The 70,803-nt window shown below is 43.1% G+C and overlaps 8 protein-coding genes across 9 annotated transcripts in view; 4 read left to right on the top strand and 4 right to left on the bottom strand.

Moving 5' to 3' along the window:
* Nucleotides 1–2,915, top strand: part of emilin3a (elastin microfibril interfacer 3a) — a gene marked incomplete at both ends in the record, with an annotated part of 3,122 nt that extends 207 nt beyond the window's left edge. The window contains 3 exons of the mRNA XM_079274353.1: nt 129–248; nt 372–892; nt 961–2,915. Coding sequence (XP_079130479.1) covers nt 129–248; nt 372–892; nt 961–2,915 — 2,596 coding nt within the window. The remainder of the gene's footprint in view (nt 1–128; nt 249–371; nt 893–960) is intronic.
* Nucleotides 2,916–13,519: 10,604 nt separating this feature from the next.
* Nucleotides 13,520–15,584, top strand: opn7d (opsin 7, group member d; the record flags this gene model as incomplete). The annotated part of the gene is made up of 5 exons (XM_079272842.1): nt 13,520–13,610; nt 13,738–13,900; nt 14,199–14,326; nt 14,468–14,802; nt 15,102–15,584. 5 exons carry the CDS (start codon nt 13,520–13,522, stop codon nt 15,582–15,584), a joined length of 1,200 nt encoding a protein of 399 aa, XP_079128968.1.
* Nucleotides 15,585–20,167: 4,583 nt separating this feature from the next.
* rad21l1 (RAD21 cohesin complex component like 1) lies at nt 20,168–25,485 on the top strand (the record flags this gene model as incomplete). The annotated part of the gene is made up of 13 exons (XM_079273163.1): nt 20,168–20,314; nt 20,415–20,544; nt 21,276–21,375; nt 21,768–21,868; nt 22,257–22,358; nt 23,396–23,494; nt 23,712–23,810; nt 23,966–24,195; nt 24,315–24,396; nt 24,496–24,641; nt 24,737–24,847; nt 25,042–25,116; nt 25,306–25,485. The coding sequence occupies 13 exons, from the start codon at nt 20,168–20,170 to the stop codon at nt 25,483–25,485; spliced, it is 1,602 nt and encodes a 533-aa protein (XP_079129289.1).
* Nucleotides 25,486–27,030: 1,545 nt separating this feature from the next.
* Nucleotides 27,031–30,987, top strand: snpha (syntaphilin a; the record flags this gene model as incomplete). The annotated part of the gene is given in 5 exon segments (XM_079274513.1): nt 27,031–27,081; nt 27,084–27,157; nt 29,103–29,234; nt 29,470–29,619; nt 29,736–30,987. Coding segments are annotated over 5 exon segments (1,659 nt in total).
* Nucleotides 30,988–32,700: 1,713 nt separating this feature from the next.
* Nucleotides 32,701–35,550, bottom strand: fkbp1aa (FKBP prolyl isomerase 1Aa). Its single transcript, XM_079272916.1, has 6 exons — nt 35,533–35,550; nt 35,336–35,406; nt 35,198–35,245; nt 34,527–34,639; nt 33,884–34,058; nt 32,701–33,574 (listed from the first exon to the last, which is right to left on the bottom strand). The coding sequence occupies exons 2-5, from the start codon at nt 35,370–35,372 to the stop codon at nt 33,927–33,929; spliced, it is 330 nt and encodes a 109-aa protein (XP_079129042.1). The 5' UTR covers nt 35,373–35,406; nt 35,533–35,550; the 3' UTR covers nt 32,701–33,574; nt 33,884–33,926.
* Nucleotides 35,551–40,784: 5,234 nt separating this feature from the next.
* fam110a (family with sequence similarity 110 member A) lies at nt 40,785–42,134 on the bottom strand. Its single transcript, XM_079273310.1, has one exon. The coding sequence runs from the start codon at nt 42,049–42,051 to the stop codon at nt 40,795–40,797; it is 1,257 nt and encodes a 418-aa protein (XP_079129436.1). The 5' UTR covers nt 42,052–42,134; the 3' UTR covers nt 40,785–40,794.
* A 1,682-nt stretch (nt 42,135–43,816) lies between these two features.
* On the bottom strand, nt 43,817–62,778 carry prickle3 (prickle homolog 3). 2 transcript variants are annotated; one of them, XM_079273434.1, is made up of 11 exons: nt 62,645–62,778; nt 55,848–55,930; nt 49,274–49,457; nt 48,967–49,080; nt 48,291–48,428; nt 47,769–47,972; nt 46,913–47,099; nt 46,096–46,434; nt 45,674–45,976; nt 45,176–45,553; nt 43,817–45,079 (listed from the first exon to the last, which is right to left on the bottom strand). In XM_079273434.1, exons 1-11 carry the CDS (start codon nt 62,684–62,686, stop codon nt 44,619–44,621), a joined length of 2,433 nt encoding a protein of 810 aa, XP_079129560.1. In that variant the 5' UTR covers nt 62,687–62,778; the 3' UTR covers nt 43,817–44,618. The 2 variants fall into 2 exon arrangements, with proteins under 2 accessions (XP_079129560.1, XP_079129561.1); XM_079273435.1 differs by lacking the exons at nt 55,848–55,930; nt 62,645–62,778 and adding an exon at nt 52,296–52,412.
* A 1,230-nt stretch (nt 62,779–64,008) lies between these two features.
* plp2b (proteolipid protein 2b) lies at nt 64,009–70,286 on the bottom strand. The gene is made up of 5 exons (XM_079273296.1): nt 69,897–70,286; nt 66,192–66,347; nt 65,962–66,060; nt 65,265–65,361; nt 64,009–65,150 (listed from the first exon to the last, which is right to left on the bottom strand). The coding sequence occupies exons 1-5, from the start codon at nt 69,993–69,995 to the stop codon at nt 65,137–65,139; spliced, it is 465 nt and encodes a 154-aa protein (XP_079129422.1). The 5' UTR covers nt 69,996–70,286; the 3' UTR covers nt 64,009–65,136.
* Between the last annotated feature and the right edge of the window lie 517 nt (nt 70,287–70,803).

Below are 70,803 nucleotides of genomic sequence, written 5' to 3' on the forward strand. Positions count from 1 at the left end.
CCATATCACTTATGATCTTAACTTACATTTTATTTTGAGTGACAAAACTTTGTTTTTCTAAAGCCAACTCGAAATCATATTTATTTGTCTCACCTCTATTCTGTCATCTTTTATCTCCTCTCTGAAAGGAACCACTGTGCCTATGTGGTTGAAAAGACAGTGTCCTTCACCGTGCAGGATGGGGCAGCCCCATATGTAAAAGCTGAATACAACAAGTGCTCCTGGGGTCAAAAATGTCCAACTCTACAGTGAGTAAATAATGGCTTGTATTATGCCATGTTGATATTTAAGAAAATGGGATTCATATCACTTCAGGGTAGAGAAATACCACAGTCAAGCGTACTTTTCTGATTGATGGTTGTTTCCCTCAGGTATCGTCTGATGTACAAACCAATGTACAAGGTGGCACATAAAACAGTCACAGAGCTGGAGTGGCGTTGTTGTCCTGGGTACTCTGGTTATGGCTGTATGGAGGGACATCCAGTTTACCAACACCCCATGAAAAGGATGCCACCATTCAAGGGCCAACCAATGAAAGGCCCACAGTTTAATGGCCCACAGTACAAAGGTCCCATGTTCAAGGGCCCACCTATTAACACTGTTGTGAAGGCCAACCCATGGAGTCGACCCAAAGGACCTCCCACAGGCAGTTTTAACTCCTACCCAATGCGCTACTTTGGACCTCCGAGGACCTCCTCCTTTCCAGACACCTCCTTTGAGCCTTATCCATCCGAGCCGGAGCCAATGCCAGAGCACCAGGAACCACATCACACAGAGCACGACCAAGAACATGAGCATGAGCATGAACAAAGCCAAGGACCTGAGGAACACATACCAGAGGAAATCCCTCCTGCTCCCTCTGGTGGTGAACAGCCTGAAGGTGAGACCATAGGTGTGTCCAAATTGTTCAAAGTGTATCATGTTTGTCCCAATGTTAACAGCTTTTCTTTCTCTCTTCAGGCCAGGCTCTGGACAGTGAGACAGAGGAGCGAATATATCGAATGGAGGAGGATGTGCAACGTCTAAACCAGGGCCTGGAAACCCTGAGGGGAATCGTGAATGGACTGGAAGATAGTCTACGAGCCTCGCTGAGAGAGGATGCCAACAGGATGCTGTCAGCTCTTCTCTCTGCTGCCCCTGGTCCCATTCCTGTTGTAGCCTCTGGTCCATCCAGTGTAGGGTTTGTAGAGATTCCAGGGGGCGACCCTGAGACAGAGGGTCTAGATGGCAGACACATGTTTCCAGGCCTCACAGAACTGAATGGAAGGGTAGAGGAGCTCAGGACAGGGCTGCAAGCCAAGATAGCAGAGCTGCAGGAACTCAAAGCAACAGTGGCAGGACACGATGGAGCACTGAAGCAGATGTCAAATAGGGCTGGGGTGGTATCAGACTCCAAAGGAAATCTTGGGGAAAATGCACAGAAAGCTATGGAGAACTTAATGGACGCAAAGCTGAGTGTAGCCAGGACAGAACTTATTGGTGGGTTTGAGAAAAGGGTGGAGAGTGCAGAGGGGCGATGCGAGGAGAAAGCTGGGGATTTGCGTCTTCAGTGCCAGAAGGAGCAAAATAAGAGGCAGGAGCAGATGGAGGACACTCTGGAGGAGAGTAACACAGACTTGAGAACAGAGCTGAGAACCCTCCAAGCACAGCTCCATGGTTTAAAAGCAACAGAGAGATGTTCCGGTAGAGTGAGCGGACTGGTTGAAAGGGTACAAATGCTGGAAACATCCATGGCAGGCCTCAACCAATCCCAGGGTCACCTGAGAGTGGAGCTAGGTGGACACAAGGACCACATAGAGGGAATGCTGGAGGGGCGTCTAGGGTATGTAGAGGCCAAGCTCAACCTGACAGGGGAGATTAACATTGATGAGTCTGGAAGGGGGAGTGGTGTCCCAGACAGAGTGGGGACAGGACCAGGGGTGGAAGCAATAATGGATGGTAAGCTGAGGGCTCTGGAAGGCCGTTTACTGACGGCTTTGGAGGAGCTGGGTAATGCCACTGCTCCCGCACTGCTGGAGGGTCATTCTGTTCCCACTCTGGAGACAGAGCTGGAGTCTCTCAGAGGGAGACTAGAGATCGATGTGGACAGAGTTCAGAAGCACCTGAGCAGCCTTGAGATTCTCTGCTCTTCTTCCTGTTCCTCACCTCAAAACCCATCTGCCGTCCAAGGAGACTCAGCGGCACCAAGTGTCAACCTGGCAGAGGAGCAGAATGTGAAGGAGGCACTCAACAAGCAAGGTGACCGTTTGAATAGCCTCAATGTTATACTGCAGAACATCCAGAGGCGTCTGACCTCCAGGGACCAGCAGGAACAAGCAGAGGGAGATTATCCCATCCAGGGAGAGCTCACAATCCTCAAGTTCAATGTCCGCTCAGTCAACCATACCCTCAAAGGCCTCCAGGATTCCCTGAGGACAGTGGTCCACCAGGTGGGCCAAGCCAACAGCTCCTGGCATGAGAGAGAGGCTCGTCTGGCCCAGCAGATAAAGGGTGTGGTGCAGCTGGTTGGACATCAGGCTTCCATGCTTGGTGCAGGTGAGCGCAGACTGACCCGGGTTAAAGGTGAGCTGCAGGAGATGAAGAGGCGGCTAGCTGAGGAGGTCCGGGGCTGCCGGAGCACAGCAATGGGGGTCCAGAAAGAGGTTATTGAGGTTGGAGGGCGTGTTACCAGTGTGGAAGACCAGTGCAAGGGCCTGAATTACCTAGCAGATGACCTGGAGAGAATCAGGGGGGAGTTGGAGAGACAATCGAATGGGCTTCTCGTGCAAGTCAATGGGACTCTTTCCAGTCATGCTCAGCAGCTGTCTGAGCTGAGAGGCGAACTCCGAAACTGCACCTCCCAGGTAGAACCAACACAACAGAGTTTAGAGCTGGAGCCAGAGCTGAGACGAGGGGACACCTTCACTTTGAATTAGTTCAGTTCATACGGAGTTACGGACAATAGATTCAAAAAATGAACGGAAAAGGGGAACTCTGCAGGTGTAGTGGCGGTCCACTTAAACCCCCATCTTATTATTTGAATTGTAAAATACAAAGGTTTTGAACCTGCACTGAAGGATGGTTTTAGTTAGCTTACACTATAAAAATGAAAACAAAATGGCAGCTAATTCCAACTGCACTAATAACACAGAATCGTGAAATTGAATCACGAAGGTGCTGAAATTCAGTCTTTGTTGTAATCGGCCTTTATTTAGAGCTCCAGTGATTGCGGAAGACGAAAACGGCAACAAACTGCACCGGTGTTACTGTACTGTTTCTGTAAAGCTTACAAAGAATATTGTATGAACCGTTGTATAACAATGTTTACATGTTTAAGATTTTGTATTGATTTTTCTTATGTCTAGAAGTATACAATATATTGTGTTTTTATATGATTTAATTTCTTGAGCATCCGTTTCTATTCTGATTGTAACTCAACATAATATATATATATATATAATATGTTAGCATTTCAAGCTGAATTTCAAGGTTTTTCAATAAAGACAATCGAATAAACAAGTTTAAATGTATATTTATAGATTTGTCACACAACAGGTGATAGATGTATTTAAAAAATTATAATAATGACTTCTGGTCTAACCCTGCAGTTCAGAAAGTAGTCATGTTTTACTTTAGTGGTATTGATTCAGAGAAGTGGGGACACCACAAGAGAGCAATAGAGAAGCAATAATACTGTTGACTGCTGGGGACTAGGGAGGCTTGACTTGACTGAGGCTATGTTAATGCAGAATATAAATGATAGTCTCCCTTCAAAATATTATTTTCATGAGGACAGCCAGAGGAAAACTGCAAACTTGCCTTATTGCCAAGGTGAGAGAGAACGACACGGAGGACCTCAGCACAGGAGCCCCATATTTCATTCTCTCTCTATAAATCTATACGGCCAGCTGAGCAGAGTTCTCATTACTGTAGTTCCTGCTCAGCCACTCCCCATATCGGACAAACAACCATTCAATTCACATGCTATGTGGGAGATGAGCTCACTGCTGGATAAAAACGATTTAACCCGAGACATGGTGTGAATAATAACGACGGCAATTGCAGGCAGGAAGAGTAGACACCAAATTTATGTTGGAAGAGTGGAGTGATCGCGCAATCTCAAGAAATAAATATAACCCAAGGTAATGATGCAGGTTCATGCACACACACACACACACACACACACACACACACACACACACACACACACACACACACACACACACACACACACACACACACACACACACACACACACACACACACACACACACACACACACACACACACACACAGAAAGTGAGATGCAGAAAGAGATATTCACTGTTTCCAGAAGACCGACAAACTACTTTTCTTCCATTACTTAAGTGCAATGATAAACACAACTGCCATGAAAAATAAATAACTACATATATAATAGGTTGCTGCAAAGCCATACACAAAATAACATACCATTCTCTTCCTGCACCACACCAGTCCCATGTTACTCCTCATGTCTCGTCATTATTTGTGTTTTCTACTTTCTTTTCTGTATTCCTATTATATCTCCTATATGTTCACACCTTACACAAGCGCAGACAACAACACATTGATCTTGTTTCTTTCAACGTAGACACTTGGACTGAAAGGGCAGTCGAGGGCGCTCTGGTGAATTTGTCTCCTCTGATTCAAGAGTCTCTTCACTTCTCCCTCATGGATCCGATTATGCTCCCATGCACAACTCGCACACTGTCACTATAGCCAAGGCATGCACTCACATCGCAAGAGACAAAGTTGGCACAAAGACAGAGGACAAAGGCTATTTGAGTAAACAGAGCGCTGCAGTGGTGTGAATCGTGAATCATCCTATATAATGTCCTCTCTGGACGCTTAAGGTGAAAGAAGAGGTTTCGTCCTCATTATAGTGATGGCCAGACAGCAGAGAGTGATGATTACAGTTGGCTCACAGGAGAGGGCTTTAACTCAAGGACTCAAGAGCTTCTTAGTAATAAGCTCCAGGATTTCACATTTTTCAGGAAGCAGTACCAAGTTAGGCAGGACTATATTGTATTCATCATTTCAAAACTTGTGATGGTAAATGTCACAATGTTTTGTAGGCGTGGGTTTATTTATACGAGTACAACTTTTCACCAATACATAGAGGACAGAAGCTCAAGTGCAGCTTCACACGTTACTGCTTCTTGAAGAAATCACAGAAGATGGATTATTGCCAGAGTTAAATGCCTTGCTCAGTCCTCAAAGTGGAGGGTAGATTATGACAGAAGGAAAGCAGAAGGGAAACTAGGCTAATTCATGCTGGTGTGAAAAGCTTCCACAAACAGTAAGATTTTAAGAGAAGGAAGTGCACAGAAGGTGCACATAAGTACAATACATCTCTGGACTTAATAAATGATCTTATGTACATTAGATGGGTGTTACGAGCATGAAGAGCGCAGGTGTCACATGCAGATATACAGCAAGCACCCATTTCACGGCCTCTTATTGTATTTTTTTACACATTGTGAATTAACGTTCTTATTTAAGTTTGTTTACAGATCAAACTAAGAAGACAGAACACATTAATAAGTGAGCTTTGGAGCTTTTCGATAGGTATTTAGGCATTTCCCACTGCCTAGATTTGATGCTAAATTAGGCTGATCAACTCCTGGCTCTGGAGCCATACTTCATATTTTGTGGTATCTATCTTCTTACCTAACCCTCGGATAAGAAGGCAAAAGGCGTATTTATTAAAATGTCAAACTAATCCAGTTAAGCGCAGCTTCAAAGCTACAGACAGCTTTGTTGGTCTTTACGAGTCTTTGTGAGTCAGTGTTTCACTGTGAGAATGACGTCAACCTGGAACACAGCAAATCGTACATCTGCTTCATTAGTTTTGCTGCTTCCTTAACCAAACCAAAGAATCCATTTCAATCTGTTCTGTCTTCCTTTGAAACTCATGAAACTCAGTCGCTCTCTCACAAAAACAGAGGAGCTGAGACATTGATGCCTGATGTGAGAGTTTGGAGCCCAAAATAAACACCTCACAGTACATCAAAAGTACCCGTCTGTGATCTCTGCTCATGATTACAGCATTTATAATCATTTTGTACCCGGCAAATACCATGACTTTTAAGAAAGTGGTCAAGTGGTCCTCTAATTATTAGTGTTGAATCAACCATTGTTACATTTATTCTGAAACTCTCTCTTTGTGACTAAGTTTTGGGATGTAAAAGCTATGTCTACAGCTAGATTTGAAAAAAGAAAAACAGAATCAAGTCAACTCAACTGAAGTTTTATTTATGCAAAGGGTTATTGCTGGCAACATTTCCAGCAGTGCCAATTAGTCATATTGCAGTCCGATCAATTCTATAGCCAGAAGCTTTACTGTATAATTCAGCCTTGAGGGATGAAGTCTGTCAGTCCACAGCTTGTTGCTTATTTACACATCCAGCAGTTACGGAGTCACTCGCTCACTTTCAGCTCTGTTTTGGTACCAACTCCTGAAGGAAATATCTGCCTCTTCAGCTTCTAAATGCTCCAATATATTCACCAGCTTATCGCCATCTTTGTCTGGCTGCTGTTTAGCGTACAGTGGGTTTTCAGAATCGCCCCCAAAACAGAAAAGTTAAGACAGCAAATAACTCTCAAAGGGCCTAAAGACCTGAGTTTCTGCCTATAAATATCTACTGCAATAAGGTCTGCATTAAGTCGTGGAAGGATCAGAATGCCCTGGGTGTGCAGCTCTCCACCTCTCTCAAGCTCTAAAGAAAGGACGCCGTCACACCCTGATATGCACCAAGCTGCTCTCAATTCTTAATTAGAAGCCAGTTCTATCAGCCTGTGCAACAGCTGTTTTGAATAACCCCTTCACTAAACTCAGGAATTAGGAAATTCTGCGAAAAAATGATTGGGAAGTGGGAAATGAATTTCAAGAAGTAGAGACCATTTAGATCTTGCGATGGGATCACACCAGCCGCGGCGCCAAATCGGGCCAGGGGCATGAAGAGGTGGGGCCCCTTCGCCCTTGGACTCTTGAATTAGGAACAATAACCTAAGAAATCTCATTCCAGTCTCAAATCATGCATCAAACATTTTGTAATTCTCAATGCATTCCAACAATCATTAATTACCATGAGCACAATAGCAACAGGACATTCACTGAGCCCAATCGGTGCAGCTCAATTCCTTCACTGTGAACTATTAGGACCCTGATGAAAACAGTCATGAGCTGTCTAGTCACACGATAACAAATTACAATGAGATTTTTCTCTCCTCCAGGTTCTGATTGCCACCCTTACAATCCTTGTGATCAAGCGATGTGCAACATAAAGTATGAACACAAACCTGTTGCTCAGAGGTGTTGCTGTGTATGAGTCAACCGTGAGAAGGTGATTTGGGGAAGCCCACCGTACATGCAGGATTCATCTAAAGGCATGATTCTCATGTCTAAAGAAGGTGAATAATCAAAGCATAGAAGCAAATCAAAGTGTAGGGGATCAGTATAGTGGGAAAGTAGCGATGGATAGAGGAAATAGGGTGGGGAGTGATGTTTTGAGTCATCAGTGACACTCAGAGCTCGCCAGTATTATGCTGATCCCTTTCTCTCTCTCATCTCTCTCTCTCGCTCCCTGGCTGGCCTGCTGTCACTGTGGGCTTTTCATTCTACATCAGTGGGGCTCAGCGTATCTCCACAGTGAAGATGAGTGCATGTTCTGGATGTGTGCAAGTGTGTGTCATTGAGGAGGAGAACCCCTTACCAGACTCTTCCAGTGCCCCTCCCTCTCTCTCTCTCTCTCTCTCTCTCTCTCTCTCTCTCTCTCTCTCTCTCTCTCTCTCTCTCTCTCTCTCCCTCTCTCTCTGTCTGTTCGTCCTCTCTGTCTCCCTGACGGTAGCTGGCCAAGCTCCTCTCCTCTCTGTCCTGCTCTCCAACTGGCTTCCATGAGTTTAACTGAGGACAAGCCATTCCTCCCTGGAAGGTAAGCAGCACAGCTGTGGGGGTGTCTTTTCTATTTCCAGTGCAATACAAAGAGATTAGACAATTACAAAATGCGGGATAATTGATAATGATGCTTTTGTTTCATCTTCCAAATTTTACTGATGTTTTCAAATGGTTGCTGGCAACTGACACGACTCTCAAAGAAATAACTATTCTGTTACTTCTTTCTTTACTTCTTTTTGTGCAAAGGTCTGCTAGTTTATTGTGACTCACAGTGGCTGTTATCTTACAAGTCTTCCTCTGAAATGAGAGCATCTGGTTGTGTTAAAGGGGCGTGTTACTGACGGACATTCAGTCAAGGTTCAAAAGCCATCTCAAGGAAGTGAAAACGGATTGTGCTGGCTGTAATGCTGATGAAATGAAGGCACAGACACCGCAGACAATTTGTGGGCTCGCCGACGGGATTAGCGATGAGGGTCACCAATCATCCCCCTCTGTGACAAGAAAAGAAGCGACTGCCTTTCATCATCTTTTAGTCGTAGTCGTCGATGTGCTGACCGTTTTCAAGACAGCCTGTCGACTTGATCTCAGGCGGCTTACCACACAGGATTTTTCTGGATGTGTTCAGGAATGCATGAACTGCCTTTTCTTCTTACCATCACAGACACATGTCAGCGACTCATTTGTTTGCCACTCGAGCCTCACAACAGAGAATCAATGTGTGTTGACAGCGATCGATTATGATGCCAGAGTGAGAGTACGACGTCTTTCTGATGCAACGTGATGTGACTAAATGAATGACCTTCAGCTGAAGCTCAGAGTCAAATACCGTAAGTCAAAGTGAAAACAGATGTCGGAGGCAAGACACTTACCCATCATTCACACGGAGATGCTCTCTTTCCCACACTCAATCAGACTGCGGTTATGTAATGCGTTGGTGTTACGAAGGGAAAGCAGTTGTGGTGGAGTGATGATGATGATACTTACTAGGGTGGCAGAATTGTATTCACACAAACATTTTAAAGTCTGATTAATTACAGATACTTTATAGCATCTTATACATGATATTCTGATTGTTTATTGAGCATCGGGGTATGAAAAGCAATCCAATTCACCTTAAGGACATGTAAAATGACCAACGTTTCTATCGTTTGCATCAGAACTTTAACGACAAATAAGAGTCTCCCTAAATCCTCCTCTATCGCCATCTTTATTTTACTTGCTCCTATCCTAATGGCTAAAACAAAAATGCTAAATGCTTTTTTTAGTCCTCCTCTTTACTCTAAAGTTGATCTTGTAAATTGTTTATTGCTAGGAAATTATCAACATGTCTATTAACTGTTAAGTTCAGATCCTAATTTGCAACAAGCCAACGCCACATGTTAAAGAACACAGTGCAAGAAAAGCAAAAAACACAAGTGCAGTGAACTGTCAGTGAGACATTTCTATCACATGATCACACTGGTGATTACGTAAGAACATGCCATGTAACATTTGAAAGAGTTGCCTCCAACGGCTCTCTGTCATGCTGCTACACCACAGTGTAAATATTGAACCGTGATGCCAATCACTTGTCACTGTCAGTCACTCAGACGAGGAGGCGGTTACACACAGCAGGGTGAGTCCTTAGACCACTTCCATCTCACTAAAGGTCACACAGGGCCCTCAGGGGATGTGTCGCACTGCAACACTGTGTGTCATATATGTCGCTTTTAAACATTGCACAATGCAGTGAATCATACGCTTAATAAAATACTAAATGATACAAATAGAACAAAAAAAATGTGGACGACAGCTGCAATGATTGGTCCATCAATTGATTGGCACATCAAAGGAAAATGAAGAGGCAATTTTGTAAATCGTTTGAGTAATTGTTGCAAAAATGCTACACGTTTGCTAGTTTCCGATAAAAAACGAGTAAAGATTTGCTGTTTTTCTTTGTCATTTGTGATAGTAAACAAAATGTCTTTGGGTTTTGGACATTTGCTTGAGCAAAACAAGCAATCCGAAGAAATCCCTCTGGGCTCTGGGAAATTATGACGAGGATGTTTCTCTATTTTCGAGAGACAAAATGATTGGCAGATTAATCTATAGTGGAAAACGTATTAGTTGCAAACAAACATAAAGCTATGTAAAATAAGCAAGCATTATTAATAATTGTCACAGTGCATACACTATAATTTGGAGCTGGACTAATCTTTTGACTTTGTTAGCACGTGTTTAACGCATCAATTTAAAAATAATTTAAAATATGTTCATTGTTGCCTTGAAATGCACCAATGAAAACTGTGTAAATGCGTAAGGGACGTGGTAGGTCAACCAACCAAAGCATAAAAGATACAATGTGACGCTTTACACAAGAGACATACAAATGCTTTATGATTCATAATGTCATAAAGGCACAAACTCTGAGGGCTGGGTGTGAATGTGACATCACAATAGCGGGCTGAAGGAAAGGCAATGTCATATATATATATATATATATATATATATATATATATATATATATATATATATATATATATATATATATATATATATATATATATATATACATACATACATACACACACACATACATACATATCCATACATATACACACACATACAAAATCAGATTTAAACTCAAAGATTGAGCTGTCCACTGGTAAACGCTCTGACCGTGGGATCGTCACTGCTCATAGGCTCATGCATGTGGACATCCCGACATGCCCGTCTGCCGTTAAAAGGCCACTTATCTCCTCGGACCGCAGCCATTTAAATGTTATGACACAGCCCCAGTTTCAGGGGCATCAAATTAATCTCACAATTTTGATGACATGCTGCAGGGAAACTTTCACAACCTTAAAGATTACTTGTCACGCTGACGGTAAACTGCACAAATACGAATTTAAATTTCTTCCCCAGTAAATTACACAGTCAAGATGTCTCCACAGAGACAGATAACTTGGGTAAACGGGTCAGGGCAGGAAAGGATGAGGTGCAAATGAAGTAATAGAGTACATAAACCAGGTCAGCAAGCGATATGTTGTTTACCACCTTACATCATCATCTGGAGGTCAATGTCCCTGTCTCAAAGGCATCCAATTAATCACAGCCGGACAGAAAAGTTCTTCAGCCCGGCTCAGAGACATGATAACGCTAGTGTCACAGCTCAGCCAGTCTGAAAATACTTAATCTGTCACAGCGAAACCAAAGTCATAGTTCAGCTGGTTAAGCTCTCTCCGGCTCTTCGTCCTCCCTCTCGCTTTCACACTCACGTGGCTAAGGGTGGTCTTGGTTTTGTTTGGATAGCTGGATCCGTATCGGGGACAATAGGCTGATCTGGTATCGGACACCAATATTTTGATAAATAACAATTCAGTACATCTATGCATTTGATGAAAATGTTTCTAAAATGTTTCTAAAATAGTATTGACAGAGCAAACTATTGCTGCAAACTGCTCTATTGGACTGCATTACTGTTAGCAAAGTGAACCTGATAAACGGGCAACTGTGTGTACTGGGCTTTGACAAATCTGATAGTAAATCTGTTTTCTTGACAACAGAATGCGTAGTTGTGTCGACATCACAGCGGACATTTTGTCATTGACTGGTATGCTGACTTGTATAGTAATGAAGCTCTTCTCCTGCGTGATTGGCCTTGAGAGTCAACGCTGCCTCTGTATCATCTCTGATAGCACTTCATGTATTGCTCCACATTCGTCCCTGCACGCTGCATTTCCTCCCCGATTCCCATTTGATTTTTCACTCTTCTATCTTGCAAAGTGGCGTACTGACCAGCAATCATCATCCTGTTTGCAGATGGCAGCGCGAGAAGAAACCGATAGCCTCGCGCATGTGTATGGCTCATTGCAAAGAGCGCGAGTGCTTCTGACATGATTCGACTGGGGCAGAGAGGACACTATTTCGATTCTTCTAACAATCTATTACCGTAGGTTAATGTTGGAGCTCCTGGAAATCACCGAGCGCCTGTCAGCTCTCTCCTTGGCACTTGGTACTTGGCATTGCATATATGCGTGTGCGGCCTGCTTGCATCATGTGTAAACATGCCCATGTTATCTTAATCGTTTTGTTTGGGTCCCAAGCTCTAAATCTCTCATCTCATACTCCTGTTGTAAATCCCGAAAGGCACAATCTTTCTAATTCATTCCATCCGTCAATCATGTTTTGTATATTTCTATTTAATACGGATTGTCCTCGTCTCTTGCACAGGATTATATTCTACTAAAAGCAGCTTTCCCATCCAATTTCTGCAGCTTTAGGCTGAAAGTATTGCACAATAGAGACAGTAAGAAAACAGGTCTTGTGCCGTAGATAGTATTTTAGATTCATTGAGAACAAAAATGGAGGAATGTGGTGTTACGTTTGCAGCTGTAATTTAGCTCTCTTTCTTTTGTTGTGACTGGCTCAGAAGATAGACCGGGTCGTCTATCAGAAGATAGAGCGGGTCGTCCATCAGAAGATAGAGCGGGTCGTCTATCAGAAGATAGAGCGGGTCGTCTATCAGAAGATAGAGCGGGTCGTCCATCAGAAGATAGAGCGGGTCGTCCATCAGAAGATAGAGCGGGTCGTCTATCAGAAGATAGAGCGGGTCGTCTATCAGAAGATAGAGCGGGTCGTCTATCAGAAGATAGAGCGGGTCGTCCATCAGAAGATAGAGCGGGTCGTCTATCAGAAGATAGAGCGGGTCGTCTATCAGAAGATAGAGCGGGTCGTCCATCAGAAGATAGAGCGGGTCGTCCATCAGAAGATAGAGCGGGTCGTCTATCAGAAGATAGAGCGGGTCGTCCATCAGAAGATAGAGCGGGTCGTCCATCAGAAGATAGAGCGGGTCGTCTATCAGAAGATAGAGCGGGTCGTCCATCAGAAGATAGAGCGGGTCGTCCATCAGAAGATAGAGCGGGTCGTCTACTAATCAGAAGATAGAGCGGGTCGTCCATCAGAAGATAGAGCGGGTCGTCCATCAGAAGATAGAGCGGGTCGTCTACTAATCAGAAGATAGAGCGGGTCGTCCATCAGAAGATAGAGCGGGTCGTCTACTAATCAGAAGATAGAGCGGGTCGTCCATCAGAAGATAGAGCGGGTCGTCTACTAATCAGAAGATAAGCGGTTTGATCCCCGGCTCTTCCAGTCCGCATGTCAAACTGTCCTTGGGCGAGATACTGAACCCTAAATTGCCATCGGTGTGTGAATGAGCTTCAGTTTATCTGGATGGGCATCAACTTTGTATGGCAGCCTCTGCCATCAGTGTGTGTGTGTGTGTGTGTGTGTGTGTGTGTGTGTGTGTGTGTGTGTGTGTGTGTGTGTGTGTGTGTGTGTGTGTGTGTGTGTGTGTGTGTGTGTGTGTGTGTAGGTGTGTGTGTGTGTGTGTGTGTGTGTGTGTGTGTGTGTGTGTGTGTGTGTGTGTGTGTGTGTGTGTGTGTGTGGTAAATGCTGATCATGAGTGGGCGGACAACTTGAAAGGTCCTCTTCTCAAAGTGCATTTAATTTACCATTTCAATACATTTGCTCCCATGAGCGGTTTCAACTAAGCCTACAACACCGGTGGAGTAAATTCTTTAATCATTTGCATTATTCACAATTGACTTGTGTGTGTGCGTGTGCTAAATGTTAACATTTCAGATGGGAAATGCTTCAGACACATCTGCTGCGTTTGCCTCCACCATCTCCAAGAAGCACGACATCCTCATAGGTTCACTCTACAGCGTCTTTTGTAAGTCCACACAACAACAACATCTCTACAGCGTTGATCCGACGCTGACTCCGTGCATGCCTGATGAATCCCAACAGGGTGCGCAATGTCCAGCCCAGATCAATCTCCCTCTCTTTTTGTTTTACAGGTGTTCTGTCCCTGATGGGCAACTGCATTCTGCTACTTGTTGCGTATCACAAGCGGTCGACTTTGAAGCCAGCTGAGTTCTTCATCGTCAATCTCTCCATCAGTGACCTCGGGATGACGCTCTCTTTATTCCCACTGGCAATACCATCGGCGTTTACACATCGGTATTTCACATGTCACTCTTGTCTTTCTAGATTTTTTTTCTCCCATCTCGAGAATCAAATTAATTCCTCAGTGAAAAACATACTGATTATAATTGGCAACTATTTGATCGTAAAACTGTTTTGCTTTTCTATTTCATATCATTGTGATCAAAATATATTTGGGTTTTGGATTGCTCGTCTGACATCATCAAGAAACCAATCAGCAGATGAATTGACAGTGAAAATGATTGTTGAATGATTGTTCGTTGCAGGCCTAGCATCCATCACATTTCTCTTTCCTCCTCGTCTTTGTGTACAGGTGGCTGTTTGGAGAAACCACCTGTCAGCTCTACGCCATGTGCGGAGTACTGTTTGGTCTATGCAGCTTGACCAACCTCACAGCCCTCTCTTCAGTGTGCTGCCTTAAAGTCTGCTTCCCCAACCACGGTGAGTAGATGATGAACTGAACTGATGAGCGGGATGTTGCCAACACAACATACTTCATAACAACGCATTTCATTTGAGGAGAGGGGGAAGAAACTACCACAATAACGGCAAAGCATCTTTTTCCATCTCCTGTCTGATCAGGTAACCAGTTCTCCTCGTCGCACGCCCGCCTCCTGGTCGTCGGAGTGTGGTGTTATGCATCCGTGTTTGCTGTTGGGCCCTTGGCCCAGTGGGGACGTTACAGCCCTGAGCCTTACGGCACAGCCTGCTGCATCGACTGGCAGGCACCGAACCACGAGTTGTCAGCTTTGTCTTACATCGTCTGCCTTTTCCTTTTTTGCTACGCACTGCCCTGCACCGTCATTTTCCTTTCCTACACTTTCATTCTGCTGACAGTGCGGGGGTCCCGTCAGGCCGTCCAGCAGCATGTGACACCACAGACCAAGGCCACCAATGCACACACTCTCATCGTCAAGGTCAGAGGATATGAGTGTGTCGTTTTAGTGTGACTGACTTGGCAGTTGGCAGGATAGCAGGATATGAGACGTTAAATTATTCTGAGGTTATGAAAATGCTTTTGCTGATTACTGATATGTACATAGCCATCTGTGTGTGTGTGAGTGTGTGTGTGTGTGCGTGCAATAAGGAATAATAGGATGCCTCCATAGATATTGGTTTACTTTTCCACGAAATAAAAGACATATCAATCTTCTACATGTTGTTGCGGTATGTGTGCAGCCATGTACAAGTGTCTGCATGTGTTTCTTCTCCATAGCTGTCAGTAGCAGTGTGTATCGGCTTCCTGGGTGCCTGGACTCCATATGCAGTCGTGGCCATGTGGGCTGCTTTCGGAGATGCCACGCTGGTTCCTCCTGATGCATTCGCCTTCGCCGCCGTGTTTGCCAAATCTTCTACGATCTACAACCCTATTGTCCACCTGCTGTGTAAGCCCAACTTCCGCGAGTGTCTCTACAGAGACACCACGATGTTGCGACAGAAGATCTACAGGGGAAGTCCACAGTCGGAGCCCAAGGCACATTTCGGATCGAGCTTGCAGCGCAACAAGGACATGAGCGTCTCCATGCGCTCCTCAAATGGACAGCAGGAGAGCTACGGGGCATGTCTGCACTGCACTGAGAATACAGCGCCGTGTCATGTGACAACACCCCAAAGGACCGCCTGCATCCTGACTGAATCCACATACAGAGAGGTGACAGTTAGCCAGCTCTCTGACAAACCACAGGCTGATTTCCTCTAGTGGTACAACCTCCTTCTTTCATGAAGCAAACCAGACAGGACAGGTGCAGGGAATACAACACAACAAAGGGCCTTCACAAGTTAAATGGAGTGACTGTCAACGAGACCTATAGAATAACATAACGCAGGCTTGCAAGGCCCTTCAATGGCATCCGTCCCGAAAGTCACTCATGAAAGTCATTGAGAAAGGCCTGAGATTCAAAGAATCCACACTGGGTTTTACGTCATCGGAGATTTGACACAGAAATGTAAGCGTGAAATGTCTTAATGCCTACGTCTGTGTCAGCTTGGTTCCAGTTTAATTTGAATGTGCAATTTAACCGGATTTTTCAAGGGAAAAAAAAAACGAGACAGGAGAAGCCCTGCTGGCGTCAAGGTTAATTTGGCAAAAGGGTGACATTTCAAAGCAGCTCATCATCGATTGCATACAGCAGGAACATACTGCTCCATGTCGGGATAAACCGTGTTCAGTATCTGGTCGGTGTGAACAAAACACATTATGAGAAAAATAAAAAACATTATGTAGAATTATTGTAAAGAAGATGAACAACTTGTTTATGTTGCTTCCTGTGATTACAAGACAAACAGGCTAATGTGTAATTACGATCTGTTCAGGTTTCAGCACACAAAGGACAGCTGGTATGCTGGCAGCTGGATGGTGAAGTGCTACTCAACCCAAAATGAACAAGTATTCACCCCCTATATGGCCTTGAATGCTTCTATGGACATTTTGTCCTCGTCACCACCAGTGGAATCCATTTTGACAGATTTGGAGTATCATTTTACTAAACAGGCTCCACTGTGCCATGTAGCCTGCAGCCATTCTACTGTAGATGGACAGACAAAACAGAGTTCTCACAAAAAGTAGAACGAGAGGTCAGCATCACCTCATGTTTTGGCATTAATTTTGACTGAAATTGACCAACACGAGTGACACCTGTTAATTAAGATCATTTCACCGGACATTTTCAGGTCTGTTCAGGAACCAAGAGGAACGAGGGGAAGTTGTATTTTTTTGTGTCCTGCAGGTGACAAACAATTGTAAATAGGATTTTAGCTGTGAGAATGTTTGAAGGTCCTTGGTTACAAATAATAATTTTCCTATTGTTTTCAATAATGTCTTTTATTATAAATGGACAGAGGGGCACACACAGAGGTGTCTATAAACTCTAACGCATATTAGATTATTTATGCTGTTTTCCGTCGTCTACTCCTTGTTTTTTTATTTAGAATTCATGCGCATTTACTAAAATAAATTACTTTTGTATTTTAGTCCGTTTAAAAAAAACAACCATGTCTGATCCTGCAAATATGTATCAAAAGACTGACAATTTAGTTTTCTCCAATCACAACTCAAACAGCATTTTGTTATATGTGCGTCTGCTCTCCGTTTTTAATGGTATTGTCCTTCGTGGCTTCATGTACGCATTTAACGAAAGAAAGTGTTGATAGCATCATCAAAAGCAACTCAGGTGCAGCTTTATTTACCTAAGAAATAAAAACGGTGATTAATTGTTGTGGTCTGATTTGTCTGGAGATGCAGAAAGCCGGCTCAGAGTGTTTGAAATCCTTTCATTTCGTCTTTTCTGATTCAAGGAAATGCTATTAGAACAGTAACATCGCATATCATTGCAGAGGACTAATTAAAGTAAGAAACTTTTGAAGGATATCTTTTATTTCAACCATTTTTCTGATCCACAAAAAAACCCTACGTGACGAGATTTTCTCATTAATTATCTGTCAGCGATGTGTTGCTTTGGGAACATTACCATTAATCATTAACTTGAGGGCTCACCAGGTTCAAATTAAGTGCCAATCTAATGTTCTGCAAAGGAATCTATTGGCATTATTGGCAGCACATTGGGTGTTGTCTCCATTTAAAATCCCTGGGTTGGTGTGCAACACTTCCAGATCTCCCCTCTTCTTTTCCGACAAAAGCTTTAGTGTTTCACAAGACACTGCAACTGCAGACAGCACAACCAAATGTGCATATGTACTGCATGCCCTCAAAACACTACATCTTAGGAGAAAGCGTTGTCAAATGTTTCAAAAATCAACACAAGCTGAGACAACAATATATTTCACATTATACTTCACTCAGTATCTTAAATAGCTGCAAAATGATCTATCCGGCCAATAATTTGTCACACAGACAAATCTGTTTGTTCGAGGTACAACACTGACATCCATTAAACTCAACAGTTAATGAGATGTTGATGTTTAACTTGGTAGATTGGACATGATTTATCTGAGGGAGGTGAAAGACGACTCACTGCAACACTTCCATGTCATTGCAACATTATTTTATCTTTGTTTGCCGCTGAGACAGCATTTTCGGAGGAGCATTTTTTGAGCACACTGACCAAAATTGTGATGACAGCAAAGCTACAGCTGGGGGGGGGGGGGGGGGGGGGGTTGCCAACCTTTTGAAGACAATATAAATGTGCATCCAAAACCACATGTAAGAAAGAGAGTTAAAATCTAAGAAATACAAAACTGAACTGTGTACATCTACAGTACGAAGTGTATCTGCTGCTGAAGAGATCTACTTCCATCTGTCAGAGCTGAAATAAAATGGAAATGGAAACTCCCATGACAGCAAGGAGTCCAAGAAAAATATGCATGAAGTATCGACTAAGATACAAAGTAATTTATTTTTAAGTCTGGAGGGTATGCTTTTCACTTGCAACCAATGGGCGAGCATTGATCCGCATCCAGAGAAGGAAATAAAAGAAAACGAACCACGAAACATTTAACTGAAACTGGCAGATTAATCCACATGAGCACACACACAGTAGTTGGGTATTTTTCAAAACTCATAAATCTAAAGCACTGATTTTCCTCACCCACTTTTTATTTTTTATTATTTTGACTGTTGTGTGTGAGATACTTCATTTTGGACTGAGTGAGCTTTTTCTATAGAGACAGATGGAAACCTAACAGTTAAGAAAACCCAATACCCCGTTTTGCCATCACAGAGCTCATTGCACTGCATCCAGATAATACATCTTCAAGTAAAAGTCACTTTAAAAGATAATGACAGCAGAGTTTACATGAGAGAAAGCTCAAACACATTGTAGCGCATACCTTTATCCTGTATCTCACTTTCCTGAAATTCAGGACCCGCCGCATTTGTGCAGCCACACTAACACTACCCAAGGCTCTCGGTTAACATGAAACACATATCTTGTTTACAAGTAAACTTGCAGCCCTGTAATATGGGATGACAAACACCGTCCCACAGAGTAGAAACAAGTCTCTGACAGTCAAAAGATTAAATAGTATAACTTGTATGAAAGCAGCTTATTTGCAAGTATTTTGTATTGGGTTGTATTATGTGCAAGTGTTCACTCTAATACTCTAATGGTGACAACAATGCACAGGTTGTTTCTTCCCACTGTGGCCGGGTCTGCATGAGTCAGTGTGTTCAGGTGTCCTTAATGTATCAAATGCCGCCCTCTAGTGCACACAAAGGGAAAATGGATAAATCAACTTATTGTTTCAGCTCACCCAACTTCCACAGTCTGAACAGACAGGATAATTGAAAACATGTGTGTAGGTGTGCAGGACTTTTAACAAAGGGAACAGCCCAAATATGACTGACTACTGCTGCACCTTCGTAGAGATTGCATAAACTACAAACAATACATCGACTCACCACTTTACATGCATTTATGATCTGCTGCACCAGTGTGGATTTAAACTACTAACTAGTGGCAGCCAAACAGCAAGCACGCATGCGCAACGTTCACAAGACTAGGACCCTGAAGTCAAAGCAGCTTAGTGGAATTCAGCCAGCATTCATTTGCTCACATAGCTACACGAGCTACTAATTGTTCCTTTTGTACTGGGCCAACTCGTAACACATGCCTGTAAAAAGCGCATCAAACCTCAAAAGACAGCCGTGGCGGAGACCTAAGTTAGTTAATTAAGTTTGCCCGAACTCCATTTATGTTGTTGCTTGACAAACACTCCACTAATTAAACAATGAACTACTTGACATGACCTCCCTCCGTTTAAATGTTGTATTATTATAAGTGGGATTAAACGATGGACAACATGTTTAGTTAACCTGGTTGTACACCGGGTTAGTCCCACCGTGTTTGTGAAGCAGCAGAGTTTCATCACGTCTTGTTTTTTCGGGTGGGCGTGGCTAAAGTCGCTGCTACGTCCAAATGTCAAAAAGCGGCACTTCAAAGTTAAGGTAAGCTTAATATTGCTGATATCTGGTTAGCCCGATAAATGGGCATAATTACGTAGAGCGGTAATTTCACGTCCCTACCTAAATTCTTAACTGTGTCAAGTTATATTCCGTAATTTTATTTATATTTAAAATACAGTTTATATTTGAGTCTGCCGCCGTAGCTAGCTAGCTTAGCAGGGAACCTCCGAGCTAACGTTAGCTAACGTTATCTAACTTTGACCATAAAAGTTAAAGCTCGACTGTCAGAAACATTACGTTAAAAAGCTTAACTGAATATTCTACTACTCTGTCATAAATAAAATAACATTATCAGAGACATGGGAAGGGTTTAAACAGCCAGTGTTGTGTTTGTAGGCGACAGCTAGCTCTGGTCCTCCAACATGATGTTCTACACTCAACTCTTCACCTCCAAGGGGGGGCCTCTGGCCAAGATCTGGCTTGCAGCGCACTGGGAAAAGAAACTCACAAAGGCCCATATATTTGAATGTAATTTAGAAACAACCATCAAAGACATCATTTCCCCAAAGGTCAACAAAAACAACACATCCACAAAACCCCAATATAATGTAATAACTTAGAGCTAAAGTGTAAGAAGTGCTGTCTGAGATGTCTGTGTGATCTTTGTAGATGAAACTTGGCTTGAGGACCTCCAGTCATCTGCTGGTCGGTGTGGTCAGGATCTACTCCAGGAAAACAAAGTATCTCGTCGCAGACTGCAGTGAAGCACTGGTTAAAATTAAAATGGCATTCAGACCAGGTAAAACACCCTGTTTGTGCTGTCGGTGTCAAATGTTGAGACATTGGACTTGCTAAAATATTAATTGTGGCTGTGCAAAGATAAACTATGGCCACATGGATGCATTCACTGAAGTGGAAAACCTTGTATCCTTCAAAATTATCAAGCAGTTGAGTAAACACTGCTCTAAAATAGTTTCAACTGAACATCATAACCTACTTACAGCTTGGATTTATTGCAGGATTGTTGTTTTAGACAGAATTAGTTTGCGTTGTTGTACCTAATAAACCAGGAAATACTTTCCCTAATGAGGACAACCACCAGAGGGTGACATAGACCTAATTACTCCACTAAATGATTTCGGGAGGAGAGAGTGAGCTCAGTGAGAGAATGTTATCATGCATGTGTGGAGTTTCTCTCATGTGAACTGTCACACAGAATAAACAGTCCCAAAGGACAGAGACAGGCATACATTTATGCAGCTAAAAGTCTTTAAACACACTTAACAAGGTGAAGAAGTTAGCATCTCTGAATTCATGTAGTAATATAGTAGCTCAGCTGGTTAGTTCTTATATGTAAGATCCTGAGGACATCTTCGTCTATTTAACATGATCTTTTAATGCCTGTGAAAGCTCCAAAGAAATACCTCTTCAGGTAAATCACTGAGTGCTGTTCTTATCTATCGGTATTCTAGTTCTAAACGCAGTATATGTTTGTATATTATTTGCCCTGTTTGTCTCTCAACACACCAGGTCAGACAGATATGCCCGTGGAGGGGCTCGAGGCATCACTAAAAGCAATTACTCTGATCGAGGATTTCACTGCCTTTGATGCCCATCTGCCACATCTGAGGTACCGTTTTGTCTTCTCCGACGAAGCCCAACCTGACATTTATAGCTGCAGGTTTCTTTAAGACATGTCACACAAGACGTGGCAGTTTAAAAGACACATGCTCATTTACAAATGCAATATAAACAATATGAAAGCATATACTTCTTGAGCTTCTCAAATGAACATTTTTGAAAACAGGCTTTTCAAGCTGCTCAGCGATGCGTTACATGACACATTTAGGTTTTAATGCTTGGATTACAAACTTAACTGATGTGGTAAATTATAATTTAGTCTTTTAAATTGTGATAGCTAACCCTTTCGTTTACATTTGGGTCACCCATTGTTCCTTTAAGCGTGATGAATAAGTGTTGTGTCTGTGTCCACACTATGTCCTCTTCATACTGGGACACCAGTAACATGGATGTGGACCACTTTTCACTGAACCAGTGTCGATCAGAGGAAATCACTCTGAAAGAAGATTTTGGAAATGGCTTTCTGAACTTAGTGGATTTCGGTAAGAACCATTTTGTTCTCTTATTCCTGATTTGATGGGAGCTCATGCCATTTGCCTCGTTAGTGTGGAGCCGTTTGTTCAGCATTCATTTATTCCTGCTAATTTAAAGCCCGATGCATGTTATTCCTCTGAGCCATCGAGGAGCTCCACTGCGTTCCAAAAAGTTAAAAACACATAAATCAGCCACGCCGTCGCACCGGCTGACATGTTTCTTTATTATGACTTTATGACAATAGTTACCTGCTTTTAGAAATGTACATCTGCAGTAATGAATGTGCTCGCAGCTGATTTCCACAGACAGACTAATGCATTGTTGGGGTTGGTCTTTTAGTGGGATTTGTTGGCAATAACAAAAACATTTCCTCCGTTTGTGTGCTCTGACGAGTAGGCGACGAGTCCCAGAGCCACCAGAATGGGCTGCTGCTGGATATGAGCTTCGGTCAACCTGGAGACGATTTTGGGGATGAGAATAGAGGACTCGACCTACTCGGTAGTGATTGTGAATTAATCAAACTAAGTTTTTGTGAAGCCAATACACCAGATTGCCTTGTCCCAATTCAGGGGCCGGATCCTCCAAAGTCAGCCTTTGGGGACCAATTATGTCAGAACACGCTTAAACGGATTTTTCCACAGTTTGTTCTTTTTAGGAGCCTGAGTATGTCATGGATCAGAAGGCATTAAAAGAAAGTGAAATTAAACATAGATACATTTATAGTTAGTCTGGTACAGTTTCCCAGTCATCTATTATGCGTTTCAGGGAAATGTCCGCACTCATATGAAGACGCATGTCCCAGTTTCCCAGTAGCGTTTGCACTTTGTGACGTATTTGACTGCTCACGTGGGACTGGGACTGCACAAGAGCAACAATACGTAGGTTTGATCTCTGAGGCTAAACTGTCTCTTGGGGAGGAAGCAGAAATACAAGCTTGCCTTCACATCCTCTGAAGGACCAGCGTTCTTTGAAGGACACAAAGAATAAATAACATCTGAGACGCAGCATGGCCCGACTGCTCATTAAATCATGATAACCAAATAAGAAAAAGATTCTCTCTGCACTCATTCATCAGTCGTGTTGCTTTGCAGCAACAAAATCCTACTTTTGCTACAGATTGCATTCATTTACTCTGGGTTCCTGTGGATCCTTAAAATGTCTCACACGGCATTTCATTCATTAATCTAAAGAAATGAGGCATTTGTTGCTGTTAAACGTTTTAAATATATCTAGTTTTCTGACATTGCAATTTCAAATAGAACAAAGCGTCAATCATAGGGTAGCAAGGGACTAATGTTCCCAGACTCTGAATTTGCTCACACGCTTGCATGCAGTTCCAACAACACGGCCTACATCAAGTCATATTTCAGTTATTGTACAGTTGGTCTTCAATTTATTCCGAGTAGCTTTGAAACAAGTCTTCAATCTGAAGGAATTCTGCTGCTGTATATATTTGCTCTTGTTGTGTGATTGATCATTTATTTTAATCAAAACTTAGACTGATTGATTCTCTTATTTTTTTAATGACCCTGTAGACTTTCTGACAATCTCCAGTGATAATGCCGATAATGACTTCATCCTAGAGGAGCCTCACAATGAACATCCAGAGATCTCCTCACTCGATCATCAACCAGGTGACGTTTCATCAGGAGCTTTTTCAACTATTTACATCTACATTACAACTAAGCACCTCCATTTCAACAGCAGTTTAATAAGTATTGGTGATATGCCTGTATTTTGTGATCATAGTTTAGTTTGATGGTACAGCTGCGCATTGGATTGTGTTACGTGTTGTTCATGAAGACGGAACATAGTTTCATTCAGACTCAGAACAGATTCCATGTTTTCCAGATTGTGACAGAGCGGCGATGGAGACCCCGACACTGAATCAGACCACCATGCTCACTAACGAGGACGAGGCCTTTGCACTCGAACCTGTGACCGTCACTCGTAAGCGCAACTAAACAACCCTCAAACCGTGTTCCCTCAACTCACAGATCACATTGCTGTACAAAGAGAGCCAAACCAAAGAATGTGTCGCACAAACGGCGGGCTCTTGATACTCAAAGCAAGCCTTCTCATGACCTTCTGCCGTTTCTTTTCAGCGAACTCTGAGAGGAAGACGGGGAAGAGGAAACGCAAGTTGGTTGTGGACCAGACCAAAGAGCTGACCAATGACTGCATCAGAGGGCAGCTCCATGACGATTCCGATCTGGTCGCCCCGTTGGACATGGCCCCGCCCACTCTGCCGCTCATGCAGTGGAAGGAGAGCGGCGGTGTGGACAAACTCTTTACACAGCCGTGTTCCTCTGTAGCAGCCCCACAGGTGAAGACGGTAAACAAGATAAACAAATCCCTGCAATGATGGTCTTTTATCTTAAAAAACGACGAATCAATCCGACGCGAACATTCAATTACTCCCGTTACCGTTTTAATGTACTTTTGCCTTTGCAGCTCTTTGCCAAGAGTATTTTCCAGGTGAAATCGTATGTGGTGCGTGAGGAGGTTGAGGTGATGCGTCAGGATGGACAAGATGGTAGGAAGTGAACTATAATCTCTATTTGAACGCATCACTGGTGTTGTCCTCTGTTCTGCCTTTTGTGACATGCAATCTGCATAATGATGTCCCGTGTAGTTCAGAGGGGCACGAGCACCCTCACCACAGGCAACGTCAGTGTCGTGGATTCATCAATAGACCCCGAAAGAACACGCAACACAGAGCTGACCGACCTCGATCGCATGAACGACAATACACCTGAGAATTACTCGGAGCTCGCACAAGTAAGCATTAGCGTGTCGGACGAAGAGAAGTTATTCATTTCCCCATTCATGATGTCCTTTTACCGTTCTCACGTTTGTAATCTGTGCCGTGTCAGGATGACAACAGTTCGGAGTTCTCACATCCAGAGCTTCCATCAGAGGACTCCATGTTTGTCCATCCGTCTCACGTGCAGCAGGAGACTCAGTCAACTTCCCTCAACACTCAGGTGCCTGTGAACACACACGCAGTCACAAATAGAAACAGGGCAGGAAGTTAGACTAAAGATGGCTGGTGCAGTAAACAAACTACAAATGTAACAGTGTCTGCCAGATGGCAGGTGCTAATTTGTTATTTCCCATGCTGCCTTGGAGATGTTCCCGGCATCACTCACTGAAATGCGGTCCTTTTTTTAACCTGCAGTCTATGCTGGACAGCCAGGACTTTGAGGAGAGGATGATAACCAGACGTACACAGGAGCTTCTGAACATTCTAAAAGTAAGGACGTAACACCAACGACCAAATCTTACATATTATATTTGCCTGTATGTTGATGACACAGGGAGTGTCCCTGCTCGTTGAATGGCAGATTCAAATCTATGGTCCCAGTGGACAGGGCGGGCGGGGCAGGATTAGAGACAATGTCGAATGACTTAAATCATCTCTCTCGTGTTTTGGCAGAGCCAGAGCAACAGCGTCGCCTCGTTCAGCCTGAAGGCGCTCTGTGAAGAAGGAACTCGCTCGCAGGCTGCAACCACCTTCTTCTGTCTCCTGATCCTGAACAAACAAAAAGCCCTTCACCTGCACCAGAGAGCACCCTACAAGGACATCACTGCCACACCTGTCCCCAATTTCTACAATTACTAAAACATGATGCAGTTTCTTAAAATTCCACAGTTGCAGTCTTGGTTCTGTCTGATCTGCCTTTACTATTTAGTTTGTGTTACTATGTCAGTCTCTCGGGGTGAAGTAAACGTTTACTCCAATAGATTTCTGTGCTAAATAGTAAAAAAAAAAAAAAAAGGCGCTTGAAAAAAAGAATCTCACTTTACATTATATGTCACACACATTGGTATGCTCGTGTGTGTGTCTCAGAACCTGTAAATACTATTTCACTTGTTCTCGTTACTTTTCAGTTGGGAGAAGTATCAGTGAAGGAACATTTAGTCTAAAACTCTTCATTAGGCCTCTGACATCAGATATGGGTTTCTCATCCCTAACCTTTTTACATGATGTACAAGGTCCTTTAAGTATTTGTTGAATTATTGTTATATTGTTCGATGCAACATGATGTCAGTTATTCTTGTGATCTTTTTGGACTGAAGTTTCTTGCATGTTCAGTTCATGTTTTACACCAGTTCCTCTTCCATGTATTCTAAACACAGGGCTGTTATTTCTTATCCGAGATGTCAGGAAAACGGACATTTCATTGTCGGCAAATGTTTACGTTAAAGTACAGATTATATTTACATATATTTAAATCTGTTCCCTGTATCGATGCAAAGCACCAGACTGAATGTTTAGATGTTTGCATTTGTATAGCTTCAGCAGGATACATTTGATGTGACTGAAGTTTGGGATATGAAACTAAATTCATATATTGTCATTATTGAGGTCAAGATGTTATATTCATCATATTTGTTTCCTTCAGCTTGAATGCAGAAAACTCAGTACAGTACTTCTGTACAGCCCTGCGCTGTCATCTTAACATCACATAAGGTGACTTAAATTATACATAGACTCAAAGGAGTTATATTTATTTATCAGCCTACAACTGGGCAGAATGTGTAAGTCATCACTTTAATCTGTGCTCATTGTAGGCCTGACTTCACACATTTGGGGACAGTAACATATTTTATCACACATGACAGTATGACCACGAACAGACGATATGCTTAGAATGCATAGGAATGACTCAAACTGGAATTCATTAACATTCCCACTTGTTCTTGTAGTTCATTATGTAAATAGTCGAGAATTTAAACCTTTAAGTCTTTTAAAATGTTTTTTTTTGTTCTGAAATTGTAAATGTGACTTATGTCATTGTGGATTGTATTAAAATAAACGCATGACTGAATGGATGTTTTAATGTATTTTTCTTTAAGGAACAAAGTTCGCTCCAACTGTGGCTTGCATTAGTCCGTGCATGCTCCTCTGCACACTCATCCATCATCTGAGGTGTGGTACGTGTACCAGTCCAGCCCTATTCTCCAGTCAGCGTTTATAAATGAATGGGCTTTCTAAATTACGACTCACCTGACGGACAGTGTGTCTTCCCATCTATCTTCCAGCACTACCGTGCGGCGGAGTCGTGCCCAATGGAGCGTCGCTATCCCCCCGCTGTCACTTTAAGAAGCACCGATGCAGCAGACGCAGTCGCCTCATTTCGTCTCCGGGCTTCATGGCTGCAGGATGGACTCGCGTCAGCATCAGCAGCATCTTTTCTTCCTGTTGCCACCGGGGACTCATCATCATCGACCATCAAGTGTGGCGGGAACCGAGGCTTCTCTGCGATGCGCAACTTCCACCTGGCGAAATGGTATTATCTGATGGAGGTGTGTTAAAAAAAAAATCAGCTGTGTCGGTGTTTTGTGCGCGTGCACAGCTAACCATAACCTTTGAGATTCAGAGTACATACGTCCCTGTTAAATAACCGTATTCAGGACACACAGCTGGGACTTCATGTCTGAAGTGTTTCTATCAGAAGATGCGTTTTCTTTTATGGAAAGTACCTGCTGGGTTGTCAGATGGCCTGTTTAGAGACTCCTTTGTAGTCAGCTGACTTTTTCAGCTTATAATTTAATAAAGTATCACACCAGACCTGCCTGCTTATCTAACACTGCTTTACAGTACAGGCGACAGATGTGGGGAGGAAACAAAATCCTGCAATGTAATGCTATAAATATAATTCAAGGACACATTTATCCCGAAGCATTGTGACTATCTCATCTCCACGTCTGAATGCTGCTTTAAGTAGTTCCATCCTGCTGCATGTGCTGCTCGCCTCCACATAACACCGATACTCACACTTACGTAAGATGATTGCGTATTTCTCACCAATAACGTACTTGTTGCGCAGACAGAAGGGAGGGAGGTGATATGTCCTGTCTCGTCGTCCTAGAATTTAAACATAGGACACAAATGAATGAATATGCGTGTGTTTAGTTTAGACTTTTCATAATCAGTATACATCTGCTGTGTGTGCAGCCAGAGATGCATCCATAAGATCAGCAGGTTGAAGTCAGGCACTTTTCAAGAAGGATGAGAATATTTTGTCCTCGTCTTTCATTTTTGCTTTAAGATAGAAATGAACTTTTCCACAATTGGGGTGGTGAGCTACCACCCAAAGCTACCTGATTACTTTTATATATAAACGGGGCGGAGCTACCACTGAGGTCATGTCCACATGTGTCAATCTACAGCTACAGTATTTACAGCACCACATTTAAACAAATAGGACTAGGGTTGGGTATAGATATCAGTGCCAGGATACCAAGCTTTGGGAATATATAAAGCTGTTTTGACCCTTTTATTCAGTTAACAGTAAATGTCAAACTGATAACTGCAGCAGAGTTTAACAGAATAAGATTCACCAAAATCAAACGGTCTAAAGATAGACAAAATTGGAAGAGGAAAAATCGGATCAAATAACAAGTAAATAAGTCTGAAACTCCAGCCAGCGCATTCAATACTGAAGTCCTTTCAGTCTGTTGTCGATTTCGATACCCAGCTGTACAAGACAGATACCTTCATGTATGAGGGAATCAATTACAGATAATATAATTGAACAGTTTACAGAATCAATTTAACATGAAAGATCCAAGTAAGTACATCTAAATATTTTAGATTTTCTGAAATGCTTGCTCCGGCACTGCTTTTATGTGAAAGTGTGATTTGCTATGCAGCGACCCTTTAAACTCCTGTAGTGTTGTCACCAAATGTCAGATGTACTTTGTTGCCCTTTGACATCAGTTAATGTGATGGTTCATCACGTTGATGTGCAGCTCTGCAGGACACAGCGCAGAGAGAGGCAGCTGACAGTCAACTCACTGTTCCCCTTTGTGTCAGCACAGAAAGGAGGCTTTATTTGCTGCTGGCCTACACTATTTTAATTAGGGTTAGGGTTACATTATTGTCATTGACTTGCAGTGAAGAAGCACATAATGGCCACAACGCAGTATGCCACAAGGAATATTTGTGATTTAGATTACTGTTAGCTGATTTGCAGGTTTTGCCTCTGATGTGTTTTTGGAACTGTTCTTACGGTTCAGCTGTGAGGGCCAGCGTCCCTCTCTAGAGGCAGCAGTGGAGCGGTTGGAGGTCCCTCGCATGTCAATGTCGCTCACTCCGAGTCGAAAGCCCTCCTCAGGTCAGCGCAGGTACTGTTTGCACCTTCGGTTTCATGAGTGATGCAAGACATATTTGTTGTTTTTTTACTCCTCACTGTATTGTAAAATAATTGTAATGTGGTCTCTCCCTCCAAGGCGCTCCGTTGGCACTGGTGGCGGCTGCGGGCGATATTCCCACAGTGATACATCCAGTATTCACACCTACCCCGGTCGGGTTAGGGCAGCAGAGGGCAGCCCCACGGCTCGGACATATCCCAGCACACCCAGGTATGTTATCAACCATACAATTCTCTTTGTACTATATCTTAATATGGTAATATGCTTCTAGGGTCATATTCAACAGCAGTTTGATTCGCACGAGGGTGAATATGTTCCGAGCCTTTCACAATTCACTACCACTTGTTTGTTGTCAACCGGAATCACAATTTACTGTTCTCACATGTGATTAAGCAAAGAACTTTACATTTATTTCCTCTCTTTTTTTAACGCTGTGTTGATTCAGGCGACATGCAAAGAACACAGCTTGCAGTGACAACCATGGGATCAGGCCCCCGACCCCGGAGCAGTACCTTACCCCTCTGCAGCAGAAGGAGGTGTGTATACGACATCTGCGAGCCAGGCTGAGGGACAATGTGGAAAGACTACAACACAGGTGAGTTTTTTTTCTCCTTCAAAAACCTTTTAGGGTTCCTGTTCACGAACCACATTGGTTTGTTTCTTTACAAGAGAAATAACTCTGCTGTTCACTTGTCCCTTACTCTTTATCAGAGACTGTGAAATAGATGGGTTGAGGTCCCAACTCTACAGGATGCAGGAGGACTGGATAGAGGAGGAATGTCACCGTGTGGAGGCCCAGTTGGTGCTGAAAGAGGCCCGCAAAGAGATCCAACACCTTAAGGAGGTGGTGGATACAGTGAAGTCCAACCTGAGCGTCCGCGAACAAAACCCCCATGACCACAAGCAGGCAGCTCGGCAAGGGGGCAAGTCTCGCTCCTGTGGCTGCTCCCCAGCCAGCACTTTAAGTCGCAGCGCCACCCGCACCCGACTGAGCAGCGAGGCCTTGCATCTGGAGCACAGCCCGAACGCTCCCGAGTCAAGCAGAGCGTCTCGCCCAGCAGGACAAACCCACCTGCTCCTGGAGGCGGCCCTCCTGTCGGAGCAGCTGCCTCCGCAGGGCCACATGCGAGGCCCCCCGGCTGTGCCACGCGCTTCCACCTACGAAAGGCTGTGCAGCGGGGGGGCAGTGTTGCCAATGTCACACTCCTGCCACGCCCTCAGTGGCAGCAGCAGCAGCAGCTTCTGCAAGTGCAGTGGCCACACCTACCTCCCTCATCACCACTTGTTCCTGCATTTACCTCAGGAGGAGGCCCCGGTTGCAGCGGAAACTGCTGCTGCCCGTGCCAGTGATCCTATCCCTACTCCCTCTCCTGCAGAGAAGAAACCAGAGGTGCGATCCCAGGCCTGCAGCCCAACCATGACCTGGCTGTGTGAGGAAAGCGGCTTCGAAGAGCTGAATGTCATTTCTTTAGCCACGGCAGACGTCACCCCCTCAGAACCACATCTGTTTCCATCGTCTTTACCTGCCGGGCTCCCTCCTGAGCGTTCATACAGCGCAGAGCCGCTACCAGCCGACAAACCAGAGGAGGTAACAAAGATGCCAGCAGAGCCCCACACCTGCCAGCCTCCCCCTTCAGCTCCTCTCCCAGAGAGGTGCGACGCTACAGTGGTGGAGATAGAGGAGGACGATGGGGACGGAACCGAAGGTGCGAATGAAGACGGGTATTCCCCTCAGCTCTGCCACTGGAGCCCCTACTTCCTCGTGGATCTGTTGGCTTTGGCGATGCCAGTGGTCCCGACCATGGCGTGGCTGTGTCGAGGGGCGTCGCGGGAAGTCCTGCCGGTGTATCATATTGGCTCTCTGCTGAGAGGTTGCTGTGCTGTGGCCCTCCACTCACTTCGCCGCAGGGGTGCAGGCAGGGGACGCAGGCCGACCAGCATGAATGGGACAACAGCAATCTGAGACATTAGGACGACAACTCCCAACCTCTAATGCTGACTTCATTACGATTTGCTCATTGCCGTTTGTTGGATATCTCCTCTTATAAGATTTCTAGGTTTTACATACCGTCCTCGTGATCTCGTGGTCATGCCTTGCCTCAGAGAACAAATGATTAGTCGTAGATTATTTCATCACTCAAATATACTTACTGCTACTGCCTGAGGTTTAAGTGGTGTTCTCTTTGTTGGAATCTGCATGTAACCCAGTTTGGTTGGGTTTCCCTGCTTGAATTAAAAAGCCTGTATCTGGATTTAGATGATACCTTCTGGGCAAAGATATGCACTTCGTCTTATGAAAATGAGCAGAAGAAAAATAGTCTGTTGAATGCTCCTCTATTTTCATCATCACATTTTTAAACATTGTTAAATTGGAGAGTCGCAGTCATGAAATACATGACAGTCAGTGTTTATCTGACAGGAGCAGTTAATAGATTTAGAGAGCACAGTGAGTGAAGGCATGCAGCAAAGTCATCGCCACCCACGAAAATATTGAATGTGGTTGAAAGCTGCCGGGACGTTTCCCCTTTTGGAAAGCGTGTGCATCTAATCTGGTTCCGAGGTGCAGAACAGACAAATCACTGATATGTTTTGCCAATAAACAACACAAGGGAGTTTAAAACTATTTATTTGATCCTGATGGGACGTTCATCCTCAACATGAACTAATTAATATTTTTTTTCTTTGCTAAAATAATGAACCTGAAATTAAAAATAACAAAAATCTGCAGTTTACAAACTAAATATACAAAGTAGGCGAAAACGGCAAAAAAAAGCACTGTGCTCATAGCTTTTCAGCAGGACGGACTTTAATCTGGTTGTGTATCTACAATCACATATTTCTATAAAAGCTTTAGGGAATAGGCAGCAGTCGATGGTGATCCACGCAGCGAAATGAATGAAGGACTTGGATGAGCATTTGTGTTTCCTGACCTTGAGAAGAGATAACTGTTTTTGATACAGTGATATATTTTCTAATTTTACATGATCTTTGATGTACAATCTTTGATGAACAATGATGTACTGTGTGTATCATTGTATACTCTTACAAGTGGCCCTTTTGTGTGTCGACTGAAATGGCTCAATTGTAACTAAACTATGGCGTGCAGTGTGTATGGTTACCGATTTCAGCCTTATTCTGCAGAAAGAGCAATGTTTTAGCTTTCAGGGATCTGTTCAATAAGGTTTTGTTGATTGTTCAATCAATAATTCTGCTTAAGACGGAGGAATAGCTACAAACTTAAACTTCAATGGAAAATAAAGTAATATATCTGTTTGGAGGGACGCATATTGCAATGTTGGAACTTTTCTCATTTTCAATTTGTTTGACTTCGGCTCCAGAGAAACTACATTTCCTTCATTAAAAATTGCTCAATTATTTCACTTATCCTTCTCCATGTGAAACTAGACCTCCCATCAGCTTGTACTGTACATGCAAATGAAAAAGTGAACTGTACAATTGCACAGAATATTGCAAAATACCCTGGGTATTTCCTCTCGTCTTGGAAAATAAAATATGCTTCTCTCGGTTTTCTTTTATTATAGCGTGCAGTGTTTTGCAATACCATTAAATATGAATTCAGAAATGAGGATATAACCCATTTTAAAAAGGTAATACTATGATTAGTAGATCTTAACAGTGAGATACAATCATCCAAAAGGGAAGGAAAACAGCAGCATTTGTTAAAATTACTCTTTTAATGATTTTAGAGTACAGGTCAGACCTTTTACAACATCCACAGCTTACACACAACTCCTTCAAACAAAGAATCACAAACCCCAAGACGTACAACTGTGGAAGTTACCATGCAAGTTTAGAAACCTTTTACCAAAGACCAAATATTTGTTTTGGCAAAATAAAATGTCTCCCCAGATGTTTTGCAGTCCACAAGCCCAAAGACGTCCAGTTGAGAGTGTTTCAGCAATAGTCATTTCACTCTTATAAATTAAGAATTGATGCTGCAGACAAAGACGCTTCTCCCTCTGCAGAGACCTGTAGGCTGCTCATGGCTGTTATGTGCTTGATTCATGAATCCCTGGTTGCAATGTATTCCACACTTTAAATTTAACCCAATAACAAGTATCACAAAAGGTAATTCATAGAAATAGCATTGTGTCAAACTATTTATTCTTATCGAAAACAAGTAATTACCCGCAATCAATACGATTTTAGTGTAAAGGCCACAGAGCCACAGGAATGAGATTGATTCAATACTTATGACACTTGTCTAAAACCTGGTCCTCATGGCAGACACAATTTGTAAAAATGTTTAGGAGAAATAAAAAACAAAACATCACCAAAAAAAAATAAAAAAATACAAAGCAGAATATGACAAAATACAACGTGGGATGAGATGGCCTATGACTTATTACAGTATGGAACCTAAAGAATAGCACGGAGGATAAAGTTTTGAAGCTAGTGACGAAACACAAATTGTATCTAAATGTAAAGGAGAGTGAACTAGTGAAGATATAGATAGGTCCTATGCAGGGTTCAAGAGCAGGAATCATCTGTTACCATTTTTCCTCCATCTTCCCAAGATAGGAGTCGACCTGCAGTGAAACGGAAAAAGGGGCGTTAGTGCTGTGGTCAGGGAGGAGAGGATTACAGGATATGAAGACTACGCATACTATTCAACCTGTAAACATTGATCTGACTTACAATGGCTAAATGCATAGTCACTGTACATGCGTATACAATAAATGTGAGCGTGGCACTGAAAAAAGGGCATTCATCACTCACACTTGAGATACTTTAAAAGCTACATAGTTACCCCCATCCACCCAGAATACGATGTACACAATCAGTGTGATTGTTCAAATGATTAAAGAAATAATAATAAATAAAACAAAGATTCTCACCCTGAAAATTTGAGTGGAATTTAACAACGTGAGTGCACAAGTTTCAGGCTTCCAGACTGATCAGCTCCACATCGAAGGTGAGAGTGGCGTTTGGTGGGATGATCCCTGGGTGCCCTTTGCTGCCGTAGGCAAAATCTGGTGAGCAAATCAGCTTTGCACGCTGACCTACACTCATCTGTGGAGGAGATGGAAGAGGTACTTATTCGAGTTAAACTGCAAAAAACACAAAATCCATTCTTAAAATTGGACATCCCATGAATTGGAAATTTAAAAAAACATGAGGAAAAAAAAAAGTAAAACAGCATAATAGTTGGTTATTGCTGAGTAGGTTTTTACACAGGCCTACAGTGAAGGTGAGTAGATAATACAAGATAAAAGCAAGTACTGCAAACAGTCAAGGAGCATAAATATAATTTAAACAATGACGATAAAAATATGAACAGATCTGTTTAATAATTAAGTGCTCAACAGCTTTGTGCAAGAATATTGTCCAAGGATTGTGCATACATTCATAGTATAATACATAGACTTTGTGCAAGTATACTACTGCTTCCATTAACTTAAGTAGCACACATATGATAAAGAGTATATAACGCTAAATTTCCACTGTTCACGTTAAGAGAGTGTAAAACAAGCTCCTCACCTGCGCTACTCCTTCTTCCCAACCACGAATAACCTCCTGGTGTCCAATCTTGAATTTGAAGGGCTTCCCCCGGGACCGCGAAGAATCAAACACTTTCCCGTCTGCCAGTGTGCCTGATAAAAACCATGAATATATATATGTATCGATGTATCCGTTAGGGTTGTTGATAAGTCTTTAGCCTCATAACAGTTACAGAGCTATCGTTAGCCGACTAGCATCATGGGGCCGGCCGGCCGGCGGTTAGCTTACGTTTGTGGGCTGACAGCAGCTACGGTACCGTTAGCTCGACAAGAGCTCCGTCCTTCTTAATGCCACTGATACGAACAGTACAAACGTTTGAATTGTTCAATACATGACACAAGTCGGCGAGCAAATGTCCGACTGTAGCACCACCTTAGCTAGCGTTAGTCGCACACACAACAAGCAATTAGTTACGCTAAACATGGCATTGAACGTTAGCTGCGATGCTAGCCAGCACAAGTAGCAATATGCAACCAGTTAGCTAGCGTTAACTGAAACAAATCACGCAAACAACAGGCTTTCACACCGCTTTAAGCTCGCGTTTACGGGCTGCATGTAGCTGCATGTTAGCTAAAAAACACCCACAAAACATTAATGTAGCTAAGCGTCCAGATTGTTAGCTCCATTCAGTAGTAGTCCTCCATACTCACCGACATAGTGCACCACGACGCGCTGCCCCTTCTTCGGAAATGTCCGTCCTGAAAATAAAAGAGAGTTTTTAATAACGGGCCGTACACACTGTGAATGTATCCGTATTTAAGTCGTTAAATGAGGCACATTGTCCCCACCATCGCCCGGAGTTATGGTCTCAATTTCTACTCCCATCTTGGCTCTTCGGGTATCCTTCCTCTTGAACACCCTACAGTACGAGCGGAGACAGGGGGCGGGCAACAATGTATCAAGGAGGCATTATTTTTATAATGAAATACATCTTAATTGGCAACTAAACCCAAACGCGTAACAGGCAATAAAAGCATAAACTCACCAGCAACAATCCCTGTCCACCCGATCGATTTACTCCCACAAAATAACTTTTTATTGTATTATAATATGTGTTATGCTGGTGTCTATGTGACACATACATCTCAGAATAGACAGACACGGCCACACCAACCTTCCCCTCCATTGTATACATGTCACCAGAAGTTCAGCGATTTGAATGACTGACAACTGTGTGAATGATTTACAAGCAGAGTGTTAAAAAATATTTATAACAAGCATGTGTTGCAAACATTGACAAAAGAGTAGTTTACAGAACAATTGATAGAGGAACGCTGTCAAGACATATCATATTCAAGGAAATTATTTACGGGACTTTTGATGACAGCAAGAACACAATCACAATTTTAATTTAAAAGCCCAATCACGATTTTTTTTTTCACCACATTCACTTGAGTGTTTCTTTACCAATCAGTATTAAAAATGTAGCCCTCCATACAATCCAGGACAAGTTGCTATGATACTACTACGGAGCTGTTCATTTTCAGATTGCGTGATCCAGAAAAAGCAAATGTCCATTCAGATGAGGTTAATATGAACCTCACATGCACGTAGAATTATGGATTGGTAAAACATGTTCCTGATTTCTGGCATAAAGAAATATTCCTTTCAATCCAGCAGATTTCACAAAATATATGGGAATAAAAGGAGTCGTGCTGCCATAAATGCCACCTTTATGAAACATTTGCACCTCTCTTACACACTGCCAAATACATAATACATTAAAACATTAACTCTAGACTAAACTCCTTACATGAAAGAAGGGGAACACACGCACACAGAGAATACACAACAAGGCCTATGATGTGCTGATTACAGGGTACAATGCCAATGCAATGCTGCTGGGCTGCTACAGAAATATGAGTGTTATCTCAGAGTGACCACTTTTATTGTCACATTTCATCTACCGTTTCCTGAAGTGGTGCAGTTTGTGGGGAAGATGTGTTCTGGGGTATTGTTTCATGAGCCTGGCCCAGATGTTCACAGCTCTCTTGCTTTTCTTTGTTGTACATCACTATAACTTGACCCTGCATTACAGAAGCCAACAGCCTGGCCACCATCTTCACACACATTCCTGCCAAAGAAGGTCAGAGAAGGGGACAAGAAGTGCAGTCGTGGAAGCAATAAACTATTCAGATCATTTACTTAACTCAAAGTAGGCTACAGGGAAAATATTCCACGACAAGTCCTGTATTCAAGACCTTACTCAAGTAAAAGCATCAGCAGAAATGACTGCTAAAGTAGAAGTACTCTTTCTGCAGTAAATTGTTCCTGTCAGTGTTTTTTCTATATTATGTTTTTGGATTACTATTACTGCTGCATTGACGTGTATGTTGCATTTAACTGCTGTGGATGTGCTTTTAACTTCTTTATATGCTGCTGGGTAGATTAATCTACAGACATGCTTCTGAAATGTGGTGCAGTACTATCATAAAGCTGCATAAAAGGGAAATACAAGTATCTCGATTTTGTACCGTATTTTAGTAAATGTACTTAGTTACAATCCAACACTGAAGGAGTGTGATGAATCTGAGGGAAATCCTGGTCAACATGTTGAAAATACTCCACTACAAGTCCTGTATTCAAGACTTTACTTAAGTAAAAACATCAGCAGAAATTACTGCTGAAGTAAAAGTACTCATTCTGCAGTAAATTGTTCCTGTCAGTGTTTTTAATATTATGTTATTGGATTACTGCTACTTTATATGCTGTTGGGTAGTTCAAGCTACAGAAATGCTTCTGAAATGTGGTGGAGTACAATCATAAAGCTGCATAAAAGGGAAATACAAGTATCTTGAATTTGTACAGTATTGTGATGAATCTGAGGTCTACACTCCTGGTCTACATGTTGTTCGACCTGGGAATACGCATCTGAGATGATCGTGAGTATTGGTACTCTTACTGTAGGCCGTGGCAGAGTCCCTGTCTCTGTGATCTCCCCCCAGGAACATGTTGAGTGAGAGGTAGGGAACGTTGTAGCACTGTTAATGGACATCAGAAGACAACATGATACCAACTGACAGCACATGAGGCGTGTGAAACTCAGTAGCCATGGTGACACAGCTTGGCGCAAAGCGGCAACAGTGTTACAACAGAGACTGGTAGGACATTCTGTCACCATGGTGACATGAGGAAGATGAAGGGGGAGGAAGTTTACCGAAGCACAAGATGGTGGATAGATTATTAAGAAATGTGTACAAGCAGTGGGGAAATAAGTGGTTAAAAAAATAAAAGTAGCAGTATAACATTGTGAAACAATTCTCCATTCCAAGTAAAATTCCTGTGTTTAAAAGTGTACTTAATTAAAAGTACAACAGTTCTCCATGGATTTAGCATTTTGATACTTTCATAGTATTTATACAGCACTTAGACCTACTTAAAACAAAACGATATGAAAATATCACTTTTTTACAATATAGGACTATTGAAAACCATCTGAGAAGCTGGTGGAACTGCTAACAACTCATCTGTGACAAGAGGCCCCTAGACACTTTTTTGTATTTATAAGGCTATTATATGTCTTTTATTGTAAAATCTTAATTTGAAAAGCAACTAAAAACGGCAGCTGGAGTCAAAGGTAGAAAAATTCTGCGATTTAATGACGTATATATATAGAATAAAATGGAAATATACAAGTGTGGTGCAAGTGTTACTGAGCGAGAAGTGCCTGTAACACACTGACTTACACTCATGAGGGTCTCGAACAGGCAGACCGCTGTGAGCAACCACAGCACGCTGAGACCCTGAGACATTGAACCGTGTGGCACAAACCACAGCAGCAGATAGAACAGGATGCCAAACGGAGTCGAGAGGATCAGCCTGTGGGATGAACATTCTTGGCTCTGTTGAGTACAGCGCCTGCAGATGAATCGTAGCCTAATTCAATATGGAGTGTGTTAAACATGTGGCTCCGCCAACCAACCATGGTGTGAGTTTTCCGATGGGTGTCCAGTTACTGCAGCTCACCAGATATCCAACCAGAGGTTCGGTCACAGCATCCCAGGTCCGACTCACGAATTGAATCATGGAGACATAAGAGGCCTCCATCTGTAGAAATACTGAGGTATTTTATTTTAAAATTAAGATTAAACCACATATATATATATATATATATATATATATTATATATATATATAAACCACAGAAAAAAAGCACATATATCGTAAGGAATACAGATCATTTTAAACTCGTACCTGCACAACATCCAGGAGAAATACTTGAAGGGAAATATCTAAAGCAGCTGTAATAATCTGATTAGGGACGTCACCCACAGCATAACACACCTTCCTGGCCAGAGGAATCCCCCCCGACCCCTGTGAAGACCAGAGTGAGGAAATATTTCTGTTTATTAAAAAAAATCAGTTCAAACATTTAGCCGTTTTGTGAATCCACAGTTTTTCTGTTCACACACTTGTCACTCAGTGAGAGTGTGGGTTGCAAAACGTTTAAAATTCAGATTTTAACTGAGATTTCTTCTGCTCACATTAGTCTAAATATTTTTCCCTCTGAAGAGAAATCTGTTCATTCTCTTGTGTCGGTTCAGTTACATTGTGAAAAGTTGCAGACATGCAAACGTTTGACTCTGTATGCAGGATGAAGTTACGTTAGGAAGACACACCAGGTTGGTTCGCAGTGTTTCAAACCAAACAAGAATATTCTGTATGAAGTATGGAATATGGAAGAATATCACAACAGGGGGTGTGGATTTAAGTCTATATGACCCGATGTAAATAGTGTCAACGGTTTTCAACTTTTATTCCTGGTGCAGGCCTTTTCTGTTTCTCAAATAGCATCAATGGAAGATTTAGCTTTTAGTTTGGTTTAATCTCCAATCAGGCTTTTGCTTCCAACAATGCATCAATCCAGAAAACATATTGCTGAGATGGTTGAATTTAAAAACACCATCATCATCGGTCACATCTGGGAGAGCAATACATGAAATAATAATGTTCGCTGAAGTATTACAAAAGATACCTTCAAAGTACATTTGCCTATTTTGAATATGAATGCAAAAGTAGGGGAAAAAAACGAGAGGATACTTGGTAAGATATTTAATTTGGGAAACTTACCCTCTGCCGACCGTCGCTGCATGAGTTTCTATCTGTGGTCCGTTTTAATAACCGACTCTTTAATGCCTGTACTTGATTCGCGAAAGTATCAAGACAACTCATCCTTTGACGTGAATATGAATAATTCCACATGCAGACCGACGGTTAGAGTAGCTCTCTCCTCCCACACACACACACATCTGTATTCAAGTCCCACTTGTTTGACACTGAAATCTGGTTGAGCGACTCCTTCGTCTTTCAAAGTGTGGCGCTGTCATCCAGCCCACCTGCTCGTATCGGACAATAAGAATGAATGAACTGGCTCAACAACAAAGATTGTTGTGCGTCTGTATGTATATCCTTTAAAGATAAAATCAGAATACCTCCTACTGGTTCTACAGGTACGATGCAGCTAACTGCAATCACACAAGCTCTGCTCTCCTTGATGTTCATGAATGCAACATTGGGATCTCTTAGTTTCTAAGAATTTGACAAGGGGCAAAATTAAACAAAACTCATTTTAAAAATTGAAGTTTTACTATTTTCCAAGTAGCAGTTCCTACTTCTGAGATTGAGGCATAAAGGCCACGGTCTTGATTGGACTGTCATTCTCAGTTGGGACTGCTCTGACCTCTTGTGGAACAGCAGTGAAACTCTGCATCAAATGAAGCCCGTTGATCCTGTTCTCCTCTCCCTGACAATTTCTTGACCAGCAAAAGAGAAAGCAAAAGCAATTTCACACACATCCCATACGTTTCTAATGACTTGTAATATGGACCTAGACTCTTTGTTGTTATGGGAGAGTTTGTGGTCCGATCCCTCTCAGGAGAAATGTGTCACTGTTGGGTTAAAACTCTGTGGTTCTCTGAAAGTAAATGAGAAGATGCTTCCATCATTCAGTGTTTAATGCTGTTCATTTACGTGATCGTGCCCAGAGATGACACTCTGACTTCCCCGTCATGAGACCCACAAAAAAACAACAGTTTTTCAATTTCTCTTCTGTCTTTCAATAAGAAAAATGTCATAACATTCCAAATTTTGTAAAATAGAAAACAAACAAACATGGGCACAAAAGGGAAATTAATTGCTTGGCAGACAAATTGCTTCCATCACATCAGTTTAATCATGACATCTCATCACTCCTTCTGTTATGCAATTTTTTTTCTTCTTCTAAAATCGTATAGACATTTTCCACCATCTTATAAATTTGTGCTCTTACTTGCATTGTCTTTGACCTGACGGATTCCATACAGCCATTTGATTACTCTTGCATTGCGCTCAATGATAGAAACACCGTAGGGAACACGCTCTGCAGCGTTGCAAGCATCCTCATCATCCTCCTCTTCCTCACCGGAGCCTGCACACTCGGACCCTGGAGCGCTCACGCTGCGGAAGCGGGCCATGGACACGATGTCAGAGCTAGAGCCGGTCAACTGGAGGTCTGCAGGGTCCAACCCACACAGGTTGAAGAAGCGCTCCAGGTCTGTCCCGGCTCGGGAGCACCGGTCACTCATGTCCGACTTAGACCGGATGAGAGAGGGACGCTTCCTGGAGCTGGAGGAGGACAAACGGGTAATGGCTGGGGAGGGAGGAGGGAAAACAGGGAGGCTAGGGGTAGGTGGCGTAGGGACGAGGGCTCCAGGTGGAGAGGAGGGAGGAAGGTCCGGTTTAGACGGAGCAACAACAGGTTTCAGAGGGGAAGGACGTGGTGGTGTCCGGGTGTGGAAGAGACGCAGGTGTGAAGTAGCCGGGCGGAGTGGAAACTTTGAGTGTAACGGTATGGGCTGAAGGGGCTGCCGGATGTACTGAGGTGGTCTGCGGGGCGTCCTCGCGGGGCAGGCCTGAGGCATGACGTCCACTCTTCGTACGGTCCTGGCAGCTGGAAAGCCAGAAGGGCCGTGACTCTCCTCCTTGGGAGGTCCAGAGGCTTTTAATCTCACCTTAGCTGGACTGGACCAGTCCGGACGAGGGGGTGGACACGGCCTTTCCTTTTTCCGTTGTGCCCCTGCAGGTGTGGGGCAAGGGGAGCTGTGCGACGTGTCCGCACCGTCCAGAGCTTTACTGTCCTCTGAGTTGGCGGTGACGCCATCATTTACACCATTGATCAGGTTACTCAGATGCTCCAAGTCGAGCGGGACTTCTTCCTGCTTTTTTTTCGGTTGGGTGGGGGTCTTCCTGGTGGGCCGCAGAGCGGTACCGGGGTTCAGCAGAGGCATACGCACCTCAGGAGGCCTGACCGGCTGCTGTTTAGAAAGAGCCACCTGACTCTTGACATATTTAGCCTTGTCTGCTTCCAGCCTCTCCACCGCACTCTGCTTCGGTCTGCCTGCCACCGTCTTGAACTGCCGGTAGAAGTCCGGCCCCACTGGCCCCTTGAGCCGCAAGCGTGGGGGTGCAGCAGCTACAGCGGTCCTCGCCGGTTGTCTCACTGGGTGTTGGAGAGTCTCCAAAGGCATTTTGTAAAACCAGTAGACGTACCTGTCCTTGTGCGCTCTCTGTTCACAGCTTTTTCTTTGGCCACCCTGAAATAAATCTCCCAGCTGTGCAGAAATTGAGATGTAACCTCAGCATCTCAGAGGAGCTCTACTTCCCTGACATTTGGACTTCCTGTGGAAGAGAGAGACACATCAGTCAGGACACAGCCAGATCAATAAGGAAGTCAAATGAACAGTCAATAAAACACTTAACTTAAAACACAAGCAAGTGTCTTCTTCAGACACTTTTAGTACTGGAACACAGCAAACGCCACAAAGACACGTCCACCCATGAACCATCCCCTTTCTTAAAGGCTCATCTCACATGTTTATTGGCTGCCGGCACAGACGGATCTGAACAGTCACCCTCAGTCATCCATCTCCCCGTAGACAAACACAATTAAACTGACACGACATGTTCAGGCAGTAGAAGGCCCGTGAAAAGAGTGGCAGAAGTGTGTGTGTGAGACGGGGAGGTGCATGAGGACAGCTGTCAACAAGCTATTGTCTGGAGGCAATACAGAGCCGATCACACACACACCAACAGCTGCTATGGGAACAATGGCTCCTCATCTTTAAATAAAGCAGCCAGTTGCCAGGGTTTGAAGCGGGCTTCTTCCTGAACTACAAGCCTCTGTAAGTGACGTAAAGTCAGAACAACGGGGTTCAACTTAGCGGCCCTCTTCCGGTTCAGTGATAAGCCTCGAACTTTGGTGAAGTTCACAATAATGAACTTGGTAAGGCGGCTTTTTTTTTGCACTTCTGTATGTACTTAAGATACTGTGAGTTTTTGAATTAGTCTGCAACGGCCAGTCACATTCTCTACATATTTGCCATGCCAGTCTGGGCCGGGCCGGGCCAAACTCCTGCTGACAGAGCCGGGAACCTTTCCTGAACCTCCACTCTTCACCTGAAGTCTACAGATGAACACAATAAAAACAAGGTTTGAAGTAAAAAACCACCAGCACCATGATACATAGATATCATTGAAAAGGTAGCGGGCTGCCGTGTTACGACAAAGCAAAGAGGAATGTCGAGAGGTGAGTCAGACAAACAGAAATAGAGCCACTAATTGAATGTTTCTGAGTCAAGTGGCAGCATATTCTGCTATTGAGAGCAAATGACAAACATGGAGCGAAGCAGGAAGAGACAGAAACACAAAGGTGGGGAGCAGGTAAACAACTAAAAAAGGTCCCACATGTACGCAAGGCCTCCACCAGCCTTGTCCTGACAAGCTCAACTCTGCTTCTATGAAGGTGTGGGTTAGCTGTTACAGTTTACATTCTTTTATTTTGGGCATTTCTAAAGAGAACTCACCTTGACAGCTCGTGTGTATGTCCTGAGCTTCTCTTTGGTTTCTCGTCAGCGAACACACGGTCCTGCTGAGCAGAATGTGTGTGAGAGTGTTTGAAATGAGTAGCAGCAGCTCAAGAGTCAAGACAAACCTGTTTGACAACTCATGTGTGCTTCTTGTGGCTCCGCCCCCTCTCGCTGATTGGTCCGATCGCTCTCCTACAAGGAAACATTTCTGGCCTCTTTCTGGTCACGTGACGCTGCCATTGTTTGGTGCTGCTGCTAGCTGGATGATAAGGAACCATATCTGCTGACAAGCTGTTCAAAGGTCCATGTTGAATGTTTCGGTATGTGTGGAGTGTGGAATAAAAGTACACGGCAAGACCAACACTTTAGACAAATTTAATATCAACATAAAATTGTCTTAACACAATCTGAGAAACAGAAACTGGAATTATAAGCTCTTCCTTTCACTTGAGATAAAACTAGAAAGAACAGCGACCTACACCAAATATATAAAAAATAAACGACCTTATAGTCATACAAGCGTTTTTTTTTTATCAAAGACATGAATGTATACAAACTTTGCAGTATTTCGTTTGGACACATAACAAATGTAACCACTCATAAAACTACCACAGTTCATACTCCATCCCATAATATTTGGCCATTTAGTATTCATAACTGTAATATATTACAGCCATATAAAAATTGCACATAAGAGCACAGAGAGTGGTTACAGTAGGGTTAAAAAAAACAAAACAAGATATATTTTAATGTTTTACTTTACAAACCAAGATAGAGGAATGAGCCGTCGGTCATGTGTGCTACTGTAAGTTTACGTATGTAAATGATGGCGATGATAAGAAGTTACATTTCACTTCAGCCTCGCGGCAGTTTGTGTTCAACGGCACTGCGGCGCAGGAGTGAGTCCTCTCTCTTGGATGTTACAATATAATCCAAACAATAATCATTCCACATTCATCGCTTCTCACAGGATTCATACACTCACATTTTATACAATGTAACATCTCCAACAGACAAATGTAAATACGGTTAAGTTAAAGTTAGTGACCTTTCTGAGGTTTATCGTGCTTTCTTTTGCTAAGTAGTAAGTCTGGAACTATGTGGAAAAGGCTGAAGATGTGTGTTGGATTTAACTCTACATCACAGAATCCCAGAGTAATGAGGGGCCATTAGTTCTTCTTGTGCACCATAATTTAGAAAATAACAATGCTGTGATTTGACGTTCGGGGTTAGGAGATAGCACAGTTTTTATCTTTGTCCTTTGCGCCGAGGCTGTGAGCTCTTCTCCGCCTTATGCTGCCTCTCAGCCCCCAGTCTCTCTGCACCTCCCTCTCCTCGTCTCCCTCTGTGTCTTTGCCCTCCTCGGGTTGCTGCTTTCGGAGCTGTGGGGGCAGAGGTATGGGCTTTCCCAGGAAGAAGCCCTCTTCCTCCGAGTCTGAGGATGAAGAGCATGTCGAGCAAGAGTCTTCATGTTTGCACGGGCCCTGCTGGAGGGTCAGCGACGAGGCGACGGCGGAGCCCCGCTTGTCCCTCTCTTTCTCGCCTCTCCAGTCCAGCAGGTCCAGCCGAGGCCTTTCGGGCCGCGAGTGTCTGGAACGCCTCTCTGCCCCCGGGTGGAGAGCCGGGTCAGAGGGGATGCGGCAACGGCTCCACCCTCGCCGCAGACTCCGCTGGTGGTAAGAGGATCCATCTGGGTGAAAATATAAATGATGAGAAATACAAAATCAACTTGGTTTCCCAGATTCTACGTCAGTCAATAGTCATCTGTTTGAAAGCCTTTTCTTACCCAGAAGATCCATCTGCGGTGGGATGCCCTTCTGTAGATGCAACCTGCTTCCGAAACCTCCCTCCGCCTCCTCTTCCTCCTGCTGGTCCTCCTCACCCTCTGGCAGCTCTGGCTCCTTCTCATCCTCGTCCCCATCGACAGAGTAGCTGCTGCTGATTGGTTCTCTGAAGCTGACCCGAGCTGTGCCACTGCGGGACAGCGGGGGCGGAGAATCAGACGGTCGGTCCACCAGTTGGGGGAGTGTTGGTGGGGGCGAGTCCAGGGGCATCAAGTCACGAGACTTGAGGGGCAGAGGAGGCGGGAGGATGGACGGGTTGTTGGGCGGGAGGGGAGGCGAGTCAGGTGAGATGAGGTGTGAGTTTTTCTGTGGAGGAAACACTGCAGGGAGAAAACCAGGGGGGGGGGGCACATGTAGTTAATACAGAGTGAGATGAGATGATATAATTATAGAACAATGATACTTTGTTGATGGTATTAAGCTTCAGGGATGTCTGATACCTTGCATGACTTGATTTGTCCTTTCCACCCAGTTCCTACAGTCTTTAGTCGAGGTTCCCCTTGAATTAAGGCCAGTTAGTCCAGGGTTTCCATTTAGCTCTGCCTTGAACTGAAGATCTCCGACAGAACGTTTGATACCAGAGTCCCCCGGCAGTAAACTGTAATGTGGAAGGTCGCTGGGCCAAGACGGACCTAAGCCGTTTCCTAGATGGATGTGGGGAAGAGGTGAGTAGGAGCTTTTTGGATGAGGATGGCCACTGGGTGAAGGAAGTCCGTTTTGAACTGGAGCAGTGCAGTGGACACCTGAGAGAAGCAGAGCAAGTCAATGTGTGAGAATAGTCTCGACAGGATACTTACAGGGTCATTTCTCGGCAGTGCGACCTACATAACATCAGAGCATGACACCAGTGTAGCATCATCACCTCTGTTTTCCACTGCCGTGTGCATGCGGTCTTTCGCAGCAGTTATAGGAGGTTTGGTGCCCTCTAGTGGCTGCAGTGGAGAGCCACACTGAGGCTGCTGGTGTTTCTCTGCTGTCTCGCCGCGTCGGTGCTGAGGCGGTTTGCTCTGCAGCGCCGAGTCACAGGAGTCGGAGTTATTGGGGTCCTCGCCCAGCGAGCAGCGCCTGGAGCAGAAGATGAGCCCCGCTCGAGGGAGGAAGGGGCGCCCCAGCAGAGGCAGCTGGCAGCGGGCGCAGCAGAAACACGACTCCACGGCGTGCCAGTGCTGACCCTCGTATGTCATCTGACCCTGATCTATACCTGAGAGGGAATCATTTCATGATTACATGAGTCATTTGAAAATCTATCTCTGTTTTCTCTGTAATCTCTGGTACGTATACAAATCAGTAGCTCTGCAGTTTTGATTCTTTATCTTCTTTTTATAATCTGAAGACAGATTTGACTCCTTTTCTTGGCAATCGAGTGAATGTTGGTGTATAAACAGATTATGAATGAATGGCATTGTAGTAAAACACAGTTGTAATATGTCTTCAAAAGAGTAGTTACGATTGTCAGCAAATACTGTACTTTGAAAAATACTTGAAAATGTCATTATATCTGCTTACAACTTCATTCTAGTGTCTTAGAAACGATTCATTTTATGTTTCGTTCGCTGCCGATAAATGCTAAATACTTAAAGTCAAGTGTTACCAAATAAATAGTGAACAACATCTGCTTGACAATGGCTTTTCGCTGTGTAGAAGCCCCCGTATGAGTTTCTGTAGATGTAATGCAGTACCTATGTGATCTCCGCAGGTATCGCAGTGCTCTGCGTACAGGGACTCGTAGCAGCAGCAGCAGTACGGTCGGCTCTCTCTCATGATGTATCGCTGACCGCCCAGCGCAGCCTCGCACTCAAAACAGCAGAAGTGCTTCATGTGCCAGTGTCTTGCCTCTGCCTCCGTACATTCATCCGCCAGAATGATCTAGGATTGAGACGCAACGGAGGGAGACGGAGAGGTCACTCGGTGATGATTTCATGGGTGCAGAAGTAAACAAATCAGTTGTAAAAATGAGTACTGAGGATTTGGGTTATCAAGATAGGGAGGGGAAAAAAAGATGCTGTGGGCGCCCTGTCGCAGGCTTAGTCATCGTCCGGGCCTAAAGAACTCTTGTAGGTCGTGGCAGATCCATTAGCCGACGACGTTAACTAATCTCTGAAGTCACATTGAGAAGTAATTTAAAACAAGCAGAGACCACCAGAAACATCTGCAAATACCGCTTTTACTATGCACTGATCAGGGACACGATGAAATACAGCAATGGTACAATACCTGACAGGGCCTGATGATTCATTTGGGGATACGTTGAAGGATCTTTCTGCACAGGTTTGAATAAAAAAAACCCCGTCTCTTATACAACTCACTCACAACGGCTCTTCTGTTATTTTTAAGATACCTTTAAAAGACTATGCCGTCTGTGGATAGTTTGCAGTGGAGAGCAAGAGATACAATGAAGCTGGGTAATAGTACTCGTGCACCAGCGGGATACTCTTCTGACTCCCACTTCACTTTACTTTTAGAGACCTGCTGCAAAACCCTGCAGTTGGTGGAAGTTTATGAGACAGGTTCGAGGTTTCTCCGTGAGACAGTCACCTCATCGCAGGCCTGGCAGCGCGGCTTCAGCCTCTCAGCGTGGTGCCGGCCGCAGTAGATCTGCCCTTCCTGGAAGAAGTAGATCAGATCCACCAGCAGCTCGCTGCAGGTGGCGCACTGGAAACACTGAGGGTGCCAACAGCTGCTCTTTGCTGCCCGACTGGCAAACACCGCTATGTCTCCACCGCAGATCTGCCTCTCGCACTGCAAAATAAAAAAGCAGATTTGGTTGGGATGGGGGTGTGGTGCAGAGGGAAGAGTTAGATGGAATCTCCTTTAAAAGAAATGGTGAACGTTGCAGGTTACACTTGCTTATGCAGCCCTGTAATCATTAAATCTCTTTGTGCTGTGGCCCCTGAGCAATGCCTGCACCCACTTGCACCTGAACTTTCTCCAGTCCTATAAAAAAGAGATTCTTCTTCAGCATGGCTCCGCTGGGTTTTAATAAGCTTTCCCTTGCATGCATTGAAGGGAACGTATATCTGTTACGTTTCTGGACATAAAATCTAAATGTTGCTCTACCTGTTGGCAGATGGCTCCCGTCATCGTTACTGGGAAGAGTCTGACGACGCCTCTGCCCAAGTTCTCTTTTTTCCTCTGCTGACTGAACAAACGCAACTCCTTCTTCTCCTCGTTGTCCAGAGTGTTACAGTACTGGGACTACAGGAAACACAGAGATGCTTGTTGACATGTTGTGCAAAATTATCTCCAAACATCATTTACTTCTGAGGTTCAGTGAGATGAATGAAGTCCAGTATATTTATTGTATAAAGAATTGTGTAAAAATTCTAAAAGTGTGCATTCGTAGCAACTGGATTTCAAGTGAAACACAGAGGCTAGTTTTGAATAATCCAAAAGATGTTTTGGATTGAATGTGTAATGGTAAATGATTCTGACCAAATGGAGCCTTTAACAGAAATAATACAACATTTAAAAGGTAAAAGACGGTACATAACAGTCGTATTATAATACACAATATCAGCTTGTTTGGGAATATGAAGAATAACCTTTGTATTTAACAGCATTGATGTGGACATTAAATAGAAAGCTCAGAATCAATAATAATAATAACAATGTGTTTTTGTATTGTGGTTCTAAACTTGCTCGACTGAGTGATTGTATGTACTTGTACTACACTACTACGATACACCAGGAGTGAAGCCAGAGACGGAAACATCCAACGTGGCAGCGATGTTACCTCGCTGTCGTGGGCTGGGAGCTGGTGCAGCAGTTGTTTGATTCGGTATCTCTCCCCTAAACTGTTCACGTAAGGCACCATGTCCTCCGGCAAGCAGCTGAAATACTGGTATACCTGTATGAGGAGACAAGTGTGTTCACATAAAGAGCATAAATAACAGAGTACAGACAGACAGTTATTCACCCAGAGAGCTATTAATTCAATTGCAGTCATAAAACAGTCATCTAATTGTTTGTGTATGTATGAACATGTCCAAGTGGAAGCGTGCCTCACCCTCACTTTTGTGTCTCCACTTCTGCATCGTTACCTGTTCGGGCTTGAGCCCAGGTGGGACCCACGCGTACTCCTCGGAGGCGCAGCCCGAGTCATCGTCGGAGATGGAGTGCCTCTGGAAGTCTGATACCAGCTTCGTCATCATCTTTTCCAGCTGGCCCGGCACCGAGCGCACGGCATGCTCCTCTCGAACGCACTTGCAGTGAACACAGATCTTCCTGTGGAGACAAAGACGGCTTTGAGGCTGGTCCCCGGGGACTTTTTTTATTTTTTTTTGCTACTGATTTACAACACAAGCCAAAGCTGATCAAATGTCAAATGTTTCAAGGAGCTCCTGGTGCTTCAGGTGCTAAGGTGCAAACCACAGAGTTAAAACGTGAACCCGACTTCAGATCCATTGTTTTCCAGATGCATTTGACAAAACAGAAAGAAAATATATGAAGAATTTGGTTTATTTTTGAACCCACAATTAAGCCAGATGAATCAAATTGAGATCAGGCAGTTAGGGCCGCTCCTAAAACAAACCCAAACAACAGGGCTCTAAAAGTAATAACTCTTAAATAATAACTTTCACATGGGCACTCCCACTTTGTAACCATATTGTTGATTAAAACACTTTGCGTTGGAGACATGATCGCAAACCAGCCCACGCACATTCTTGCGGTTGACTCAAAGAGACTCTTGGCAGCCACAAATGACTTGTACAATAATTATTGTCATACCGATACATAAAAACGCCATCTCCAGATCATTTGAAACTCAAAACTAGAAATCGTTGTTGCGCACAGTCTATGGATAGTGTGTAGTGCTAATGCATTTACACATTTGGAGTCAACTCAATCTCATCTCAGATGTTATTGAGGAGCTCACATCCCAAACACGCTACTACCAAACAAGCAGGAAATGAGGTCGCTGACATTAGTCTGGCCAACAATCCCGCGCGGTAGTTCAGGGAGGGCGGTGAAGATGGGAGCAATAGTCTCCCTCGGCCTCATGTTACACCCCGTCGAGTCCTCTCTGACGCCTCACTACAATCAGTCTGGAGGTGGGTGTGCCCGTTCGTGGGACCGGTGGAGTCAGAGTAAAGCGCCCCGGGGTTGTCAGCGAGGTGTGGATGTCGTGTATGCGACGATGTGGCCACATGCGGCATGTACTGCATGTGTACATCCCTGTTGTGATTGCATAACGGGCCTGCCAGCTGGCACTTGTGGCTCGAGTTCACAAGACACAAAGCTGCTTTATTCCAGCAACCCAACCCCCACACAACCAAAAAGATCAAACACACACACACACACACAACTGCTTGAAAACTGCACGAGTGCTCCTCTTCTAATCAATCGTCTCATAAAGTAAAAAGGTGTTTTTTGTTGTTAGCAACAGCAGGTCATCGCTTGTCAGTGTGAACGTGCTCCACTCTCTCTTCATTCAGCACGAGGTAACTGAAGGAGAATATAAATGCTACGATATGTCAGTCATCCTGGGGTTGGCACCTTATACGACCATGATCACAAAGCAGGTGCAATACAAATGTGCTGTGTGTGTGTGTGTGTGTGTGTGCAGACGGAGAAGTGGGGACCTGCGATGCACATGCCTCCGTAAGTGGGTAGGAGGACACAGCCGGACCCTGGCACGATGGGACAGATGGCAGACACACCACGTCCCCCCCCCCCTCCCCTCACCACCAGCCTCCACATGATGAAAGGGTAGAATCACCAGTGAGTCCAATTGGAATGAATTTTGGGTGAAAGTAGGCAGAGTTTGACCAAAAGATTGGTTTGTACACACGCCAAAACATATAAATAAACTACTACTACTACATGAATGAGCACATCAGCACCACTTTAAAGTATAGACTAGTTGTAGTATGACACGAGCAAAGCTTTAACAAAACATACTCATTTAAATTAGCTTTTTCTTAGCAAGCGCTTCTTTTAATCATGAGTTCAGTAAACTTCAACACTACTATACCCCGGGCCCTGGTGTGCCTGGTTTGACTCTGATGTAATAGAGCTGCTTTGTCCCCTCTGGCTACCGACCACATTTTCTGCTGATAGGTCAAAAAACTTCATACATCAATGCTTTGATCGTCCTCGTGAAAATGTGTACGGAGCAAGAACAGCTCGGGAGTTGTAAAATGTATCGTTCACCAAACTGCTGTCAAAGTTAGAGCTGAAATAAGAAGTCGATCAGCAGAAAATGTAGAATCGATTATTTGTTGAAGTTGTTTTTAAAGCAGACATTTGCTCATTCTAAATATAGGGTCTAAATAAAAAGAGCACAGACAAACGTAATCAATTAGTTAATACTGTATTTCTTTACAACATCTACACCAAGAAAACACAAGAAGGTAACGGTGTGTTAGGAACCAGGAGACACAGAGGATGCTGCTTTGGACATTTGAAAGGCTGCACCAGAGCATTGTTACTGAAGCTGCTGGCCCAGCTGGTGCTGTAATTGTTGTTCATTTTAATGAGAGATAATCCACGAAACTAAAGAATTATGAAATAAACGAAATGACCCTAGATAATAAAGCAGGGTGGTAGAGGACATGGAGGAGAGGACAGCTCTGTCATGCTGATGTAAAGTAAAGTAAGTACATTGAAAGTGAATATTGACACTTTGTGGAGCAGGAATAAACTCATTTGAACTAGAACTCCACCAGCTTTAATTAGCTTTGGCTGAAGGGATTTCAAATCGTTTTAATTTGTTGAACACAGAGATTAAGGCTTGTTAAATCCTTCCCTGGATCCCAAAACAACCCGAGTTCATCCAGTAATACATTAGCCTGCACTTTCACACGTGTGTACATGCTTAAATAAAATGACGTCTCCATAAAGATACCATATAATCCTGCTGTTAAACTGTGCGCAGAGGATTTGAGTAACAACACCAACTGTACATGAAGTCATGTGCTGCACATTACATCTACACAGATGTGTGTACAAAACAACACATAATCAGAAAGAATCTAAACACACATCTCCCAACTGGAAGACTGTTTGAGTTTCTAGTCGCTCTTAATCCTGTCAGACAGTAAAATATGGTTTCTTCATTACCTGCTGTAATCATGACAAATTAGTCCCGGTCGGCCTTTTCACGCGGTCCCATCCAGACTTGAGCTCTGTGAAGGTTTGCATTCAATAGTCGACCATCACCATCACCGTCACAGCCTGCCTGTCAGTGGCGGAGCAGGCTATTCTATGGCAGCTCCCGTCCATGTGGTCATTTCTCTGTCTGCTCGGCTCTTTTCAATGTGCCCGCCACCCCCGACTCCCACCCTCCTCCGCGCTGACAGTGGGCTCAAACAAAAGGCACCGAACGCGACCACGCACGGCTAAAAAATACACACACCGTCCTCAAGGTGCACACACACACACGCTGATGTGATTTAAGTGATAAGCTCAAGTACACATACACGCAGCGGACGTTTCAACTAATCCCGACAATTTACTCACTTTTGAAGATATGAAAAGTCAAAAGTCCACGTGAGAGTAAACGCACTGCGTCTTTTCTCCTCGGACCAGACTGCTGTGACTGATTCATAGCAGATGGACGGTTGTTTGTTGCCTTGATGCAGTTATTAATCATAGAAATGAAAGTGGAGCAGATTTTCAGCCTGTGAGCAATGCTGCGCTGTGCATCATTTGTCATCTCATGCGATCAAGATGGGCATGCACGACAACAAAGTGTCTCTGGCGAAACATCAAGCAGACGGCATGACTTTCAGGCTTAGCGAAGTCACGACACACCGGCTCATCTGACTTTGGTCATTCGCTAAAGGATGAAGATCAGGGAGGACACGTCTGCTAGAGAAGAGCCAGAACACGTCATTCTTTATGTCTTCTTTCTTTTATTTCTTTTGAATGTTGCTTTGGGCCCAAAACATGGTAAAGTAACTATTTAACGACTCCACTACCAGAGTCAGCAGTGCTGTTTAGCAGTGACATCTACAATGTAGAGCTGCCACTGATAGTCAATCAATTTTTGCAAGTATTTTGACAATTTTTTAAAGCAAAAATGCAAAACATTCTCTTATTTTCTGTTTTTCTTGTCTTGTATGATTGTAAGCTCAATATATTTTCGTTTTGGACTGCTGGTCAGATGAAATAGTTCATAATTAATCTTAAAAATGATCGTTAGTTAACTCACAGCCTGAAAATGATGCGTTTCAAACAGCTGATCTCGACCCCCTGTTTTGGGGCATACAGAAGTATAGGAGTCAGTATACAGTAATTAGAAGCAGCCATGAGATAATCCCCTGCTTCACATGTGTGCTGCTGTAACAATCTACAACTCACTGCAGGATGTATCGTGAAGCCCTCCTTAGATCGGACTTTAAGAAACAGATGGGCCTTGTCCTTTAACTCTCTGCCACTAATTAGTGACTGAGTAATTGCCGCATGGCCACCCAGACTAATAGCGACGGCTACTTTGAACACTTCTGAAGCGTGGCGGAGACCTGTGGGTCAAAAGTCATTCGATAAACTCGCTGCTGGCCAGCGGATGCACCATCTGCCCCCCCCCCCCCCCACCCACCTCAGTTTAAGCTCTGTCTGAGAAAGCTCAGCATGAAGATGGATCACTTCCCTCTCAGCGAGCATCAGCGGCTAAAGGCCGCGGTCACTCAGATGATCTCGTCCATCAGGGAAGGTGTGGTTCTAAATTGGTTATTAAGGAAGATGCAATTAGCACGGGACTCTCTGGTCTTCAAAAAACAGACCCCCATAAATCTCAACCATTTAATCACATCCATGTCCCTCTCTCTCTCTCCTGGACCGGCCAAGAGACGTCGAAACAAGACGCTTCTCTTCGTCATCTCACCTAAAGTCATTTCCGATCTGTTCTGCAGCCAAAAAGCAGAATTAAGAAAAGGTCCATAACTCACAGCGTGATGGTGATACTACACAGAAACTGCAAAGAGACGGGTGCGTATAGAGGCAGGACGTCCACCAGAGTGTAGCCGGAGGTAGAGAGCAGCACACGTGTTTTAGATTACACCCCAACTTCCAAGCTTTTGTCTTGACCTGAATCGTGAGAAACTGAACTGAAAAAGCTAAAAGATACAATTACAGTCTTTTGGTTACATGAAGTACGCATTCCTGCGCCTTTTTTTCTTTTTATTCTCTCCATCACCAAGTCACAGTTGGCTTCAGCCATGTAGCGGCCATCTGGGATTGTCTCATCCGGGGTCCTTCTTTCTCCTTTCATTGATCTCGCTGTGTGTACAGCCTGAGAGTCTGGAGCCACTAAACACAACACGCTGGACTTGGAACAATCGAATTTAGAATCTGGATCACACAGCTGCCTTCCAAACAACTGACTCTTTGCTTCTTTTACGCTCATGTAAGTAAGTACCAATGAAGAAGTTGTTATTTATACATGTTTTAACACTAAATGCAATGCATACAAATGTCCCAGTTGAAGAAGGGAAAGCAGCAGTGAATTGGAGAGACAGTGGGGGAGCCAGAGGGAGGTTATGAAGTGGTCCAGAGGGTTACTATCACAGCAGTGAGGCCTAATCTAATTAGTGCGATTCTCAGGATTAGAGTAACCAAGAGACCCAACCAGCTGGATATTCTCGAACGGACTAAAGGAGAGAGAGAGAAGAAAAGGGGGCTCAAAGGAAAGCACGCAAGAAAACAGCTGAACAGAATGAAATAAATGAAGATCCTTTGATGAACAACCGCTGAACAAAAAGGTGTAAGAGGTATGCACGCAGACGGTTCAAGTGGCTTGTGTCTTAATTCAAAAAAGCAGCCCTTTTTGCTGCAGAGACACAATATGGACATCCCACAAAACATTTGTCCTTCTGCTGAGTAGCAACAAACAACAACTCACAAGAACAGGGTTTCAATCGCTGGAGCTCAGGCACACTGCACATGTTGCACGGTGGACTATTGGTAATCCTGCTGCTCTGTCGAGCTTCTGTTTTCCCCGTGAATATGAAGTCAACTCAAACTAAATGCAGCTGCTTCTGGTGCAATTGCCAGAGCTCAACGGCACTCAATGACTCCACAGCACTGATTCTTTACGGCCACGGGGCGAGTGAGACTGATCGACTCTGTGAATAGCATGCGGTGATCTGACCGGGTCATGTTTGTTGTCTTTTAATGTATGTCTGCACTCCTCAGCGTGTACACAGATCACAGATAAGCTGATTTCCGTAGGAAGCAATGTTGATGCTCACTCCTAGACGTGTGCACACACACACACACATGCACACACATGCACACACATGCACACAGTTTGACTCCTGACGTCGGTTCTTATGCATCTACCCATTACTCTTTTATGTATATATAATAGCTGTTGTGTAAAATAATATCAAAACTGTCAAAAGCATCATTCATGAGGTAGCGATTCTTCCGATTGTGTGCACAAAATGACATTAAAGTTGTAACCGTATTACATCTTTGAAGTTTAACCGCCTGGGGGAAAAAAACAATATGTTTGACCTCCCTTGTAAGTAGCTTATTATTATAAGAAGTTGCACAATATCCAAAAAGCAACAGGAGAGAGTGCAACCCTACAGAGGTGATTATACAGAATGAGAAAAACATTTCCTGCTCGGCTGACAGGCGGCTGACTGGCGGTGTTTGAGACGTTACCTCCAGCCGTGGACACGGAAGCCGGGGCACTTGTCCCCACAGCGCATACAGGGCTGCCCTCTGTCTGGGTCCTCTTCCTCCTGCTGGAAACAAAACACAAACTCACTTCAGCGCACATCGTTTACCGTTGGAGAACCATTCACACCTTTTGGGGCGCAAGACAGTTAAAGGTTAAAACAACTGTAAGTATAGGCACATACAGGGTTCACCATACACGGCCGCAGGAGCATCAACATCATATTGAGCTTAAGCCACAAGTAGAATGTACTCTGAGTCAATCTCCTCAGCCTTTGGTTCAGCAGCATTTGGGGTGTGCTGTGGGCCGTCGATAGATTTCACATGCATTACTCGATGACGCCAATTTATGAAAATCCCACATCATCATGTCACTGTGTGCGTGCTTGAACTGGAGATATAAACCATTGAAATGGCTAAAATGGTGGTGAGTCTAAATACACACCTCTGTGCTCAACATGTGTTTTCCTGCTCATACATTACATGGTTTTCTTACAGCTGAATGTGCAGTAATCTCAGCTGTATTCACTGTGCTATAATAAGGAATGAGGACGAAATCTTGCGGTAAGAGTTAAACCTGCTGGCTGCCATTCAGACACAAAAATCAGTGAGTGAATGTTGCCACGATATAAACTTGTCTGCCTCACCAGTCCTCAAACTTAGTTATATTCAACTGTGAGTTTAGGGGATTTTACTCTGCTTGTTTTGTAACAGATGGGATGAACAGTATGAAGATGGCTGTACGATCTCAAAAGTGTCTTCTTCCTCAAAAATGCTGAGCACTGCATCTGATTTAGCCAACAACTAAACCGACCACCTGATATCTCACTTGTGCTTCAATCCCTGCAGCATGTGTGTGTGTGTGTGCAGAAACAAGCCTCTTTTTAGAGATGAGAGGAAGGAAGCAGACACAGGATGAGCTGCACCCTTTCTCTCTCCATGTAGTCCCTTTGTCTACGCTTTCTTTTCCCCCGATGCCTTTATTCTACGGCACCTCTCATATCGTCTGTGATAAAGGTTTACTGTTGACGGAGAACATTTGTCAGCTATTTGTTAGACATTTTTCTACTTTTTGAAAGCAAATTAAAGTCAAGTAAATTGTATTCGTATGGCCCAATATCCCAAATCACAAAGGTGTACAACATACGACACCCTCTGACCTTAGACCCTTGATTCAGATGAGGAATAACTCCCTCTGAAAAAAACCTTTAACAAGGAAAGAGTGAAAGAAACATCAGGGTTCTGTGGCGCTGCTGTTTTCCTCTCCACCATTTGGACAAATCATGTGCCTCATATGCACTTCTGTCAGCAAAAAAAAAAGAGCGAGACCCCATATTTGCTGGCATTTTGGCAAGTTTTGAAAATAAGCTTTAGGGGCAAAACTTAAAGGAGACTTATACATAAACTGTGTGTGTGTGTGTGTGTGTGTGTGTGTCAACGAGTTTAGATGCACTTCTACTGGTGACATCACAACCTGACCGAAGTCCCGACGGCTCGTTTAAAAGCCACAGTTTCTGAATACGGGCTGTGTGCATATTGAGTGTTTTGATACTTTCACTGTAAATAAATAGCACCTAAACCTGCTTCATATTTAAAAAGACATGGAAATCTTACGTTCTACGATACCAACTATGACAACTAGTTGCTCTTCTCAAGCGCATGAATAAACTGCACATTAAGATGCAGAACACACACATGCGCAGACGCTAGCAGAGTTTAACGAGCAAAGCAATAAAAGGCAGCTGTGTGATACAGCGAGGTTACCTGTGCATACCTGCTCAGCTGTCATTTTCAACGGCGTCTTTACAACCACACGCACCTTCAGAAGGTAACCACTAAACCAGTGTTCACATCAAGCCTGTTTTTCCCATGCACAGTTCTTCATGAACAAAAGCACGAATGCATGACGTTGATTGGAGCGACGCTGAGTTTGCTGAGCTTATCTCACCGATAGCGCAGGGTTGATGTATGGGTTGTAAGGGCTTTACTAATGCACAGAGAAACCATTAACTGGGAGCAATAAGAAGCTTGCTTTCTTGTACTTTTGAGCATGAAAAAACATTCTGTTCTGAGTACATGTTTCCAGGACTGAGATATTAGGCTGTTTGCAATGATGACTGTATCCAGAACTCGTTAGTCAAGAAAAGTCCCACCTGACAGGAAACAATGATTTACACGCTGTAATTGAAATGCCTCGCCGTGTTGTGTGCGCTGGTGTCTGCTTATATGAATCAACACTTTGAATGTCAGGTGCGACAAGGTGACAAGGTGACAAGACGGGCTCAATGAAGCGTACAGATGATTTCTGGGTGACTGGACCTTTCAGTTGTTATGTCCTCATGGAGTTCCTGAGCTGTCATTGTGACGTGGGCACTGAGCCGGCGGGAGCACATTACAAAGTGCCGGTACATTTAACACCGGTGCACAGAGAATGAAAGTCAATCAATTGTAGCTGACCTGAAGCGATTACACTTTAGGGTACTGAGGGAAGTTACAGACTTTCCACGCAATGACACGATGCTTGATACGTTCATGTTTTCATTGTCATGTTCTGCACTTTCTGATGCCGATGGGTGAATTCAGCTATGAGTTTGAAAACGCCCACCTCTGGCCACTGAGGTTAATCCTCTGATTGGAAATAGAGACGTTCTTGTATTCTTCAGAATCCGGAGCGAGTGATGAGATGGAGGTCTGCCAACATCAGATTAAACTCAGCACAACGACCGCGACCAATTCTAAAACTGAGTGAGATTAAAGCGATGAGGAGCTCAGCATCGTCAACATAAACACTCACTCACTCACTTCAGGGGAGATTGTAATTAAGAGTTAAGCACTAGTACAATCATGACGTAATGAAGGATTAGAGATTCTACAAAAAGCCTTAAACTCACTCGTACTATTAAAACGAGATGATCTAAAAGTAGATATTACAGAGTAATACTACAGGGAAATACTTGTTTAAAAGCACAAATACAGACTATCAACGCAGCACTGAAACTAATACAACAGAAATATTCAGATCCCGATCACTACGCACAAGGTAGCGCCCTTGGTTAGTATGCCTGCTTCAGGCTGGGAGAGTGACTCCGCTGAGGTGAGAAAGTATGAACAACCTTAAACCTGCAGTGTGGTTACAGGAAATGACGTCCTGCCCTGCTTTGGATGAATTTAAACGTTGTGGTCAGAGGGAAATCGAATTAATTCAGGGAAATACGGAACACTTTGATGAAATTCCTGGAAAGTGAGGCTGAAATGAATGAGTGAAATTGATAAATACACCAAGACAACAAGCACCTATGAATAACACTATACCCCTGAGTAGTATATTGGTATGAATATGTCAAATAATGTAAAAAAAAACCTCTTGCTTGTACTATTTGCTGCCTACCTACTCAGAGCTATACTTACGTAAAAGTAGCAAACGTCAAATTCAAAACATTACTTGATTAAAAATATAAAAGTATGAGCATTAAAGTACCAAAAGTAAAAGTATTTATTGTGCAGAATGGCACATTTCAAATTCACACATATATAAAATTGTATTATAATTAGTGATGCATTAATGAGTGAGCATCACTAATGTTGCAGCTGGCAAAGGTGTGGTTTGATTAATATACTGCTGGGTGAATTAATCCATAAAAATAAAACACAAAAAACATTTGTATATTTTGCATTAACAATCTGACCCTGAAAGGTGACCAGTGGTAACTAAAACTGACAAAATAAATGTAACGAAGTGGAAAGAATGGCCTCCAAAATGGGGTGTAGTAGAAGTTCAAGTATCGTAAAATGGAAATACTCTGACAACGTACATCAGAATTGTACGTGCAGTACTTGAGTAAAGGACCAGTATTTAGTCCCGTTATATGCTAACAGACAACAAGAGAACATCCGAGAGGCACAACAATGAATACAAGTTTGTATTTCAAGGCTACACAGAGACTTCAGGTGTGTTTTCCCGTTCACTTTTGAAAAGATAACGCGTCACGTTTGTGGCCCAACAATGAGGTTCGTCTATTGTGCTGCAAGTGAAGGGATGTGATGGGAGCGGTAGTAGGAAGTTTTCTTCTGAACTCAGTGTGGGTAAAGTAAATAACACAATCACACAAGTTCACATGCTCTCTCTCTCTCAGACCGACGTCAGACTTTTTCATATCAGCTCCTTTGTTAAGTGGGTGTGAGGTTTGATCACATGCCGCGCTGCCTTGGTTTGCTTGAGATCTTCTCTGCTACCAAGTAACCGTGTAACTGGGTCATGGACAAACTGAGAGTCGGACAAATTTGTTCTCCGAACATCCAACAATGAATATAAAGAGAATGGATGCACCCAAATGATGTCGTTGGGACACACTAAATGCTATGCGAGTGTTGCCTCCTCAGGTGGGAGGGTATGGGGCTCTGCGCTTCAGAGGATTAACCTGACAGAAGACAATGATTGTAATTGTAAGTTTCGCTGCTCTCTTTCGATGTTGCGGTGAAGGAGGGGTTAAACATTAACAGTAGCGGTCAGGGGCCTTTGCAGCCTTGCCACACTGAGTAGATGCAGCGCTCTCCTCACTGGACAGGATCAAACAGACAGCACCTCTCACAGCACTTCATGTTGCTCTTATGCATCGCTGTTAAACAAAGTTAAACAACTGGACGTTTACAAGTGTCATTCTGCAGCTCAGACAGAAATGTGCATCTGTGACAGCGCTGTTGTGAGTGAGGACTTGATAGCCTTTTTTTTAGGAGGAAAAGATAGATAGATACTTTATTATACAGCACAGGCGTTACTGGTAACACTAACGACGGCTCCCTTCCATGACAGTGTGCCAGCATGCAGAATAACAGGATCCTGAAGCAGCTAAATGGGTTTTTAAGTAATTATCACATTTATTACGTACACCTGTGTTTTTTGCTGCTGTGACATGTCAAAAATGTCCGTTGTGAAAAAGGCTAATTGCTAGTTTTGCAGTTAATGACGATCTAAAAAGGTATTTACAGCTAAAATAAATAGGCAAACTGGTGATTGCAACGGCTAACTAGCACATCCGCAGGTTAAGTGCACAGTGTCACATGACAAAAGATATAAAACAATCACACAATAACTGCAGAGAGGTTTTGTCGTGCGACAATTTGTTTGAAGGTTTCTTTAATCGGTCGTCTATTTTGTCATTCATTTGGGAAAACAAGTGTTCGAACATCTTGAGTCACATATTATTTTTGCATTCTCTACACCTTCAAATCGACACAACAGTCATATAATGAATATTATAATCGGAGTAGGCTCGTGGCTGTCTAACACTACAACAGGTGGTTTGACAGACGAATATTTGATCTGACTTGTTTCATTTTTATAGCAGATTAAAATGAATTAAAAGGTTAAAAAATGATTATAGGTGATGTTGCGCTACAATGATAATTAATACACAACAATATATTCCATTAATTGTCGCGCTATTGCGATGAAAATCCTCTGATAATTTACAAATAATTTGAAACTTGTTAAAAAGAACTAAAGTGTTTAAGATACACTTTGCACTTGTTGACATCTGTGTTGTAACATGATTCCAAACTCACTTTTCAAGTGCCGATGTAATAGAGTGTTGGAGAATAAAATATTGATGTTATTCATCAATACGTGACTGTGTTCATTGTGTGAGTCAGGTGGGAACAGGGGTGCTAAATGTGTTGGAATAGTGCTAAAGCCATGACTTAAAGGAATACATTACAGGATCTAGGGCGTATGTTAGATACAAGTGGAGAAAAATAACGTCACACTTTTTACGCACAATTTACTCAAATATTGTACTTTACTATAATAGTAATGAACACATTAATGCATCAATAATTATAAGACAATAATATAAAATACATGTTGCATAATGAGCACTTCTAGGCATATTTTGATGCTCATACTTTTGTACTTTTATTAAGTAAAATTTAGAATGCGATACTTATACTAAACAGAGTATTTGTACACTGTGGTATTGCTACTTTTACCCAAGTAAAATATCTGAATACTTCTACAAATGTATAAACACAGATTTAAGCTAAAAATGTAGAAAAGGGTATTATGGTCTGGTTTGCTATTAGACTAGTGCATTAAAGTCTAAGATTTTTTTCCCAGCAAGTATTGTGTTAGTTGGATTCACAGTCACTGTCTGGATATAATCCAAGTGTGCTGCAGAGCCAGATGTTTCACGGCCACACAGATGTTAGTCTTCTCCGAAAACAAGCTTCATCTAGTTAGTGACCTGGCCGTATAGGCTGTGTTTTTGGGCAATATTCCAGCTGTAGCACGTAATCTAACAGGGCATAAATTGTTGTTGTAATGAAAACCTGACAAAAAGTAATAAACATGTTCAGGTTACAGCAACCACATCACCGGCTCAGGTAAAAAAAAAGAAGATCTATGACGTCGTCTGTCCTGACTGGGACCTGGGGCGCCCGAAATGACTCAAGAATCAAAGAATGTATTTTCTGGTACACAGCATAATAAAATAGAACAATGTAATTTAGTATAAGTGTTGGGAAGAAGTGGGATATTCTCGTTATTACTGAATAAAACGTGTAGGCTACCGAAACAAAAGCCAGGTGAAGGTGGACAAAGTTCCGCTCGGGCTGTTTTCAATAGCCTACAAGTCCATGTCAAGTCTTAACTATTACAGCGAAGCAGAAAACAAACCTTAAAATAAACCTGAAGTATGTTTTATGTCAAAAGAAGATACTAGCAAAAGTGTTGACTAAAGTTGTGAAAGTAATTAAGAAATAAATAGCAAAGAAAAGTAGTCCCTTACCGAGCGGTTCGATCGTCGCTTTTTAGATCCGCGCATGAACATGATGTCGGTTGGATGGTAACACAATGATGTGATTCCAGATGAATAAACGGAGGTCTAAATATTTGTAGTCACACAGTCTGTGTTGAACAAACTACATGATGTCCCCCCTCACACTGCCCCGACTCCTCCTTCCGCCTTAGCTAACTACTTTGGCACCTGACAAGCTAGCCTAATTGAAAAAGACACGACTTCCGGCTGGTCTTTCAAAGTAAAATACTTAACATCCAAGTTTGACATTTCTTTAGCAGGCCCAAACTAAAAGCAAAATTAAGATATCGGGTTTTTATTAAATAGACAAAAATGTTTTATTGGTCATGTTTACCTACGAAATCTTTAATTTCTAACTAAAAACGCGGCCGCTTTTATTTTGAAGGTGTGAGCTCCGTTGTGACAGTAGCTATGTAACTTGACGAAGCTCCAACCTTACCTCCCCTGTCCAGAAACCTGAACGCAGGCAGCCAACGGTCCTAAAGTTTGGCCTTCACTTCACCAAGACTACAAGTACATACAAGTGCAATCAACCCCTTCTTCCTAGACTCGAGACTGGTTCATATTGTTTCAACAAGAAAACATTCAGAGCATAAGAGGAGTCTGTTGAAAAAATATTCCTACATATAAATTTGGTCAAGGAAATATGAACACAGCAGTGTTTGGAGGGAAACGTTATTAATACACTCTGGCCACTGCAGCAGCCCTAACATGGGGAATTTGTTTGATAACAAGTCAGTATGGCCCCAAACAACAGATTATCATTCCACTGTAGGTCTCTAAAATGACATGGGGCTCGTGTAATGTAATAGTTATTGCAACAGAAAGACAGGAAAACCTGGATGGGAAAAGGATTTTCATAAACGTGACATAATCTCAAAACGAGAAGAGTGGGGCAGCATGCATAACTGTCTGCAGTAGAAACATATCAAATGAGATTAGAGATCACAGATGCCCGCTGCACCAGGTCAGTACAAATCCTGCCAGAGTGTAAAAACATAGTTCCTGATAATATCAGGATATGAACAACCTAATGAGTGCCTGCAGCAAACACAACTATAGCCAAGTTGACGTTTTTGTTCGGTTGACTTTTATAAACTTAATTACTAACTCTTAGCTGATGGGCTAGAGGGAACCGCCATTTAGCAATGCTTCTTCTTCCCTCTAGTGTCAACCGGAGAGAAGACAAGTTACAGTGAAAATATATCCGGCAAACATATGCAGTCAGTTCAAGTTCTTGTTAAATGAAGACGTTTTCAAACATCATCGTTAAAATGTAAGATGAGTGACAATGATGATGATGTAACAATGTAAGTAACAAAAACAAATTTCTCTGTGGTAACAATGGCTTTTATTTCTCAAACCAAGGCTGCTTTGAATTTTGAAATTAAACAGCAGACTCTTGTAAAGCATGTTAAAAAAAACCAATAAGGCAATGTTTTACTTGGACAAATAACAACCGAATGGGAGAAGGAACAGTTACAGAAGATATTGAAATTGTGCTATTCACATCATACAATTCAAACGATGTGATTTTTCTTTTTTCTACATCAAAAAAACATGAACCAAAGAAACTGGACCCTACTTCTGGACTGTATAAAATGGCAACATGTATTCTGCACCTTTAAAACATATTACAAATGTAGGAAAATGAAACAACCTGAGCAAGAATCAAAGTAGACAGGTGGAACTGGACACTGTAATTAAAATAAGAAACATGTTGCTGATGGTTAATTGACATCTAATGATGCAGACTCAACTCTACTTAGTACAAAAATAGCCAAAACGTTGCTGACCGATGACAGAAGACACCTCAAATGTTTAGGCTTCAAGAGTATAAGATGAACAATGTGAAGGAACTTGTTAATTAGAAGGACAGTCTAAGGCACTGAAACACACGGGGAGAACTCTAAAGAGATAATTAAATAACAGAGAAGGAAATGTTTGTCCAGCTGAGGAATCTCTCTGGAAATACAGGAAACACACTGACGAAGTGCATCATTACGATGTTAAACAATTCCTTAAACACCACATGCATGCGTCAGTTACTTCTAAAGTCCAAATGACACAGTTACTACTCACTACAACGGTCCATTAAACAATACACATGTGTATTAGACAAGCTGCTTGGTGACAACCATTGTCTATTATTTACTGTTTTCCCTTTTTTAATCAGTGGTTCATTGAGGTTGGAGTAAAGGTTTAAATTCCTCTTGTTGCAGACAAGATTTTGTCTTAACGTGCAGGTACAGATGTTCAGTACCACTCGCTGACATCGTGCTCCTCTCAGGCACGGCCCTAAAAGAAATCTCTCGTCTGTTCACACCGTACAGTGGCATTGATTAAACTGTGACCTGCTCATTGTGCTGTCCATCGTCCTTTGTGATCCACTCTTATGTTAACTTGCTCTTCTTCTGTTTTTCTGCTGTGTTCTTGGCAGAAGCACATGTCTCTTGGAGTGTTTAAACTCTGTCGTCTGTATGAAAAGAAAAAGTAAGACAAACTTGTTGAACACATGAAATAAGGCAGATTATTGTCATATAGAGCGTGTTTTTAGTGCATCAGTCAAGTGAATATCTGCTGCACTCACCGGTGGAAGCTGCCGTGTGCTGCGTGGTGCTCTTGATTTGCAAGTAGATGGTGTAGGTGTCATAGGCAAACAGCAGACCGGCAATCAAACCAAATACCTAAGAAACAATAACCCAGGATCAGAATCACCATAATAATATAACGCACCGTCCACATAAACCTCAGGGTTGATTAATGCAAAAGAAGAAGTAGAAATACTAGAAAACACTGTAATATAAAGTCATATTTTACGTTACATAGCTACAGACAAGTGACTTTCAAAATCTAAGATCTGTTCTGCGGCTCACACATCTCAGGCTCATCTCCGAGGTGCTTCAACTACAAATGCAGCCTTTTCATTGGCTACGATAAATTCAAACCCATTTGAAAACTGTCGCTCACAACAACGTGAAGACAAGTCTCTGACCTGCATGAACTAAAGGAGCTGTGGACTCAGTTTGTCTGACACTGTGACAAAGTCTTGTGCTCTTTACTAGACTTAAACAGGAAGGAAGCAGGAGATATGACTTGAGATGTTCATGTTACTCAATAGTGACTGAGTGCCTTGAGAGTTTGCTCATTATGAAAACCCTTTAGTTTCAGTTTCCACATCTATAATGAGTTCCTACACCTACAATAAAACAGATTCATTGATAACAGTTAATGATTGTCAATACAAGCAATAAACATATGAGCAGTTTCAGGGCAGCTTGACTCACCCCGCCTGCAATACGAGCGCCGTCCCCGGAACCTCCAATCACGTTGATCAGAGAGATGATGAGGTAAAGGATTGCACCAATACCAGCACGGAAAAGGTCCTGCGCAAAAGAGGGAAGCGGAAGATGAAGCGTTGTGCAACGAGGCACACGTGTGCATCAGTGTGTGTGTGTGTGTGTGTGTGTGTGTGTGTGTGCTTGCTGTAAGATAGTAAGACACGTAGAGGACTCACGCTCCAGACCCAGTTGACCACTAGGATTTGCTTGTCCACCTCCATCATGAAGATGCCGAAGAAGACCATGGAGAAGACCATCTCGCAGATGGCCACGGAGGAGTAGCCTCCAGTGTGGGATGCACCGTAGCAGATGATGATAATGAAACTGATGAACTGAGAGGGATCGAAGGGAAAAAAAGAGTGTGTTGGGGAATTAAACGGGAGAGATTAATGATTTTGAGATATCCCACAATACTTTAGGGTTAAGCCAGAGAAGTAACAGATGCCCAAATGTCTCTCCTGTCAGACTTTGCAGGTGACAAATCATCTGAATGCTCAGGAACAGAAAAAAAGATCTGTGTCCACTTCAATAGCCGAAGCCAGTCAAGACAGTAAATCACTCCAAACAAAGGCCTCGTTGTTTCATTTACTCCAGTCAGTTTACAATTCAACATCCACATAATAACAAGCCTGTTATCAAAGAGCTAAATATTTTCTGCACAGTGAGACAACTGGATGGACTATAATGCACTCTGTCAGTCTGTCCATCACATGCTGCTTTCTTCTTTACATTACCAGCACGTGTTTGTTCCATCAAGATCTTATTTTTCCACACGAGGGGAGAAAAAAAAGAAAAAAAAGTCAGCGGGCATTCTTCTCAGTCCATTCCCCTGAAATGCTGCCAATGTGCAGAAATCATAAACTCAGGCAGGCAGCCTACGGCCCTCAACCAGTATCAGCCGTTTTGTTGTCAATACAGCTGTTGTTCACTGCTGTCAAACTGTGTGGGTGGACACATTCACACCACACGGACACATGACAGCTGTGAAGGAGTGGACATGTCAACGGGTTAACAGTACAAGTCATTACATTTAAGCATTTCGTTTATTGTGCTGTTCTACAACATCGATTCATAATACCTGTGCACTGTCATACACATTTGCAAAAGTTGCATTTACAAATGTACATTTTTATATACTGGAAAAACAGTCCAAAACCCCAAAATATTCTATTAACTACAATTCAAAACAAGGAAAATCTATATTTTCACATTTGAGGGACTGAGACAGTCATATTTAGCTTGAAAAATGTATTATGATTATTGAAAATTATTTTCAAGAATTTTCTTTCGATAAATCTTTGCAGTTCTAATACACTTTAGTACATTCATAACGATATAACATACATTAATATTTTCCTATCGTCAAATATAAAACGCGTACTTAACGAATCGGACTCTGACGTACATATTTTTTAAAAGCACATTGCAATGTTTTATTCTCAGACACAGACGACTCAGGAGCCAGTGTCAAATCTCTGCAGTCTAAATGATACGAGCATGATGTAACCGACACTAGCCCTACATCTGTCACTAACGCTCCCCCTCCTCTCACCCGCAACTGCTGCACAAACGCGCAGCCAGCCAGCCGCATGCGTCAGTAGTTCATGTGTTCTGGAGGCCGGCACAGGCTGCCTCTGTAGAGTAGCCGGGCGGGCCGAGGCCAAGGTCCGACACAAGAGGCTTTTGTTCACACAGAGAAAACACCCGCGAACACAAGAGTCCCTCAGAACAAGAAAGGCTGCGAGATGTTGACACCTTTATGTCTCCTACAGCGGCGGATCTGTTTGCATGGGTCAGCGTTTAGGATCCCAGCGAGGGGGCTGTTCACATCAGTATAATGAGCTGCTCTTTAAAAAAAAAAAAAATGACTGGAGGGAAATTGTTGTGAACGCTCGGCTAATTATAGTCAGCAGCAGACTCTTCCGTTGTACGGAGACACGCCAAACAGCAACGGTTGCTAGGGAAGTCACTTACATTTTCTCACTGAAGTGTACAGGGAGAGAAAAATGGAAAGTTCAGTTTAATTTCATCACTTTCTTGCTGATCATGACACCTCGTCATTTATTCAACCGTCATACTTCTGCCTGTTTTCCTCCCCTTTGATTAAGACATTCTTCCAAAAAAAAAAAAAGGAAGATCACCTAAAAAATGCTCTCCAGTCATAAGAGAATGTGACCGCTTCATTTCATGATATTAAAAGTGAGGTGAAAGTTCAGCTCAGTGCATGACGCATACTTACTTATCACTCCTGGCTTAACCGTGCCACATGACAAACTGAATTTGACTTTACATGGGTGTGTGTGACTGTGATCTTCATGTTGTTCTGCAGCTTCAAACATGTTCAAGTTTGCCTCTTGACAGCCAGATTAACAGCTAAATGTAATTGTACGAGCCACGACGGCCTTGTTGACACAATTTACAGACAGCAGATTTATTCCTTTAGATTTGGTTTTATCAACTGGAGGATTTAAAACTGGCTGCTGGGGTTAAATACCCAATCTCCCAATAGATTGGACATAACAAGCAGTGATGACATTTGCCTTCCTGTTTGCCTCACACACCCCTCTCTCCCTGCCCTGTAAGCAGTTTTAGACATCCACCATCAGCGATGACTTCCTTTAAAAAGGTTCATCAGGCTCCAGTAAAGACGCGAGTGGGCGAGGATACAACAAACTACCGAGTGTATCCACTGAAGCTATCTGTGATCGGCACACCAAAAGATGTGTGCTAAGCAATTCACACATTCTTTGTTCCCAGGAACAAGCTTCACACACAGCCTGGAATTTCCATTACTTCTGGAAGGAAAAAAAAAAAAAAAGACTTTACAGTGGGCGGACCACTGACCACCAACGTCTGAAAGCCTGCTTTATAACGAGTCCATTGAGTTACGGGAGCAGAACCTTGCCTTCAAGAGTAGCACACAGAAGCACAATAACATTGTAAGAACTCTGCAAGCTACTGTGAGATAAGTGATAATACTATGTTGCCATGTGCTTGGCGAGAATCTGATAAAAAATAAAAAATGCATAAGTTATGTAAAGTATTGACGGTAAAAGCAGTCATGTGTTAAGAGAACACACCGCTGTGAAATGCAAACAAAAGGCAATGATGTGAAAACAATGTTCAAGGAGAGTATAAAAAAATAAAAATAAGGACCTCCCAGACAGGAAGTAGTTGTATCTTGCCAGGAAGTGGAACACTTAAACCCACGCACCTTTGCTCTGATGTTCCTATGTCGGCCACTATAGGTGTATATAATCCTCTTAACTACAGCCAGATGTGCAAAGACATAAAGTGGGAAAACCCCTCACTCCATGAGCCTTTTATACTTGTAGGAATGCGATATGCAATGCATACCCTCACCATACCGCTACCTGCCAACACATGCAAACTGCAATGTAAGTAACTGTTATAAGTATAAACAGGAGACGCCTGACAGCAGTCACCAGGTCGCGTTAACCCGTATGACCTTTCCTCTGCCGCTAAACCCTCAACATGCTGGCTCTTTGGTGCCAAATGAGAAAACTGTGGAGCACGAGCGACAGGTGGAAACCCTTAACCTCAGTTCATGATCCCTTAAACCCCCTCCAGACCACATGCGTACCATTCCCTTACAGACAGATACAGCTTTCAAGAGAACAATACTGAAAAAATGAGTGACAGAAGGAACAAATGCCTTTCTTCTGTCGAGCATAATAGTGAGACAAATCAATAACAACCATGTAGGCTAGATTAAACCACTTCAATATATGAAATATGAATGAGGCTTGTTGAATGCTACTTATGCATTCGTACACACAACATATTATAAAGCAGGTTTTGCAAACGGTTGCAACAGTTCATACATAGTAGCTAAAAGCAACACGTGTCAGTGAACTTACTATTTCTGCAGCGAGGATAACCCCCTTTTGGGTCCTCACGTAATTCTTCAGCTTCTCCAAGCAGTTGGCACCGGAGCTGGACGCGGTAGAATCAGCCATTCTGGTAACTACTATCTTCTTGACGTATATACACCGACTGTATGTTTCTGTGTTCGAGCCTCGTCGCCAGCAAACCGACGAAAGGAAAAGAGTTTTCCCGTTAACCGTGAGTGCGTTTTTTTGTTTGTTTTTCTCTCCTTCCACTCGGATGAATCAACTTCTCCGATGTAAAATAAACGTCTCCTGGTTTAGCTCAGTCGCGACCACAGAAGCTCTGCTCAAAAAAAAGCTCCGCTCTGTGTGTGTGAAGTGGGAGGGTCTGAGGAGCTGACAGTGGGGCGTTGGCTCTCACTTTTCTCCAGAGGAGCTGCTTCTTGTCCGGTTGGCACTGTGGCACCACTATCGCGAGCTGCTCCCGTGCTGCCTTCAAGCGCTCCTCGTAAAGTCCAAAAGACCGGTTGCGAATGATGTTGTTAGTGGCGTATGTTTTTGAGCTGATTTTCAATGGTTGGTGTGGTGGTGGAGGACGAACTCAAGTACTGGACTTTACACTTCTACTCAGTGGTGGAGGAAGTAATCGTCTACTTATGTAAATGTTGCAATACCGTGGTGTAGAAATAATTCATGCTTTCAAAATCGTACTTATCGTTAAAGTACAATACTTGAGTAAATGTTATTTTCACCACTGCTGATCAAGTGAAGATGGGCTTCCTTGAGTTGCAGCAATATTCGAGTACATATGGATGCTTGTTAAGGATGGAGTTTAAGTAAGCTACTCCAACATTTACTTGTTAATGCATCAGTCATTTTTTGGCCATTCTCAAAAATTAAAACTTTTGATATTTCAAGTGTATTTTGTTGTGAATAC

The sequence above is a fragment of the Melanostigma gelatinosum genome (assembly GCF_949748355.1).
Source record: "Melanostigma gelatinosum genome assembly, chromosome: 8".
NCBI classification, from domain to species: Eukaryota; Metazoa; Chordata; class Actinopteri; order Perciformes; family Zoarcidae; genus Melanostigma; species Melanostigma gelatinosum.

Excerpts from the sequence above, each read along its gene's own strand:
- fkbp1aa (XM_079272916.1), bottom strand. The coding sequence starts at position 35,372 with ATGGGAGTAGAAATTGAGACCATAACTCCGGGCGATG. Across the intron at positions 35,246-35,335 it reads GACCATAACTCCGGGCGATG|GACGGACATTTCCGAAGAAG; the intron begins GTGGGGACAATG and ends TTTTATTTTCAG. Across the intron at positions 34,059-34,526 it reads GGGAAGAAGGAGTAGCGCAG|ATGAGTGTAGGTCAGCGTGC; the intron begins GTGAGGAGCTTG and ends TCTCCTCCACAG.
- fam110a (XM_079273310.1), bottom strand. The coding sequence starts at position 42,051 with ATGCCTTTGGAGACTCTCCAACACCCAGTGAGACAACCGGCGAGGACC.
- prickle3 (XM_079273434.1), bottom strand. The coding sequence starts at position 62,686 with ATGTTCATGCGCGGATCTAAAAAGCGACGATCGAACCGCTCG. Across the intron at positions 47,100-47,768 it reads GCTGCCAGGCCTGCGATGAG|ATCATTCTGGCGGATGAATG; the intron begins GTGACTGTCTCA and ends TCTCAATCCTAG. Across the intron at positions 45,977-46,095 it reads CACGGCAGTGGAAAACAGAG|GTGTCCACTGCACTGCTCCA; the intron begins GTGATGATGCTA and ends TGCTTCTCTCAG.
- plp2b (XM_079273296.1), bottom strand. The coding sequence starts at position 69,995 with ATGGCTGATTCTACCGCGTCCAGCTCCGGTGCCAACTGCTTGGAGAAG. Across the intron at positions 66,061-66,191 it reads TGGTCAACTGGGTCTGGAGC|GACCTTTTCCGTGCTGGTAT; the intron begins GTGAGTCCTCTA and ends TCTTTTGCGCAG. Across the intron at positions 65,362-65,961 it reads GCGCTCGTATTGCAGGCGGG|GTATTTGGTTTGATTGCCGG; the intron begins GTGAGTCAAGCT and ends ATTGTTTCTTAG.